This window comes from Triturus cristatus, chromosome 7 (genome assembly GCF_964204655.1).
Source record: "Triturus cristatus chromosome 7, aTriCri1.1, whole genome shotgun sequence".
Lineage (NCBI taxonomy): Eukaryota > Metazoa > Chordata > Amphibia > Caudata > Salamandridae > Triturus > Triturus cristatus.
Window position 1 is genome coordinate 533,592,300 of NC_140590.1, and position 72,089 is coordinate 533,664,388.

At 45.1% G+C, this 72,089-nt stretch overlaps 1 protein-coding gene across 1 annotated transcript; it reads right to left on the reverse strand.

Moving 5' to 3' along the window:
* Positions 1 to 9,132: 9,132 nt before the first annotated feature.
* On the reverse strand, positions 9,133 to 41,664 carry AANAT (aralkylamine N-acetyltransferase). The gene is made up of 4 exons (XM_085616918.1): positions 41,265 to 41,664; positions 21,360 to 21,679; positions 12,512 to 12,666; positions 9,133 to 11,143 (listed from the first exon to the last, which is right to left on the reverse strand). The coding sequence occupies exons 2-4, from the start codon at positions 21,514 to 21,516 to the stop codon at positions 10,838 to 10,840; spliced, it is 618 nt and encodes a 205-aa protein (XP_085473044.1). The 5' UTR covers positions 21,517 to 21,679; positions 41,265 to 41,664; the 3' UTR covers positions 9,133 to 10,837.
* Between the last annotated feature and the right edge of the window lie 30,425 nt (positions 41,665 to 72,089).

Genomic DNA, 72,089 nt, shown 5'->3' on the forward strand with positions numbered 1-72,089 from the left:
AGATTGGGTTACAAGAAGTCTAGCCGTCTAAATACATTTGTCACTGCAGAAGGAATGTTTCAATTCTGTAGACTGCCTTTTTAATTAACTAGTGCAGCGTCGGTCATCCTAGTGATTAATGAAGGAGGCATTTGAGGGTGTCAGTGGAGTCATAGCGTACCAAGACGAAATTATGGTGCATGGTTGGGATGAGAAGGAGGGCTCTTCAATGTTTGGGCCAAAAAGGTTTAACTTTGAAGGCATCTAACTGTAGATTGAAGTGTGAGGAAGTAGAATATTTTGGTCACTGTATCATTAAAAATGGTATTAAACCAAAGCAAGATCATATGAAGGCTGTAGAGGATGGCCCTGTTCCAAAAACAAAGGAACAACTACTATCACTTTTGGGTCTGACCGATTCTACTCTAAATGTATTGACAACTATTACAAGAACCTGACGCATCTGTATAGATGCGTCAGTATCGCTGCGTCATGGAAGCGGCGTATTTACAATACGGCACACCATGACACAAGGATTGACAGATGCGCCAGAAATTCTGACGCATCTGTTGGGGCAAAAGTCATGCACTGCTGGAGTTGTGTCGCAAGCACAATTCAACTCCAGCAATTCATGTTGAGGCCTATTCTCACTACACTGCATCAATCTTTACGCCTGCTTCAAGCAGGCGTAAGGGTGCGACGCAGTGTCATCCTAGAAGTGGCGCAGTGAAATCTTGTACATTTCACTGCGTCACTTTTACAAGGCTTTCCTCCGTGCAAAGTATACCTGATACAGGTATAATGTGACGCAGGGCTTTACAACGTGACGCATCTCGCTAGATGTATCACGTTGTGAATTGGCTGCATTCTTTACACAGCCGCTGCCTCAGAAAAGTGACCCAACGGTGGGGCTTAAGTGTTGCAAGGGGCTTGTAAATCTGCCCCTATGTTTCTAATGTTAAGCCTTTATGCAACCTGTTAAGAAAGAATCATGCTTTTGTGGATCTGAAAAAAGAACTGGTCAATGCTCCTTTCCTTAAATCATTTGAGTTAGGAATGGAGTGTATAGTTACTAGGGATGCCAGTAATTATGGTTTAGGGGTCACTCTTTTACAGAAAGAAAGATCTGAGGATTATGTGGTGTCATATACCTCCAGAGCATTGAGAGATTCGGAAATAAACTATTATATGATCATGTGATCCATCAGCAGATAGACATGCCAGCACAAGTCGAAATATTAACACACTTTCCATTCACTAGGGCATCTCTTAAAGTAAGTACCTTCTTTCGGAATGCCTCCCCACTCTGAACCGTTACGTATAAAATTGCTCGCATGGAACGTTAGAGGTCTCGGGGACCCACGCAAGCGTAGGCAAATCCTTACATACCTTGATAGGCATCAAATACATGTTGCAATGCTTCAGGAGACACACACCAACCCCCGCCGCCCTATTGGTTTTGGGAACAAATGGGCATCCGACCGAGTGTTTCCCTCCTATTCCACGTACTCACAAGGCACTTTGATCTTAGTTAAAAAGAACACACCCTTCATTTTAGGTGGCACTCTCGGGTACTCTTCAGGCAGGAGCTGCATGCTTTGAGGTACTCTGGGCATGCAATCGATTACACTTGCCTGCTGTTATGGACCAAACACTGATAATCCCGATTATTTCACCACCCTCTAGGGGCAAATTCTTAAGGTGAGATCCACCCATGTCATCTGGGGAGGAGATTTTAACACTACACTATGCCCCTCAGCCGATAGGTCCAATCCTCTCCCGCATCATTACACTAAAACCCAGGACACACTTTCTCGGTTACTTCCAGACCATGGGCTAATAGATGTGTGGCGTCATATCCACCCGGATGGGAGAGAAGGCACCTATTACACAACAGCACACTCTTCCTGGTCGCGGCTAGATTACTAAATTTGTTCTCGTGGGGTTGTTCCTTGGATCATCTCGGCAGAGCATATGGCCAGGACCTACTCAGATCACGCCCCAGTATGTATGACAATTGCGCCCCCTAACCTGATCGATACTCCACCTTGCTGGAGGCTTATGCCGGAGGCGCTTTTGGATATTGTCTTGAAGACAGAGCTTGGGGACGAGATTGAAGATTTTTTTAGTAGGAATAAAGGCTCGGTTACGCACATGGGCCCGATCTGGGAGGCATTTAAAGTCACGATTCGCTTCTATTGCATGTCAAAAAGATTCGGAGTTCTCAGAGATAATTGGCGAAACTTGCAACAACTTAAAAATGAGTTGTGGCATTTAGAAAAGGGTCTGGGGTGTTGTGCATTGAGTGCCCAGAGTGTCTCACTTCATGATAAGCTCACTGAGTATACCGCCACAGCTGAACGCGAATCTAGATTTAGGGGCAAATACTACACTGCCCGTCGCTACAGGGAGGGGGAAAGTCCCGGTAGGGCTCTGGCGACTGAAATTGGACATCCCCCTTTTTCTAATTGCGTCTTAGATGTGGTGGATGTTGCTTTTACGAGGCATCCTCCGTGCAAAGTATACCTGATACAGGTATAATGTGATGCAGGGTTTTACAACGTGACGTATCTCCCTAGATGTATCACGTTGTGAATTGGCCGCATTCTTTACACAGCCGCTGCCTCAGAAAAGTGACCCAACGTTGGGGCTTAAGTGTTGCAAGGGGCTTGTAAATTTGCCCCTATGTTTCTAATGTTAAGCCTTTATGCAACCTGTTAAGAAAGAATCATGCTTTTATGGATCTGAAAAAAGAACTGGTCAGGAGACACACACCAACCCCCGCCGCCCTATTTGTTTTGGGAACAAATGGGCATCCGACCAAGTGTTTCCCTCCTATTCCACGTACTCACAAGGCACTTTGATCTTAGTTAAAAAGAACACACCCTTCATTTTAGGCGGCACTCTCGGGTACTCTTCAGGTAGGAGCTGCATGCTTTGGGGTACTCTGGGCATGCAATCGATTACACTTGCCTGCTGTTATGGACCAAACACTGATAATCCCGATTATTTCACCACCCTTTAGGGGCAAATTCTTAAGGTGAGATCCACCCATGTCATCTGGGGAGGAGATTTTAACACTACACTATGCCCCTCAGCCGATAGGTCCAATCCTCTCCCGCATCCTTACACTAAAACCCAGGACACACTTTCTCAGTTACTTCCAGACCATGGGCTAATAGATGTGTGGCGTCATATCCACCCGGATGGGAGAGAAGGCACCTATTACACAACAGCACACTCTTCCTGGTCGCGGCTAGATTACTAAATTTGTTCTCATGGGGTTGTTCCTTGGATCATCTCGGCAGAGCATATGGCCAGGACCTACTCAGATCACGCCCCAGTATGTATGACAATTGCGCCCCCTAACCTGATCGATACTCCACGTTGCTGGAGGCTTATGCCGGAGGCGCTTTTGGATATTGTCTTGAAGACAGAGCTTGGGGACGAGATTGAAGATTTTTTTAGTAGGAATAAAGGCTCGGTTACGCACGTGGGCCCGATCTGGGAGGCATTTAAAGTCACGATTCGCTTCTATTGCATGTCAAAAAGCTTCGGAGTTCTCAGAGATATTTGGCGAAACTTGCAACAACTTAAAAATGAGTTGCGGCATTTAGAAAAGGGTCTGGGGTGTTGTGCATTGGGTGCCCAGAGTGCCTCACTTCGTGATAAGCTCACTGAGTATACCGCCACAGCTGAACGCGAAGCTAGATTTAGGGGCAAATACTACACTGCCCGTCGCTATGGGGAGGGGGAAAGTCCCGGTAGGGCTCTGGCGACTGAAATTCGACAGCCCCGTTTTTCTAATTATGTCCTAGATGTGGTGGATGGTGCTGGGGTACGCCACAGGGATTGTCTTGCAATCTTGCACATGTTCACTGAATTCTACACAGACCTATCCAGTTCTCGTAGGACTAAACCCCCTGATCTCTCTCATTATCTCAAGGATGTTGCATTAGGCTGGCTAGGGGACAATCAGCAGGACTTCTTAGCAGCACCATTCAAAGATGATGAGCTCCGAGCAGCTATTATGCAGATGAAATCAGGTAAATAGACTTTTACAAAACGTACCTCGATCAATTACTTCCAGTGTTGAAAGAAGTTTACATGGAGGCCCTGGAGTTACGATACTTCCAGACTCGATGAGAGAGGCACTTATTACCTCACTCCTGAATCCCGGCAAACCTGCAGACCGATGCGATTCCTATAGTTCCCTCTCCCTTATCAATACAGACGCAAAAATTCTTGCCAAAGAATTGGCCAACCTTCTCAGTCTCCTGATGGAGAAATTAGTCTTGCCGGACCAGGCCGGGTTTATCCCTGGTAGGGCGACTTCACACAATCTCGGCACGCTTTTTTATATTTTACAAAATGTTGACCCACAACTGGCACTAGTGGTGGTCTTTCTAGACGCCATGAAGGCCTTTGACTCTGTAGAATGGGATTACCTCTTTACTATTCTTCAATGCATGGGGGTGGGGCTCCCCAGAGGCTTCTTGGCATGGATGCGCCTTCTCTATACTTCACCAAAGGCAAAAGTTTTAATCAATGGTCATGTTTTCCCCTCATTCCCTCTTTCCCATGGTGCCCGGCAGGGTTGTCCACTATCTACTCTCCTGTTTGCCCTTGCCATTGAACCCCTGGCAGCCAGACTCAGACAACATTATCAGGACAAAGCCCTCCGTTGCTTTGCTGCCCGATTCTCTTTTGTTTATACGCGGATGATGTTACCCTGTATGTTAAGGAACCACAGCAAAATCTCAACCCGCTTCTTCATGAATTCGTTAGGTGGTCTCTCTGGCATCCAGATCAACTGGTCCAAATCCCAACTTTTTCCACTCACTGCTTCAGTGACACCATTTGACACTGATTTCCCTATTGAATGGTGCTCAACTGAAGGAAAATATCTAGGGATACATGTCACCACAAATCGCAAAGAATTGATGAGACTTAACTACGGGCGAACACTAGAACAAGTTACTAGCTGCATAACTAGATGGAATGCGCTCCCCTCACTATGGCAGGACGCATTTCCCTTATTAAGATGGTGATCCTTCCCAAATTCTTATATTTGTTTTTAAACCATCCATATGACCCAGGCAGGTTCTTTTTCTCATCATTTCATTCGGAACTGACAAGACTAGTGTGGGGCGGCAAACAACCGCGTTTACAATGGGACACACTTGCACAACCTTACTCCCAGGGGGGATTCGATATTCCAAACTTTGAATTATATTTTCTGTGTGCCCAAGCCCATTATGCTCACTACTGGTTTCACCCTCCCAGATACATGTCGCATGTGGTGCCTGAACACTGGCTTGTGGATCCTATCCCGCTAGACGGGGTCATACTGGCAACACTCGCACCTCGTACACCCTGCCCATCCTCTGGACAGACTGCACGGTTAAAGCATGGCACTGCATTGCTCAACGTATGCAAGATCTCTTATTATATTCCCTGTTACTCCCGCTTACCTATCATCCTAAGATGCCTCTCTTGCAGGAGGGTATCTTTAAAAGAGTTAAGGCTTCGCGCCATATTCAGTGCTGGGGTGACCTTTATCTAAACGGCAAGTTTCGCACTCTGCAAAAACTACTTTCAGACCCTCCACCGTCCACCATGGATATCTTCCTCTATGTCCGACTGCGACAAGGGCTTAAAGGACATACTCACTCATACCCTTTGGAGCCCCCGGTGGTTGCCCCCTTGCACCACGTACTGCGTACCACCAACATCTCGCACCTAGTATCTGCACTCTATCACAGCCTGTATACTGACACCGATTACGCCCCCTGTGCTGCTCGGGATAAGTGGTCCACTGAGCTCGGGCAAGACATCACTGATCAACAGTGGGTGTGCTGCTGTAAACAGACTGAATACGCCTCATCTAGTAGTCGGCTACGCATCACCCATTACAAATATTTACATCACATCTATTATACCCCGGTTAAGCTACACAAATTTGGGTAACGGGACACAAACCGGTGTGACAGATGCAAGGCGGATGCTGCTGATTTCCTACTTCTCGCTTGGGAATGCGGCTCGGTCCTGACCTACTGGCAACAGGTGTTCACAGCACAAGAGTGTATAACTTCCTCGACACTCCCATTAACTCCTCTCCTGGCACTACTGGGATACACAGAGAAGGTACCAGTGGCACACCGTAAATTTGTCTCATTCAGTCTGCTACTGGCTAGAAGGCGGGTGGCCTGTCGGTGGGGTCAAGGAAGAGCGCCCAAATTCAAGGACTGGATTGGGGACATGACACTTTGGCAAGACCAAACATACACATGCACTGACCTCCTACCGGCTTCGTCCCATCCCCGAGATATTTGGGGCCCTTAAAAATCATATCTCTTGGAACATCCCACAGAAACCAGACACGATCCATGACCGCCCCTCCCCCAATTATCGCACCTATGGCCTAAATATTGACTGCTATTGTGTAATGTCTCTACAATTGGATGTATTTGTTCCTTTTAAATCCTGCACTTATTTGTGTTATCTGTGGTATGGAAGATCTGGGGAAGATGCCCCTGCTCTGAAATGGCCGCTTTTTTAATTATTATTCTACTCTTGGAATTTGCATCATATAAATTCACTGATTGGATGTCCCTGTAATGCATGTGTCTATCTATGGAATGTCACTATTATGCTGATTGTCTTTTTTTCTGTTCTAGGAGTACAACTTAATAAACAAATAAAAAATAAAAATAAACTATTATATGATAGAAAAAGAGATATTGGCATGCATCTGGGCTCCAGACTATTTCAGAAAGTTTCTATGGGGAATGTGGTGTGTGATAAGGACTGATCACAAACCACTTGTATATGTTCTTTCTCCTGGAGGGGGCAGGTGTTTGACAGCTAGACTGGCACAATTGGATGTAAAATTGCAATTTTATCAATTTAGAATTTAATATGTGCCTGGAAGATTGAATGTTCATGCAGATTTTTTGTCACGGTTACCTTTAACCGGGAAGTCTGTTGAAAATGAAGCAGAGGATGATTGTGAAGTGACATTTATGGTGGAGGACATCAAGGCCTGGGATCACTCACGTGTAGTTCTGGGTGTAATTTCTCAGGAAGTCTGGGAAAGTCAACTAAGGAAGGGTGAAGAAATGAATTTGGTATCTGACAACAAGGTAAAGGCTGGCCAGAAGAGCAGAAATTGAGAAACTGCTGTATTTTTAAAGTGAGAAATGAATTAATGTATGATGGGTTTTGTTTGTTTCGGGGTAATAAGGTAGTGCCACCTTTTGGTTTAAGGGAGGAAGTTTTCCATGTGGGACATGACGGATATATTAGGATGTCAGCCAGTAAGAGGCTCATAGGTGAACTTTACCTATGGCCTGGTCCTGATGGTATGATTGAGGATTTGGTGAGATGGTGTCATTTATGTGCCAACAGTGACAAATCGATGAAACAGTGTGTTACTGAATCCCATCCCATTGAAATTGCTCCAGGTCATGGAGGAAGTTGGACGAGGATATTTTGGGTTCGTTTTGTATGTTTCCCGAGGAAGAGGTTTTTGCCATTGTCTTAATCCATTACTTTTCAAAATGGCTGGAAGTTAAGATGACTGAGAAAATACCTATAGAGGCCATCATTGAATTTTTGGGGAATGTTTTTTGAAGAGAAGTATTACCAGACGAGTTGATCTCGGACAATGGACCACAGTTTGTTAGTAACGTTTTTGAAGACAATTTATCATGGTGTGGTGTAAAGCATAAGAAAACTCCCAACTATTATCCCCAGTCCAATGGTCAGACTGAGAAAATTAACCGAGTTGTTGAGAGTCTATTCTGTTGGCCTGTAAGGGTGGATTACCTGGACGAAAGCCTTGCAGGCTACATTATAGTCATATCATACAATGCCAAAATCTGGTACAGGGTGCCTGCCTTTTGAACTACTTTGTGGCACCAAGTTGTCTCCGTATTGGCTAAAGAATTGTAACGGAGATTCAGATGCAGGTAGTGATTCTTAAAAGGTTAAGGAACGTGTGGAAGTTTATGAACAAAAAAAGAGGAATGTTATGAATAAGTACAGAGGAAAACCCTCTGGTGTTAAAATTTGTGTAGGTCACTGGGTGCATATCAGGAAGACAATGGTATCAGGGAAAGAGTTATCCAAATTGTCAGATACAATTGAGAATCAGGAGGTTTGTGATAATGCTGAGATGGTTCAAGGAGGGGAAATTTGGAATATGAGCATGGTCTCTGTTTGTAGCAATCCTTGTGTTCTGGGTCAAATGATATGGAGCGTGTTTTCAATGAGAATGGATGAAAGTAATGTCTTCATGGACGTGAAAATGTGTAATAGTGGGGTGGTGTTGAGTGGATCTAAAAATGCTCCAAAATGTAGAATTAATTCAATAGTGGTTGATTATGTGCTAAGAAAAAGTTCAAGAACCAAATAGTCATCCGATAAATTTTCAGATTATGTCAATTATTACGTAAATAAATAGCATGCTCTGAGCTGGATGTATATTTGTATGGCATGCTTTGTGACGGTGATGTACTCTATTAGTTATTCTTATTTATGTTCTGCTCACATATTGTATTTAATATTTTATTTAGTTTGATTATTAGTTTTTAGGGATTCATTATGTGTGTTAATTTTCCATTTCTATCCATATATTTTTGCCAAAGGGGGAGGTGTGTTATATCCTGCATCTTGGAGGGGCAGGATTCGGTGGAATGGTGTGGGATAGAAGATTCAGGTGGATCCATGAAAGGCGTTTAGACAGATAGAGAGCTCTCCTTTGCTGGCTATGATTGTTGGCTGCACTTTTTGTGTGGAAATAAACTTACTTTAAAACCATTCTACCAGAGTACTTCGGTACTACACTTACTGTACTGTCGCTGCGCCGAGATACCCCAGTTGGGTTGAGTCATCCGTGATATCAAGTTAAAACATTCATTCATAGTCTAGCTGAACATCCAGTTTAATTTTAACATGATGTGAATCGAGTTCTATATTTTTCAATAAAAGTTCATAATTGTTATAATTGTTCATAATTTGAATTTTTATTAAAAGCCATCATGATATCAATATCTGATTACCTACTTGTCAACAGACTTAGCTACACGTTTGATATCATTTGCTTCTCTTCTTTGAGCTACTGGAAAATATCATAAAAACACGACAAATGTAAACAAAATATGTTTATTTGCTATTGATTAGATTAATCAAACAAAAAATCATGGATTTGTGGTGAAGTTCCGTATCCTGTGAGCGTACCCTGGGGCCGGTTTTTCATAGCTCCCACTAGAAAGGTCAAACTTCATCCTTCCCGGCTGTCTCTGGTTGAAGGGCCTCTGGGCTTATCAGCAAGGTATTATTAAAGGCTGGGTGTTCCTTGGAGGTATTCTGTGAGTGAAAGCAATACTTTAGCAGGGTAGTGTATGGAAAGGGACATAAGGTGCATTTGTTTTATGGATGTACAAGAAGAGGGCCCCATGGTTTGAAGCCCAGAGCATAGCTGTTGTTAGTTCAGCAGGTGCCTTTGCACTGGGTGGCATGGCAGAGTGAGCATCCAACAACACCTCAATTATTGGCGCCTTTTACGACCCATCCAAGAGGGAGTGGCTATTTTCTTGTTACTTCACTGTGTTAAACCTGACTGCCAGGCTCCTACTACAGAAATGCTTCCTTTGGATAGGATTGTGGACCTCTTGATGAGAGTGTTGCCAATGGAGATCCCAGGGTGGGTTTAAAGATTGTACATACATACTTCAGAAGCATACAAACAACATATGGATGCAGAGACTACTAAAGCGGAACATGAGGGTTGGCCTTAGAATGGACTGTGTGTGTATCTGTACTTGAGCATCACTGAGCTGTCTACAGATGGATTTGTTGGGGTTCCCTTTGAAGGACTCCCGGTGCCTGAGAGTACCTAGGTATCATACATATGTACAGCGGTGGGACCACAGAAAGGGGAAGCAAGAGGCCAACCTGTAATTGGAGCGGCACCTCAAGACGCAGTGCTTTACACCAAGACACGTCATGGGCACTTTGCTATGGACTGAAGAAGTGGCCATACGTAAACCTAGAGATTCCCAGGCAGCGGCCTCATTGGTGGGCCTGCCTCCTCTTCATGCTGCTGGGGGTGTCTGCTTCCTTGGCTGCTTTTTGGCATTTGGTTAATAAGTGGCTACGGTGCTATGTGACTGAGTTTCTAGAGGGAACCAAGGAACTCTCCAATATCTTGACTTTGTATCAGGCCTTTAAAAGTACCTTTGTCTGACTGTTTCAAAACTGGGAGCTCAGATGAGGCTTTTAATATGATAATTCCTCTTAGAGACACAGATGGACTTTTGGCATTAGAAGCAAGCTGAGCACAACAGTTGAAACTGAACGCCATTATCCTCCGACAAAGCCTCTACTTCAGGTTGCCAGCCCTTGACAGCCAAGAGTGCAGTCAATCCCGTGTGTATTCGAGGACTTTCATGCCCTCCAGCGGCCTCGTAAGCTATGAGGGCCAACTACAGAGAACTTGTTCCTCTCGACTGATGCGCTCTGTCCTATCACAACTTAATAGTTACCTCCTGACATTTAGTACCCTGTTATCCTGGCTTTGTGAACATGCTAATACCCAGATGTCCCCCTCGAGTCCCTGCAGTCCCTTGTTGAAAGGACTTATTCCTATCCCAACCTGGCCAGTCGTCTCTGTGACATGCTCATAAGAATGAGAAGCCCATGCATGCATAGTCTGCTTGGATACTTTGATTGGCATCCCCTGTCAGCCAAGACGTCTGATCCTGTTGGCCAATCAGGGCCTGTAAGACAATTAATCAGTCATTGCCTAAGAAACCCTAAGGTCTGTGTTTTGGTTAGAGGGCCTGGCAGTAGGCTACCATCCACTGTTCCGGCGCATGAATGCATGGCCCTGCACCGGGTAATGCATCTCGATGAAGGTGAGCGAGCCTACAGTGACCTCGGATGGGCCCAGAACCTTGAAGCCGCACTTGGAGTAAAAAGGTATGAGAAAATCTTCACACATGAGCATGGCTCGGCGGGCATAGGGCAGACAGCGTAGGTACTGCAGGTAGCGCCACATCAAGATGGATCCCTTCCCTTGCTGGCGGAAGGTGCGATGCACAGCCAGAACATGGATGTGAACCGTGGTGCCTCCCCGCTTGTGCAGCATCAGAGCATCCTGAAGTGGAGACAAATAACAAGATACACGTCAGTGATTTTATGCACGACCAGTTAAATACCTTTAGCCATCTCTATAATGGCATGCCTTATCACTAAGCAATCGGGGCCTGATTCACAATCGGCTTCCACACTTGTGGCAGAGGCCGAGCAGTCGTGGAGGAGTCTCTGTACTCGTGGAGGAATCCCCACAATGAGAATTGAGGCAGAATATCCGCAATGAGAATTCTCACTGTGCAGATTCCGGAACTGAGTGCAGAAACTCCCCCACGACTAAAGGGCCTTCGCCATGAAGCCCCTTTGTGATTTCGATTCTCAGACTTTAAGTTAAAGGGAAACAACTGGATCAGTTAAAAGACCAGTGTTTAATTTGAGTGGTGGTTGAAGGTGGACCCCCACCTGCACTCATTCCTGAGAACCGGCACTTATTTCTCTTCATTGACCCAGAGCAACAGAGAAAAAACTTAAAAGAGAAAAGAAGGAGGAAGAGACTGACAAACAACAGTAGGAAAGAGCTAAATCAGGGATGAAAAAGAACATGAAGGAGTGAGATAAATAGTCAGGGAATGTCTAGTTGATGATGAAAGACCCATGAGGTGGAATCAAGACTACACAATCTTAGTAGTCAACACTCCGACATTCGATATCACCAGCCACGGGCTACAGAGCAAAACTTTGAGCCCTCACCCATCTTTACAAATTAAGCTCTGGTCAAAGACATGCATGATACGCACGCAAGGTGTCTTTTGAAAACAGTTTTGTAACTGAAAAGATGAAATGTGGAATCACAGCCCCACCTTGGTGTGCTTACTTATCCCCCTGGAGATTCTAGGTATCTCTACCAAGTCCACAGAGAGTCAGCTACTGATACCACTCCCTCATTTCAAAATTTAGAAAGATAATGCTGCTGCCAAGGTGGCAGTTGCAGTAGCTTACTGCCTCCACAGTACGAAGGCAGCAGAAACTTGTCAGGCATTGTATGTGATGGAAAATGTGCATGTAGACAAAGCAAGCGAAAAAACCTGCTTGAGGCTTAGAACATGTTCAAGAACTTGGGATAATAAATACATGGAGGGCTTCCAGACAGAGATCTCCATCAGCCCCAAGCCATATTGCCCTAACTTAAAATCCAGTGATGTATGTAAGTAATTTTGCGCTGTAAATTTAACTTAGGGTCCACTTTCTGCCCTCCTTTAGGGTTGTGTTACTTGAAGGCTGGAAATCTTTTCATTCTTAGATCCATGACGATGAAATATTGGGCTGGACATGCGCCTCTCTAGCCCTCCTCTTCCACTGACCACCACCGTTCTCTCCGAGCCTTCACTAAGTAGGAGGTCCAGAAAGGACAGGGCTTTGGATTGATTCTTACCTGGGTGAGTTTTTCCTGGTCCCAGAGGGAACCAATGATGAAAGCCACCAGCCTCCCTTCTTCAAACCAGCCTAGTGATAGCTCAGGACACAGGTTCAGAAAGTGCCGCACTTGATCCATCTGCAGTGGGCAGTCACCAGAGACAGAGATAAAAGCTGCAAATGAAGAGCAAACACTATCAGGGCAATACTATAAATGTAATGTTAGAACAAATTCTGTCCAACTATCTTTCACTGTGATTGTCTTTCTGGTTTTTCTTTGAGATTCCTTGACTCTACTTTTCACTCCCTTTGCTTGCTTCTCTCTGAGTTACATCTCTTTTCTAGTTCAGCTGCCTGTTTTGCATAGCTGTATGTTCTCTGGTTCTTGTGGCTCTCTGGGTGTAGCCGTGGAGCTCTCTGTAGCAGTATGTTAGTATTGTTTTTATTTCTGTAGTGTCGGCACCTTTGGTATTATGTTTAGGTCATGTTCTTTTTCTTTGAATCTTGTTTACCTGGTTTCATGTTTTTGCCTTTATATATACAATTGTGTTATGATGTCATGTCTATCACTTTGTACAGTGTGTGGCTTGTGTGTCTGGTTGATTCTCTTGGGTTTAGAGCACTTGATACTTTCTGTATGTCTGTCTATTTTTATTAATATGTGTATGTTATGTTGGTTTCTCTTACTTTCTGCCTTTTACTGGTATGTTCATGTCTTGTGCTGTGCAGTACTCTTCCTTTGCTTGGGTTGTCTATATATGTCTCCTAACATATGTGCCTCTTTCTGTGACTGTCTACTTTTCTGGTCTGATTATCTGGAACTTAATAGATTTTCCTTTTATATTATCTCTTATTCAAGGTGGCCTATTGCACGGATTTGGATCTCCCAAGTTTGTACCTTTCATCCTGAGTATTTGACAACTTGTGTGAGGTCTTTGATAGCATGTGGGTCTCCTTCTTTGGTTTACCTCTCTCTGGTTATTTGCTTCTGCCAACCTGCTTTTGGAATCTGCTTGCTAGTCAGTTTGTATTGTTTTTCTGTGTATTTAACTCTGTACCTTGTGTTTGGCAGGAAACTAGAGCTACATATACCACCAGACTCATGTTGACCGAGTTTGTCTGCGATTTTGTTTCTGTTGTGCTGTGTATTGTTTTTCAACCTTTATTTCACTCTGTAGAGCTCTGCTCTAGTTTGTACATTCTCATGTGTTTGTCTCTCGGCTTTTGTATTTCTCTGATCCAGCTCTCTCTTTTTGTGGTCAAACCCTGAATGTGATGAGATATGAACTGCCAGCACTGCTGCTTTACCCATGCTCTTGACTTCTCTTAAAGCGCACGCCTATCTGTCTCTGGTTTTACCCACACATGCCCTTTTTGTAGAATTGGGTATCTGTACCTTTGTTACTTTACAGATGGCTGAAACTCTAACTTTAGTAAATTAATTCTCCAGGTCTATCTGGGTCAGAATCCCTCTTTGCTACTTCATGAGTTTCTCACTACTGTCTTTGTAAGAAGCATGCACTGAGTATCTCATGTATGGCAGTTTTGCTTCTCTCAAGTATGTCTGTTCATTCACTCGGTAGGTCTCCTCCTTTAATCTCACTTGTTTATTGTGTCCAGATCAGTCTGTCCGACCAGGTTATATGTGAAGTAGTGAACCTAGTTCTGCAGCTCTGTGTTGGAATTTGTGCTTGAAGTTGTCGGGTCTCCTTTGCTCATATGTGATAATGGTATTGAGCATCCTTCCTGAGCCAGGCTGTGCTAGGGTAATGTCCTGCACTGCAGATTACATAGGTGTACTGTGCATTCAGTGCTCCTATTCCAGCCCTTTGTGAGGTAGGAAGTTAAAATTTTCTCTGCCTCTTCTGGTGAGCCTGAGAATCGTTAACAGGATATACAACACACTAATATCCAGAAAGGATGTCAGATCAGTCCAAGGTCAACAGTTAGAGGTGAACACCTTACTGAATGGGGTGTGAAAATTCTAATCAGGCGCATGTGTGTGTTGTGTGTGCCCTCTCTCTAGGAAAGACGTGCACACACGTTGACTGGCACATTGAGTTTGTCTAACAAAGATGAGCCTTGTGTCCAGCTAACCACAAGAATCTTTAATTTGTGAACGTGTCTCTATAACCTAAGCTGAATGTGTCTATAATTGGCTTTGAATAGCAAACCATGATTATGTCTCTTATCACATAGGGCCATCCCCACTAGGTAATACATCCGTGAGATATCAAGGGTCATGCCTGACCCTATGCATGGGTGTTTCTGACAAGCGCAAGGTCCGGTAATCAAATTCTCTTAGCATCAGACCCCAGGGACAGGCACCTGTGAACCAGACACTGGTTTGCGTGGGAACTGCAGAGTGTACCGAAAGCTGCAGGTGAAGGATTCCCATATGGTGTGCTCAAGAGGTGTAGGCCTTCTGTGTATGTAATTACATTTATATAGCGCTTGATGAGGCGTTGAAGAACTGTACACTGTGCAGCACGCTGTTCCGGATCCCGTGGTTAGTCCAATGTTATTGGTTATTATTGGTTATCGGTATTAGTCTTGTCCACTCAAAGCAAACCCTTTCCATGCATTTACTCCTGTTTCTTTGTAGTAAAGTAATAGGAGTTAGGTGTGATCATTAGTGGGAAAATGGGGATGTGTGAGTTTAGGAGAGTTAATAGCTGAGTTAGTGAAAATTAGGTAGTGTGAAGTTGCAGGGATGTCACTTTAAAAAAAAAAGAAGAGGCTGTGATCTTAGAAACGAGTTGTTGGAAATGAGCAGAAGTACATTATCAGAGATCAAGAAAAACATGCATGTGACTTAGAGAAGGTAGTTCTCGCAGAAAGAGGCGTCCAGTGGATTGAAAGGAAGGAAAGAGTCATTTGAAAGGAAAAAGAAGAGGTGACCAGCAAAGGTTTAAAGTAAAGATCAGTTTTTCATTACGGATTTTTGCAATGTGAAGGATGTTTTTTGAGCTAGCATGCCATCTGAAAATGCAACACTGTAGAAAGAAACAACATAATTTGTGTGTGAAGATAGTGCTTTTAAAGGCACAAGAGTAAGGCAATCAGTCTGTCCACTAGTAGACCATTGTTTCAGCAAGAAGTGCTGATCTGCTCCGGGCTTTGAAGCTTACAATAGTGGCTGGACGCAAACATTGAAATGAGATTCTGAAAATCCTGGAGTCTTTTGTCTTCCTTGATCACACTTTCTCTTTTGCTGATGACAAGGAAGCGCTGAAAGCCTCACAACTCTTTGTGTGTCTGCTGTAGGAACTACCGGCTTGAAACTAGTCTACGGTGGCTGGAGAGCAGCCTGGCAGGGACATATGAAATGTACACCTCACAGCCAGGTGAGCCTGAGAGGCAAATAAATTCAATTTTTATTTTTCAATTTTTCTTTTAGATATAACAGCCAGAGCTGCCGATTTTGGAGCTGAGAAACCAGGTTCCTGTCTCTGACTGGCCTGTGGTTCTGGGCAAATCACTTAACCTCTCTGTGCCAACCAAACATGATGTGTCCTTGTGCAACGTAAGTGGTGCCCATGTAAATCACTCCAATACCCTTGGGTCGAGTTTGAGCTATATATAACTGCAAAAAAAATAATAATCTCACTTTAACCCTTTTGACGGATACAGTCTGCAATTCAGGTAAAACAATCATGTGTGCCTGAAAGGTATATATGTCCGCTATGAAGCAGACAGGAGTATCTGAACTGTATAGATATTCTATACCTTGAAGCCATTTATGTCCAATAGGTGCAGGGGATGCACACATGCTCCTTCGGTGTGCTCTGCCTTGTAGTTACATATCCGAAAGCTCGTACTGTTCATGAAGAACCTGTGTTCTGAACACGTAGATCTCATATCCAGGCATGCTTGAAAATTACTAATTTCTGTTCCCCAAATTCAGGTCGTATCAGTGATGGGAGAAGGTAGGAAAAGGTCATCCCTGTCCCAGACCCTGTAGTACGATAAGGAGGAGTGAAAGCCTAGTGTGTGATAATCAAATGTCTTTCTTTTAAGAACTTCTAGTTTGTTCTATCCTTAAAAATATAAAAATGTGCCATCCTTTATGTACAGTCAGACCTTTCTGAAAACCAGGACATATGCAAAATTTGCCGAAATATGATGAGACAGCTACAGTCAAATCCAGAACTGTTCCGGCAAATCTGGGATGCCTGCTCACCATACCCTCATATTGCTCTATGCTGTGGTTGTGCTGGCACCAATGAGAATGGCACAAGATGTTTTCGCTGCCAGGGGCAGCATTATGAGGTACAGTGCGGACCAGTGCAAGCTCCAAGATGAAAGGCTTCCATTGTGAGAACTGACTGGTGCACTGGTCCATGACGTCACACAACAGGTTAGTCACGGGGGTAAAGGTGATGTTATGTTATATTAATTTGTACAGCGCACTAATCATCCGAGAGGGTATCTGTTATCTGTTCTGTGAATGTATCATGAATCCTAGCATGCGCATAACCTATTGTCTCATTCCGTCTTAGAGCTGCTGTGTTGGTTTCCAGAACACTGGCGAGATAACGGTCTCTCCCACCAGTGGTTGGTCGACCATTCGTCTCACCTTAATGAAGACTATTGTTATGGTCACATAAATTGTGTGATTATTCCTAAAATTGGTGACGTGTTTCCCTTTTGTTGCCAACCCCTGAGAGTTGCTGCTGAAGAGAGGTAATCATCACAACGTTCAGCGACGAGTGGATGCCCACACCATTTTCCTTAACTCCTTCCCCCATGGAAGATGATTCACAGGTCTGAACCGTCTGCAAGAATATAACTTTCACATTAAATATGTTCTGGGTTCAAATAATGTAATTGCTGATTGTTTGTCACATTTGCCTATTCAAGGTGAGCAAGAGCCAGAAGATGAGGTTTGGGTGGTAGCTAGTGTGGAAGAGTTACATAGGGGTGCCATTTTTGAGAAAGAATGGAAGCAAGCATTGTCAATAATACAGTCCTCCAATTGGTTATTTCCAACCGGACACAGGTCAATGGGGATAATAAAGTAGACAGGACTGAATCATGTGACTATGAGAAAGTTTGGGCTGAGATGTCGTTGATGGATGATACTCTCAGAAGCGGAAGGTTGGTGGTTCCAAGTTAATGGAGTTGATGCATGAAGTACACGGTGGGATGTTTGCCATGAAAAGGAAGGCATGAGTGGACTTTTGATGGATGGGGATATAGAAAGATTTGTGCTGGACTTTGTGTGCGCTTGCAGTCAGAAGTCCTATACCACGGTTGAGACTACCATCAAAGCTACAGAATTTCCCTCCAGGGCATGGCAGAGGGTGGAGATAGAAATATGTGGCCCTTTCAATTGTAGAGGGTTGGATGGTAAGTATGCCCTGGTACTAGTGGATTACTACTCTAAGTGGCCGGAGGTGGATTTCACTAAGGATATAAGAGCATCGGACTTAGTAAGGTTCTGTGATGAAGTATTTACGAGAGAAGGGTGTCCAGAGTGGTTAGTATCAGACAATGGCCAACAGTTTGTGACAGAGGAGTTTCATTTTTTTTGTTTACAGAAACAGGGTGTTAATCATCACAGACCGGTAGTTTAGAATCTCCGTGAAAATGGTCATGTGGAGGGATTCAATCGTGTATTAAAAATGAAATTAAGGAAATGCTCTGGAGTTATCGGAACACTCCATACTCAGTTACAGGTGAAACGCCTTTCCGATTTTTTAGAGGAAGAATCGTGTGTACCAAGATTACACTTGCTTGGATAGAGAAGGTGAATCTTCCATGTGTGGATAATGACAACCTTAAGAAGAGGGTGGAGGAATACCAGAAAACATATATGAGCAGACACAATCATAGGTTGATGAAAAGCTCTCACTATTATGTGGAGGGAGAACTAGTGGTGTGGGGAAGTCTACTGGATGGTCATGTCCCCAGAAAATTGACAAAATGAAAGGGAAAATGTTTGGTTGGAGAATGGGAAGAAGTGGAATGTTAGTAAAGTTACAAGGTGCAATGATGTTGAACATGCGCAGTCTTGTAGGCAACTGGTAATGGAAAAGGTACAACTGATGAAATACAGATTAGTATGGGTAGGGTCTAACATGCACAATCTTTTACGACGACGGGTAGTGAAAAAGGTACCGCTGACGAGATACAGATTATTATGAGTAGGGTGGGAAGGCATGAAGTAAAACCACCTGCCAAGTTAGATGATTATGTATGTTATTAATTCTTTGTTTCATTTTTGTACACTATATACTATATACCACACATTTTTTGTGTATGTTCTGTGGTATTAGCATATTTTGTTAAGTAACTTTTAGCATATATATAAAGTTTAATAACTGATGTTGTATTTTACTGTGACTTAGGAAACATACTATTGTTTTTATTATAGTTTCAATGTGAAGTAAAGGGGATGTGTTATGTATTCCATAGATGTCTTATGTATCCTAGCATGCGCATCATCTATTGCCTGTCAGTCTCATTCCATCTTAGAGCTGCCGTGCTGGGTTCCAGAACTCTGGCGAGATAACGGTCTCTCTTGCCAGGAGTTGGTCTATACGTCTTATCTTAATAAAGACTATTGTAAAAACCACATACATTGTGTGATTCTTCCTAAAAGTGTCCTGGCTCTGGATGCCCAACACTTGGACTCTGAACTGACCCTGTGGTGCACTCTGCAATGGAACCTGCTGCAAATGCAGTAGGTCAACAGTGCCGAGCTCAAGGAGCTTCTGATTGGGTGAACAGGAGTCTAACGCTAGTACCTCAACCTCAATGTTGGAACATTAATGGTGCACAGAGAACTCCTGTGGCACCAGTAAGCTCAGCTGCTGTTTCTATGGCTGCACGGAGACTGTGAGCTGAGAGTCAGAGGGTATAAGTGGTGATAGGGAGTCTTAGGTGTGACTGGTGCAGCATGGTGAGTGGGTATGGGCATCTACGCAGTGTGCATGTGAGAGAGGAGCAGAGTAAGTAAGGGATGATTTATGGGATAGGATCAGAGTTATGGGATGAGGGACACAGTAAATGTTCGAGGCAAATGGAGAATTTATTTGGAAATGAATAGGTAGAATGAGATACTAAATTAAGGGATACACACAGAGAATGGAAAAACAGAGCGATGAGTACTGGCAGAGTTATGAATAAAGTGCAAGTTTAAGGGATTAAAGGAAAGAACTATATGTATGGCCAGAGTGAGTTGAAGTGGTATAATGAGGAAGGAGAACATTGAGGGTAAAAATGGTAGGGCCAGAGTGAAGCTGTCACATTGTGAAAGACTGCATGAGGGATTAGGAAGAGAGTGAATAATCAGGGCCAGAGTGATGGGTAGAGGCAGGATGCAGGGGTAAAGTAGTGGCATATGTGCGGTGATTGAACGATCATAAGGTGTGGATAGAATGAGAATATAGGGTCAGATGAGTGCGTAGGAGTAGAGGATTCGCCTATAAGCAGAGTTAAAGCTCCGGGTGGAGTGAGGAGGGTGTGCACTTTTGGAGGAGACTCTGTAATGCCTCTGCTGAAGGATGGGGGACAGGCAGAGTCAGAGGACAGCAGGTCTCATGTCCATGACATCGGTCCTTGGGCCATTATAATTTAGTTTTACAGCCTGTTTAAATTAATGTATTTATTGTGGTCAGTAAAGCAAAAGACCATTTATGCATGTATTGTGTGGGTCCATTACTATGTTTACAGCCCGCTGCTACTGATAATTATATTGCCTGGAGTTACATGTACATAGTACATTTGATTAGCTGGCGTGGGTATAGTGGGCTGGACAGAGAATAGGAAGCCTGCCTCTACAAAAATACAAGGAGCGCCACATAGAGCTATGTATTTATGCTTCTCATTTCTGAATGCTGGAGGTCTTTGGGGCTTTGTGTGGTGAAGTCTCAATTAGGTCAGTGAGGGGTTGTTCAGAGCAACCTTTATGGGCACAGAGATCTGTGCTGTGTCTTCTACTGAGAGACAAATGAAGGATGTGTCCATGAACATTTACTTGGGGGAGGTGATGAGTGTCACTCAAAATGTCACACACAAGAAGTGGCAATGTCACATATAAGCACACCTCAAACAAGGAATTGTCACATATAAGAAAACTTGTCACCTTTGGGACGGGAGTCCAAAAATACATCTGTGATGGGTCTCCGAGACTTGTGTTGCCCCTGCGCCACGCAAGAGAGCGAAAGAGCTACGCAACTCAAGTAAGATTCATCAATCCACGCCAGGCCACCTAGCGTGGATTGATAAAACTAGAGTAACGCAAGGCAGCACAAATGGCTGCATTGCGTAACTCTGCCCCAGGGAGATGTTCCATGGGTGGAGTGTGGGATATCCCACGCATCCACCCCTGAATTTGGTGCATTTCCATATTTACCATTACTGGCAGACCTGGAAATGTGTTCAAATGTTACACCTCTCAGGTGAGAATTAATGAGAAGAAATAACCTTTATTCTCCTCATTACTTCCTCTTGCTATGAGTGCGGAGGGTTGTTTTTATGCTGGAAGGTGTCCTTTCATGCAGAAAAACAATCCTGCTTACAAAGCAGGCACCCTTGCACCATGGTGTAAGGGTGTCTGCATTGGCGCTAGAAAGCACATTGTGCCCCAGTGCAGGGAAAAAACAGTAATGCGCAGTAATATATTAAATATGGGTTATTCCTGCCCTTTCCCTATCACGCAGCACAGCAAGGTGACTTGCTGCGCTGCATCATTTTTCATCAATATGCCCCCAGGTGTGAGTATGAGAGGGCGACAAAGTGGTAGAGGCAAGGATGGGTCCAGACTCCTAGCAATAGGCACTGACCATTGTGGCATGATAGAGCATAGATAGAAAGGATGACGCAAAAGGAGGTTAAGGTATGCAAAGGCAGAGCCTTACCTTCTCGCTCAATCTCGAAGACACTGATGGCATCCTCCGGCGTGAGGCAGCGGAACTCGCTAGCTGGGAGGGTGTGTCGCCGCTGCCGGCTTGGCGAGTTGGCAGCACAGCGTAACTGGGCTGGCTTCAGGAAGGGAAGGGCGCTTAGCACTGACATCTTTCCTCAGGCGGAAGTGGCAGGAAGAGCCTCTTAGTCTCTGATGCTTCTTGGCGGGAAGACACCAGGCCTCACTTTGACTCAATGTAACGTTCTGACCTCCTTTTCTCGCACGGTTATTAGACTTCCTGTGGTCAGACACTTTGGGGTGTCGAAGACAGACCTGTCCGGAAAAACAAATGAGAATGTACTGAGGGAGATCATATTTATATATGTATTCACATGCGCGCACATGTGTACACCCACCCCATAAAAGGCTCGTGTGTCTGACTCATCGCTGCAAGTGCATGGATTGATGGGCACCACATTTTATTTCTTGCTGAAATTAAAACATTAAAATGGACCGACAGCTGTATGCACTTATTTCACATAAACACCCAAACAAACAAATGCGAGGCATGGAGGAGCACGCTGATGCAAGAGGCGGAGCTGAGCAATGACTGGCCACAGGATAAGTGCCTTTGGATGATGACCGGCACTCCTAGTGTCAAAAGGGCCACTTGGGTGGGTGCCAAAATGTATATATTGATGCCAATGTGATGTTCCACTCTTGCTCTCAGGGGCATCTGGCACGGTACCAGGGGAAATGTTTCTATGAGCAGTGAGATGCATGCAGTGCCCTTGCTCTCAGAGTAGAAAAGCGTAGGCACTCAGAATCTGACTGAATAAAAGGGACAGTCGGGCCCATTCCACCCTCTTATCCACTGGCTCAGTCTTTTCTACAGCTTTACCTTTGCATACCCTGCACTGTTCCCTTGTTTTCGTCTGTGGTGCTATCAACTCATTTGCCCTTTTTATCTTCATCAGGTGCAACTCTGCATTCTACCCTCCTTCCAATGAAAATGTTTCTTTGTAATGTTGCTTGAAATTCTCCCTTCTTCCAATTTGATATTTTGATCATTAGCTTTCAGACTTAAGACAGACTTGAGTTAGGATTTTGTCTTAAGTTTGTTTTAAGTTTGTTTTAAGTCTGCCTTAAGTCTGCCTTAAGTCTGTCTTAAGTCTGTCTTAAGTCTGTCTTAAGTCTGTCTTAAGTTTGTCTTAAGTCTGTCTTAAGTCTGTCTTAAGTCTGTCTTAAGTTTGTCTTAAGACAAACTTAAGACAAAATCCTAACTTCTGTGAATACCAAAAGTAGTAAGTTTAGGATTTTGTCTTAAAGTTAGTTCTGTGAATCGGCCCCGAACTCTTTTACTACTCTATGGCACACAGAGAATAAATCTCTGCGCTGCACCAGCTTGGAATCCTGACGCACACAAGGTTGCGTCTTGTGTTCACAATGTACTAGGTTTTGAATTCTTATTCCTTGGTCAATCATGGCCCCCACGGGACCTCACATGCAGTGAAACGCCAGCCGCAAGCAATTTAGCAGGCTAGAGGCCATGGCACTACAACCGGAAGTCTGTACCGATCAATCCAAGTCTGGGTCAACTCTGGCAGTTTAGACGCTGCAGACAGACTACCACGAGCAACAAACAGGCTAGCAGGCTACTGGCTAGACATTGCAACTGGCAGCCTTTACCGGTCAATCCTTTTACGGGTCAACACCGGTCCCTACGCTGCAGTCAGACCGCCATTTGGCGGCAAATGAACCAATTAAGGGCAATATATATAGAAGCCCCCTCGCGGACTCATTGCATCAACGGAGCCACGAGGAGGAGACATTCGTGCGAGGCAGTGTCCTGGTGCATGTAAGTACGGCACAGCCGGTTCAGGGATATCAGAGTCAATGGACCCATGACTATTTAGACCTAATCCCACCTTTCTCATCTACAGAGTGCAAATACAGGCACTTGTCCCCCTCATTCAAAGGCTCATGAGGCATTGCTTTTTCATACAACCAGTATGTATTCTTTTGTTTCCCCCATTGCATCTAAAACCTGTTTCTTCGAGCATCTAACGGCTCTTTAATCTTACAGAGTCACCCATGGAATGCTCCACATAGAGTGTGTGATTTCTGTTATGTGTTTCTGTGTCTTGTATTGTCTCTTTATTTACAGGGCACTACACCAGTATAAATACATCACATTTAGAGCTTAGATGATCAATAAGCACTGTAAATATCACTTTTTTACAGGTCACCACTATTGTATACGGAATGCATCTCATACCTGACGTTTTTTTTAATGTTGTATTTTCTTTCATATTACCCTTTAGGATATTCCTTTTGGTATTGTATTTTAATTGAGACAAGTCTGTCTTTATCACGTAGCATTCACTACCTGTTCATATATCACTTCAGAACTATTGACATTGTCAAAAGAGCTATGTGAGAACAGAAGGGATCTGTTAACCTGTCCTGAAGAAGAAGCAGCACGCTTCGAAACATGTTGACGCACACAGGAGGCTTTGCACATCTCCGACCCACTTTTTTAACAATACCCGCCACACGGAATATTAGAGTCTTCTACTCCACAGGAGCTAGGTATTTTTTAAACTCACCTTCACTTACCCCTGACCCTTCCACTCACTCATTCATACACCACACATAGTCTGTGATACCAGTGCTCCCACGTATTCGTAGGTCATAGCACGCCGCATCCCGTAGCGGGGCACGAAGACCCCTATGATGAAGCATGACACCAAGCGCCCTTTTGGTGTGTGAGGGGTATTTAAGAAATGCTATGTGCTTCCAACCATTGTAGGTCATGCACATGACCTTTTAATCAAGAACCCTCTATTGAATCTCTGAAGGGTGAATCCTAGTGTTTATGATACATTGCACAGGGAGGACGTATCCAGCCCCGTTTTCGGTTAGGACACTACCTCTTCACTCCCCCTTTTGTTAAATATAGATACCTAGCAGCCTGACACATCTGTGCTGTGCTGAATGTGTGTGGCAAGTTCTGTCGGATGTATTTTGTTTCAATGAGAGCAGGAAGAATGAATAAATTTCTGTTGTGTTTTTGCGATGAGAACCTTTGGTGGGTGCTGCTGTAACATGCCACATGATGTCTGACAATATGGTATGTCTGCGCTACATGGGATGTAACCAGGAAATTATTTTGAATATGTTCAGTAGCATTGTGTGTGGTGCATCTCTGTAGTTAGGGCCATGGAGTGCAATGCAGTGGCCAACTATGGTACATCTATACTGTGTTCGATGTATTTAATGTGGACTATTGTATGTATGTGTGGAATATAGTACTGAAAGTCAGTAGCGGCCCGTGGTGGGAGTGCTGCCGGGCGCTGATGTGGGGGGGGGGAGGGGCACGGTGGAGGGTAGTAAAATCTGTAATACGGCTGAACAGAGGTAAGTAAACAAATAAATAAAACGAATTTCGTTGCACGCACTGCATCGCATTTGGCGATGCAGCGCGCACAATGAAATTCGTTTTATTTATTTATATGTTTACTTTCCTATGTTTGGCCATATTCCGGATTTGACTACCCCCCACCCTGCACCTCCCCCACCCCACGTCAGCGCCCGGAGGCACTCCCACCACAGGCCGCTACTGCTGACATTGTCTGCTGTCTAATTCTATGAAATATATGTGCTGCGTTGAATGGGCCTAATTTTTACATGACAAATTTTAGCAGAAAATGTTACTAGGAGTTAACTGAGGGCTGACTGTAATACCTGTATTATGTTTGCTGCACTTGAGAAGTTCCCTCATATGTGTGTGTGTGTGTGTGTGTGCGTGCATGCGTGTGTGTGCGTGCGTGCGCGTGCGTGTGTGTGTGTGTGTGTAGAATATGGTGGTTTCTTAATGGATAAAGCTGTCGGAAGCTAATTTCAGATCTGTGCTGTATGAAATACTCAAAAGATATTGTGTCGACTATATCCTGATGTGCTTGCTCGAAGAATAATAATATTGACATTACTTTAGTTAGGTGCGACAGCTTTGATTTAGTTAAGGCAAGCATTTTATGAAGCCTCATCATACCTTATCACCCATTTCACATTAGTAAAAGGAGCTTAGATGTTGAGTTGTAGGGCACTTATATATTGTGAAATATACACCAGCATCTCTGTGAACTGAGCCAATCATTGGTGGCAGAGTAGGGGAGAGAGTATTTTGATACCCTAATACAAATATATGTAGGCTATCCTTTTTTAGGTTTAAACCTATAAAAACTGATTAAACCCACTAAAAAGGAAAACAGCCCTTGTCAGTGTAAAAATATAAACACTGAAAATGCACAACCACAAACTAAAATGCCATTCAAAGAAATGAAAATGAGAGATTATGATTCATTTTCCTATTTCTTCTTGAAGGGGCCAACACCATCCAACTAGCAAGACAGACTGGTCTAAGATTATTCCACATTTGTTTTGTTATTTAGGGATGACGCTAAAATATTGTTTCTTCCTATTTTGTGTGCTTGGATTAAAGGTGCATGGTTTAGAAGAATGTTTTAGGTGTGATCTAATTATTTTATACACTATAAAGAATCTTGGAATATTAAAATCATATTTGATATTTTGGCCATGTTTAATTCTTTCTCTGATTGATTAAATGGGTGGCTCATAAAAATTGTGGCCGGTATGTACAATCAAATTCATCCACAGGCTCAGAATGGGTTAAACACTTTGATATATCAGCCCCCTTTTCCAAAAAGTCATCGTTGATAACAGGTCAGCTGTCAAACACCCCAGACTTAAAATATTTGGTGTGAAGTGTAGGGGCGGGTACCTGTGAAAAGAGTGCTATCACCCTGTACATGGCTAGTGGTGAAAGTATGACACAAGGCTTTTCACATACCACCAAAATTGGTATGTGTGACACCTTAAGTTGATCTTGGCTTTTTGCTCAACTATACTTTACTGTTGGGATTTTTGTGTCCATATTTACAATTTTAAATGCAAAATGTCAACTTCCAGAATACAATGCGTCTGGACTGACTGGGATTTTTGTTCCCATACTTACAATGTTAATAGCAAAATGTCAAGTTCCAGAATACTATGTGTCATGACTGACTTCAAGTGAAATATTTGCCTTGGGCGACAAATGGCAGCTATGAATATCCACATAACAGCAGCACCACCTTCATGTAGACAGGAAAAGAGAACAGAATAGCAGTGGGGATTATGCTTTAAGCATCACATTACAGGTGTTCTACTATGCAGGGCTATAAAATAATTTGGTGCAATTTAAAACTATAAAAGGTTTTGCAAGGTACTATGCTGTTGGCATGTTTGATCACTCCTACAACATCTTAATATTCAGTAAGGAGTAGGTGAATGATCACCAACAATGTCCAGGAATTTGTTTATTAAAAACATTTGAATATAGCACTCTCACTTTTTTAATCCATTAATAGTCCTGTAATCCAGACAGTGTGAGAGGTAAGGAGAGGTGAGAGCGGGTATTAAGACGGGAGTATGAATGGGAGTGCAATACACAGACTTTCTAGGTCCCAACAGCTACTATTAGACTAAAATTTGGTTTGATAGGTTCATTCACTCAAGGCGTAGCCAGTATATTACGTTGGGGATACCAGCTAAAAAATAATGAGTCACACACATTCAGGGGTTTTATGTGTGAGGAAATTTTTGAAGGACCCACTGATAAATACTCTTCCACACGTGACTTCCCCTTGGCATTGAATTATTTGAGCATAAAGGAGGAGTCAGTGACCTACCTCTCGCTTGCAGAACTTAAATCTTTTTTTTTTTAAATACAAGCTGTATGGTTAATTTTCAGAGAGATGTTAAGTATTGCAGATCAAAAGAAAGGCTGAAGATAATAGCAATGTCAAACACACAGAGAATCCCTCAGAGATATTTATCCTGGAATTTAGAACATGGTGTTCGACGTTGGCTTACATTATGTCGTATGAACCTCTTGCCATTAAATGATCTACTGGATAATTGGTAACCTGCCCAGAAAACTAGAAAAACTGTGGCTTTTGTAATCTGGGCATTCACAATCTCGATCATATTCTGTTTGTTTGCCCAGTTTTAGTTGAGTTTCATTACCGATGGCTTCGATCTATGTTTTTGCAAAATAGCATTAAGAATGTATCATCAGCTCGTGAATTCCTTCTTTTTCCCAAAAATGAAATAGGGTGTATACATTTTTTTAAGGATTTTATGAATATATTTTAGTCTTCACTACTCTTATTTATGCTGGTCTCTATTCTTATTGCTCTTTTTAACTGCTGTTGCTAAGGGAGAATGAAACCTTAATTATAAATCTGATAACTTGTTCTTCACAACTCCATCTGGTTTACAATTTTCTGCTGCTACACAACGCACTTTATCTAAAAATGGGTCTTATTCTAAAGCTTATATTGTATATTATCGTAATTTTTACATATGTTTCTGCTACTAATTAAATGAACTCTGCACAGAATTGGATTATACCTTTTTTTCTACGGAATTTTATATAGCGCGAACTTGACCCGAAGGTATTGTGTATCAGAGCGCTCTACATAGCACCAGTTGTATTACATGAGGACACATTCATTTTTGTTCGGCACAGGGAGATTAAGTGATTTGCCCATAATCACAGGATGTTCAGCGTCATTGCTGAGACTCTAACCCGAATCCCCAGATTCGAGGTTGACCTCCCTAGCCATTAAGCCAACTCCTCTCCCCTGCCGTTATTAGTCTTTGCCAAGGAAAAACATTTGTTAGTCACAAATGTTTCAGTTATTTCCTTGGAACCTGCTTTGTTTATAATTCTTTGCTGCTGTACGTTGCACTTTATTTAATTTAGATTTACTGTGAAGTCGATCTTGTATCGTAATCTATTATCTTCAAAACTGCATATTTATGTAAATGTATGTCCTTTTTCGATTAATGAATACTCTTGTCTTCTTTTGCAAACTTTGGGCTATTGATTGTTCCCCTTTGTTCCTAGACCTTGAAATTGGCTATGAAGGGGCACGTCTCTTTGATTATGGGCTATTTTTAATTTAATATTGCCGTTGTTATATATGTATAAACTCTGTGCTTCAGTGAACTTTGATACAATTACTCTGGAATTTAATATGTTTAGTATTTTATTCTATTTATGATGGCAATGAACTGGGTTCATATTTTAATGTGAATTTACAAAATAATTGTGTGTATTTTTAAGTGGGCCTCATTGAAGATCCAAATTCTTAATACAATTCAATTGGAATTGGACTTTCTATGTGTAACACAGTCTAACTTAAGTCAATTGGACAAACTGCCAATGGAAAGACACTTCATACTCTGCATTACTTTTTCTTTACATTAAATATGTGATTTATACCAATCTCTGCAAGAAATGTTTTGCAAACACTGGGAAAATTAAGTTTTTGTCTATTTTGGGGGTTAGGCAGCTGAATAAACACTGATAATCAATTATTTAAAAAGGTTTGAAAAACACTGAGAAAACACCTCTAAGATCCAAACAAAAAGTAAACACAGAAAACAGGACAGCCTAAATATTAGTGGTATCTAAAACAGGCATATATATCTGTTAATGATTATTGTTTTCCCTTATTAATCATTTACTTAAGGAGTTCCGAACACCAGTGATGTCACTTATTGTGATGTCAAGGTCAAGGTAATATGACATCACTTACTGGAAAGGCTGAGGGTCAAAGGTCATGTAGTACCGCCTATGATGTCATCGAAGTTAAAGGTTATATGATGTCCCTTCCACTACCACTGGCATTTTGGGAAACCAACATTCATGGTCGAAAGGAGACTAAAAAGCAGTGATACAGCAGACTAGGTCACTTATAATGAACTCTACTATCCACCCACAATAATGAATATAATTGCTTCTTTTATCTGACACAATATCATACTTTCTAAATTCTTGCACAAGATGTGACTATGGCTCCTACCCAACCATATCAAACGGAGGAAGGAATAGGATGGAGACAAGTGACACAGTATTGAGTGCTGGTGTGGCTTAACCAGAGTAGGATATATATATATATGGCCCAGCAAGTGCTGGGTGCCTCAACATTATTTGGAGATATAAAAGCAATTACAGGATGCATAAGAGTATGTGAGGTGCCAATGTGGCTCCAGACAGCCACAATATAGTCTAGGAAGTGAGGTGGATAATGCCAAGAGATGGAAAATGTTTATGCAAAATGTCCAATTAATGTATTTAGTGATGGAGAAAGAGGAGTCACTTGCCTGATGTTTGAGAGGAAGTGGAGTAAAAACACAAGGCCCAAATATAGGCACCATGGGCCACAAAGTCAGAATGTCGAAATGGATAGAAAAAAAGCATAGAGGATGCAATAATGCGATATAGAGAGTTTTAGGAAGAGGCTAAGCATGCTGGCTGGGTTGATGGGAGTAAAAGAGTTTACGGCTTGGCTTAGTTGTGTTTTTAGTCCCCATTGCACTGTTGATAATATACCACACTAGGCAATTGAAAACACAATCCCAGATGTAGCTTCCGAACTGAACAAAATATGTCAGAGGTGACCTCAAGGACGGGATGCAGTACTTCAGATGACATGCCCAGGACTTCAAATAAGACCCCACATGATTTCTCCAGAAATATAGAAACTACTCTGGCTGAGTCCCTTAAAAATGAACACAGCCCTCCAGCAAAATCCCCACAAGAACCACAACTAGGTGCAACCCTCAAAAATTACAATTTCAGACTAAACACAATACTTCCGATGTGGCCCTCTGAATTAGTAGTAGTTCTCTAGGCGAAACATCCTTAACTGGATTTGACATCCCAGTAACAATCTGTCCCAGTCATGTGACATAACACTGCATATGACCCACCCCAGAATTTTCCCCAGAATTTTAAGCACTATTGAAGTGGTTTCCCAGCTGGACACAAAACTCCAGAAAACAACTCCAGAACCAAACACAACAAGCAGCTGGTGGCCTTAACAAAGGGATACATCATGCTAAAGAAGACCTCCAAATATTGATGCATTACTCCACATTAGGTACTGAGAACTGAACACAACAATTGAAAAGGGGCCTCAAAGCTTCTTACACAGAACACCCAAACAAGCAAGCTACATCCTAAGTAAGCATGACATGTAGCACACCAAATGCAAGTTTCATACTGGGACTCAACATGCCTAAGGTTGTCTCTCCGAGTAATAGTACAACCCCAGGTGAGGCATCGAAGCATCAATACTATACCCAAGAGCTGCCTCCAGATTCGTCCACAGTTCTCCAGGTACTCATGTGTGATATCTCCCTGTGAACCACAGCAGATACCACTCTTCACTCTGCAAGACCACATGACAACATCCACACATTCAGTAGTCATCCAACTTGGGAATGCTTGAATAATCAAAGATAAAGGAAGCATGTACCTCTCCCACCCATGTTCTACTATTCTATACTCCAAATGCCCATAGAATACAAAACCAGGCTAGTTGCACACCCATTGAATGAAAATTAATGACTTTAGTTAATCTCTCTAGAGCTTGCTAGTGGGACAGGGTCTCATCAGCCTGGGACCTCTTGTTACTAGACTGTGAAGCATAGGTCAGACAATAATCTGTGTCTCCAACTGCATGGCTATGAGGCTCGCATATTGCTTATGATCTCATCAGGTTGCTTCTTATTGTAATTGTGCTGTTCTGTTGATAACGATTAACAATGATCAACCATTGATTAGTTTTCCATATTGCAAGTAGTGGTACTTGGCATGTATGTATGTGCAAGACACCTTGTACTATGAGGTGTAAATGAGAGTTTGATTATATGAGTTTCTGAAGAAGGACCTTCACCTCAAAATGCATCGGACCATTAAGTAACACTATAAGTACAACTACTTCCAACATGAAAAACTGATAAATGGTTGGATGATTATTGAACAGTGTGAGAGATACATTGTGGACACAAACTTTGTTTTGCTGGGAGAAAGGAGTGGCATAGGGCATCTTGTGATTTTCATTCTAGAATAATGCAAGGAAGGAATCGAAGACACCTGCTTAAGGTATGGCTCATGATACTGGGCAGAGGAGAGTGTACAAGGGATGTGATTGGACAGAGGGGAATGCTATGGTCTGTAAAGGCTTCTCTTCAACAAAACAAGATTGAAGAAGAGAGGAAGGGGCACCAAAGGTTACGATATTGTAACCAGAGCCATTATGAGCCTTTTTGTTATAGTAAATACATAGCATGGGAAAAATGCAGTAGTAGAGAAAGGGACAGGCACAGTCCGTCAGAGTGAGGGGCACAGTCGAGCAAGAGTGTGATGCCTATTTCCTACCCAGAATGCTACAGAGAAGAACTTCTGCAGCCTGGTTTGCAAACCTCCATCAGAGATATGGGGTACGGAGACTACTAGTGCTGGAAGCAAGGGAATGGGAGAGTATGCAAGGGCACAGCAAGGCCTGCACTAGCAGCACCCTCTCCAGTTAGTGTGTTACAGAGGATAGGGCTGGTGTAGTTCACGGACCTTGGGAGGCATCAGACCAGACAGACCATGGAAATGTGCAGCAGCGAGAACCCAATGAGTCAGCCTCTCTTTGATGGACCACAATGAGAGCGCCTCATTGGACTTCCCAGGACTGGACCACAACGCCGTGGAGGACTGAGTGTGTGGACATGGCCAACCATGACCAGAACCAACAAATCTGTGTCTGTGGGGACCCTGTGAGAGCCAAGGAAGCCACCTCCTTGGCTACAGTTTCAAACCACTCTGGCTCCTTGAGTTTCCTGGATGCTTTTTCACGGGCCTCCCAACACCTTTACCACGCATCCTTTACAGCGCAATATCAGGTAAGTGAACCCCCTATTTTATTTATTTATATATACACATAAACATCCACTCCAAACACCGCTATTTTTTACTTTACCACCCTATTCCTTTATCAACACCTAACCCTTAAACATACCCACCCCAAACCTTAAAATCACTCTTATCAACCTATACCCTTACCCATCTCTAAACCCAAACAACACCCATACCACGGATTTTCCCTACCCACCTCTAAACCCTGAAAAACACCCATACCCTAATCCCTAATCTATCTATCTATCTATCTATCTATCTATCTATCTATCTATCTATCTATCTATCTATCTATCTATCTATCTATCTATCTATCTATCTATCTATCCATCTATCCATCTATCCATCTATCTATCTATCTATCTATCTATCTATCTATCTATATCTTTCTTTCTATCAATCTATATCCACACACACACATACACTTACCTGATATAACTTACTATTTCATTGTAAAGGCATGCAGGATAAAGGCATATGTTGATTAAACCAAGCTGATTCTCTCCCTCACGGACAAATCCACAGCCGCCAAGAGCAACTTTCAAAATGGGAAGAAGGCATTCGCCACCTAGATAAAGGACAGCTACCTCAAGCGTAACTCAGACAAGACCGAAGTCCTCATCCTGGGCACCTCCTCCTCTGCCTGGGGTGACTCTTACTGGCCCACAGCACTTGAATCCCCCCCACACCCATGGACCACAGACAGAACCTCTGCATCATCCTGGATTCCTCATTCTCAATGAACCACCATATCAACGCCATTTCAACCTCCTGCTTCCACATGCTCTGCCTCCTTCATAAGATCTTCAAGTGGATCACCACCGAGTCCAGGAAAACAGTCGTCAGCAGCAGATTCAACTATGGCAATGCACTCTATGCCAGCACAAACCCCCCCCCAAAAAAACTGCAGACTGTCCAGAATGTCTCCACCAGACTCATCCTGAACATCCCACGCCACAGCCACATCACCGGCCACTTGAGAGATCTTCACTGGCTACCTGTCAACAAAAGAATATCCTTCAAGCTTCTAACGCACGCCTACAAAGCCATCCACAACGCCGGACCTACATACCTCAATAACCGCCTCTCCTTATACACTCCCACAGACATCTCCACTCCACCCAACTGGCACTGGCGACCATCCCACTGATCCGCAAGACCACGGCTGGAGGAAGATCCTTCTCCTAGCTAGCTGCGATGACCTGGAACTCCATTCCTCTGCACCTCAGGCAATCAACATTGCTGCCACAATTCAGCAAGGACCTCAAGATCTGGCTCTTCAACTGTACCGCAGCCCCCCCCATACCCCCCATCAGCATCTTGAGACCCTCAGGGTGAATAGTCGTGCTTTATAAGATTACTGAGTGATTGACTGATTGCATGGTAAAGACCTGCATTGTAAAAACAATGCATGGTAAATGCATTGCGTGGTAAAGGATGCGTGGTAAAGGATGCGTGGTAAAGGCGCTGCGTGGTAATGGCCGATTTTAAAGGCTGTTTCCCTTATTCTACTAATGTCATCTAGTAATTTAATGACCTGTGATATCCAGTGCCAGTGCTGTGCTCTCTAGCCCATGTTTGAGACCAACTTGTCCTTTGTGTCCAGTGTCTGAGTTCACAAGTGCATTTTATTGTGCATCATGCCAATACTTCAGCATCCTCAAGAGGTTGTTGGAAGGGGCCCTGAGTGCACAGTTGAAGTCGTCTAAACTTTTAGGAGAGTGAATTAAGCATTTAAAGATTTTGCACCCTGATTAAATACCCAGACTCTTTTGAGGCATATGAGTTTGTGGTTTAAGCAAATTATGGTGAGCAATTAATACTGGCTTGCATATTGGTTTGTTGGTATTGGTGTAAATCTACAAAGACCTTGGCCAAAAGATTAAAGAAAATATAATATCATCTTTAACTAGTTCCCAAAAAACGTTCTATGCCAGTCTTACTGTCACTTAAAAGAATATGCTATGCTGGTAACACAAAAACAAAACTGAAATACATGTAAATCTAATCTAATCTATTTATTGACAAATAGAATTTTTCACCAATACTACAATACACTATTGGGTAATTAATCAGTCCTTCATTAAGCATTTCCATTGCACCTGGAATTAATTAAAATCTATATTTAACTTTTCAAGTTTTCTGGAGCAGATAGGTATCAATGTTTCAAAGTTGGTCTGATAGGTTGGGACTTGGAATGGAAACCTGGAATTTTGTCTTACCTGCCCCGAGAATGTTTTGCCACCTGCCATCAGAAATCACGCTCAATCAGTTGTGGAATAAAACTGTGGAAAGAGGGACGGTGCCTATGGTTCTGAAATCTTCCAAACCAGGTTCAAGCACCGCAATGCTGGTCTTTACAAGCAGGAGATAAACTGTTTCTCTACAAGAATAGGGTGACCACCCATCCGTAAATTTAACGGACTGTCCGTAATTTGGACCTCACGTCCGTTGTCCATCAGGATCCTTTTTACGGACGCCTTTTGTACGTAATTTTGGGCCTTGCAGGGGGCAGAGCTGTAACCCTGTGATAGGCTTCAGCTCCCTGATGGGGCCACCTAGCACTCATCCTTGGAGCACAAGAGCACTCCACCTCCCCTCCCATTGTCATGCTGTGCTGCTGGCTGATTGCCACATACAGAATGACAATGGGCCAGTCTGGCCTGTTCCAGCATGTGGTGACCTCCTTCGCCCGGTCTAGGTCAAAGTTAAAAAGAAGAGGTTATAGTTCTTACACAGTCTCATGATTTCAGAGCTGAAGCATTTTTATTAATATATAAAAAGAAGCCATAGTTGCTGCTTTTTTATTTATTTTATGCAACTAACATCTATTGACAAAGCCAATAGTCATGGCTTGTTTTATGTCTAATGTTACTGGATGCAATGATAAAAACAGCAAAATACCAGTCGGCCAGTAGCTCAGCACATATTTTTCGCTGAGGTGTTTTAAGTCACGCCCTTAATTACATCAGACACGCCCCTTGTAGAGACCCCAGTTTTTTAACCCACTTAAAGCCCTGAAAAGAACACCATGTCACATTCACCTCTTGTCCTGGCACTGTGCATCATGCATGACCCATGACAGCCAAGTTTTCAGATTGCCTATGTGCAGGGGCATAGTGAACCCTCCCCCAACCCACCCCACCCCTTACTTTAGGAACTACAGCGAGGGTGAAGTTCTTGATGGTGCTCTTCTGTCTGCAACTGGATGGGTGGGTGGGTGGATGAGTGAAGGATGGATGGATGATTGACAGAATGGATGGGCGAATGGGTGCATGGATGAGTGAAAAGAAGAATATAAAGATGGATGAGTGAAAGAATGCATACATGAGTGAAAGGGAGGGTGGAGAGCTGACAGAAAGGATGGATGGATGAGTGAATGGGTGGACGGATGAGTGGCTGGGTAGATGGATGAGTAAGTGAAAAGATGGGTAAAAGGGTAAATGGTTGGATGGATGAGTAAATGGATGGATGGGTGGAAGAGTGGATGGATGAGTGAAAGGATGGCTTGGGTAAATGGTTGGATGGATGGGTGGAATAGTGGATGGATGAGTTAAAGGATGAATTGGGCGAAAGGGTGGATGGATGAGTGAAAGGGTGGATGAAGGGATGGATGAGTGAAATGATGGATGTAAGGATAGATAATAGATAGGTTTGCAAATGGTTAAAAAGGTTTGGATATGGATGGACAAAGATGGAAGGACAGAATGAATGATGAAAGACTGAATGATGGATGAAGGAATTAATAGATGACATTTTGAGTGACACCCAACTGCTACTTGAATGTTACACTAGTAATTGTAAATGTTTGAATGTTTTGTTTTAGGTTTTAGGTTTTAGGGAGAGCCTCATAGTGCCTTGAGCTGTGCTTGAGATGTATATTGTGTTTGTAGTAATAGGCAAGGTGTCAAAAATAAACTATGTAATAGTGTATAGACAGTGCGTTCTTTAAGAAAGCTGCAGGGAAAATCACCTTTGTGACTTCTGTCAGCTTGTGCAACTCTCTGCAAAGCCCCAATAAGCAAAGTCAGATTCCATATTGTAAGTTCCACTTGCTGAAACACCCATAATGCATTCCATATAGTTGGTTCATCACAGCAATCTTCCCTTTAGTTCACCTATGCGTGCCGCTTTACATCTCACAATGGCACTCAGATATGACATGCTAGCAACAAATTCTCTCCAAGCAGATCTTCCTGACCACTTCTCTCACCAAACATGCCTGCTCAGGACCATTAGTTGTAAACAAAATATCAGTCTTGACAACCAAGTACAGTAGCCATATAAATAGATTTTTGTCATATGAAATATCACAAAAAGACCTGCACAGTTGCCCAAAGCTGCACGCATACCGAAAAACCGCGAAGTGCACAATTGTGTCAACCTAATATAAAACTTATTTTGACTTGTACTCAAGTGGTTGTCTATTTACCTACTTCTATACTATCGTACAACTTTCTATGATGTGTCTGTAAAACGTAACTTTTGTCCTGAAGTTCTGTCCTGAATTTTGACTTTCTGTCCTGAATTTTTGTCCTAAATTTTGACCCTCTGTCCTAAATTTTTACACTTACCATCCTGAATTTTCACCCATGCCAGTTGGTCACCCTATTCAAGAACTGGTTGTCTGGCATAATATCGAAGAGAAAAAGATTGTGTGTCCAAAATATAGTGGTAAAAATATCAAGGACAAGCTTATCTAGAAGGTAACTGCAAAAAGGTAAGTATAGATTCCTCAACTCCACATATTCGCACTGCAAAGATACATATATCGATATGTACGTATATGTGGAATTAAGCATAGTAAAACATTGCTTACCAATTGAAACTTACCTTCATGATATTCTTGTCCACCATATTTTACCACGAAAACTTGGTAACATGATATTTTATTTCTGATATTTTGTTCAATCACCTCAAGAACTTTTAGTTATTTACCAAAAATAAATTATACTTCTCTTTTCATACGAAGAATGGCATAAAACATTTTAAAATGGCAACGTTTCTTTATTTTGCCGGAAAAAGGGAGGAAAGGTAAATATTTTCTCCCCCTTTTAAAAATGAACCATAGCAATTACTTTCTATGCATCCTACGAAATCGGCTTTTCAAATTGTCCTCCAGTCATTAAAGTTTGTCAAACCAAAACTGCAATCAGGAATCTTTTCACAGATTCTCATGAGGTGTATGAAAGCCCATCATTAAGTCAGTATTCAAAGATCAGGATTCCAAAAAGAGTGTCTGCATTATCACTCTCCTGTTAAATAGCCATAATACCTTCATGTTCCTGCTTACATCACTAAGAAACACCTGGCACCGGTACCTTATTATCAGTAATTGAATAATCATATTACTCTAGCTTTTTATGGAATATATTTGTCTGAGATCATAGGGGGATTTGGTTAAGCTGGGTTTGAAGATTAACCTCCTCCCCAGCACTAAAAAGTGTAGCTTAGAATAGTATTAAGGAGACGGAACACATTTTTATATCCCTTTTCCCAGTCCTGAGTATTCCGAGGCTACATGGCCAATTTAGAATTCCATAAGCCATTCACATGAACATTTGATGCTTTAGGAACGGCCACTACTGGGCAAGTCCGAGGGCTCCTGGAGCTCATGATGGTACTCACTGAGTACATGTCCTGAATTGATGGATTCAGAGCATCTTTGATCTTGTTGGTGTAGGCCCTTGTGGGACATACGTCCCTGAGTCAACATCACTGTCATAGTCTTGCGGGCTTAGTAATGAAGTTTTAGAGGATTCTTCGTGGACACTCAGTAAGACCGACTGCTGAGACAATATTACTTGTGGGATAGATTGTACAGATTCAAAGGTGGACCCAAACGGATACTGGTGGGAGGATGTACCCGTTATCATCACTAACCTCGTCTAAACAAAGCACTATCAGTCCCACATTGTCCTTTGCAAAATAAGGCGCCATGGCCTCTGCCATGCTCCTGGTGACTGGTGGCGTCAAACACTTAATTGGCGTCACTCAACATGAATAGTACTTTGTATAGTGTAATCCAGGCAGCAGACATTGTAACAGTGATGTCACTAGGAATAAGACCTCCAGCCCCTCATCATAAGTGCTGTCTTGGGCCTTGCAAGCATTAGTGTTTTGGCCTCCAGAGTTTGATGGTTCAAGATCTAACTGGCACATCCATCAAACCATGCTTTGGCGAGTCCTTAATTGCGATTATTAAGGAATCGCAATTAAGGACTCGCAAAAGCCTAAGCATGTAGGAATCGCTATTAAAATAGTGATTCATAAACATTTCTTAATTGCGATTCGCAAATTGCGATTCGCAATTAAGGAACGGGGTCCCATTCATTCCTACAGGCCCATAGGAATGAATGGGAACTTGCATGCGCAATTTTCGAGTACCAATAGCTACTCGCAAATTGTTGCGCATGCAATTTCAAGGGTGCAAGGGTGTCAAAAGGACAACCTGTTGCACCCCTGAAATTGATATGTGCACCCATGTTGTGCACACACATGCCCCAAGGGCATGTGTGTGTGTAACTTGGAACTTTGAAAAATGCACTTTAGTGCATTTTTCAAAGTATTCGCTAAATACCATCAGGGTTAAATTTTCGGTATTTCGCGAACCCTAATAGCAAAATCGCTATTTTAAATGCAATCTTGCATTGCATTTAAGGCATCGCAATTTGCGATTTCTTAAATGCAATCGCAAATTGCGATTTTTGCATTTGGGATGATGCATCCGAAATGCAAAAATACCGGTCGCAAAGGGGCAGATTCTGAGAATCTGCCCGTTTGTGACCGGTTTTTGCCTTGGTGCATGTGGCCCTTAGTCTCCAGTTTCGTTTCTAACGAGAATTCAGGGCACAATTCAAGATGATGGCTACATTGAAAGAGACCAAAATAATGGCAAGAACCCCTTTCAAGAGGACATGGTGCCCCTGATAAATGTCACTCCTAACCAGGATTAAAAGGGAGAAGGGCTGAGGGTCTTGGAAACTTTCCTGGTTCTGAATTTATTTCATCTGTGCTGTATATCTCATTGTTCCAACAATGTATTATTGCAATGATGTCCAATTATTGTCTGCAGCGAGTGATATGCTCAGCTCTTCTTAATCTGTCGTAAACGAGATGCTACTTGCGGCAGTTGTAATTTGTACTTTAGTTTCCTTGCAGGTTACTGTCGGATTCCCATTTTGTTGTCCCTTGCTTGTTGTGCACATATCACCAGGCAGTCTGACTTGCAAGCCTTTTCCATTGCCGATGTGGTTGGTAATGCCATCTCTGGTAGTATGATTGGTCTAAGATCAATATGGTAGTTACTGATTGTACGACAGTGGCACTGATTTAGCTAGGAGCACAAAAAATCACCCCAACAACCAAGCTGCTTATAAATTTGAACTCCGGGGATGGGTTACTGTGGCCACTGCCTCTTCAGGGAAGCCATTCCCAAGCAAGCAGTAAAGCACTTGGGGGCATATTATCAAGAAACGGCGTTAAAATTATCCCCCCTTTATTAGCAGAAAACTGCCGGTAAAGCGGCGATAATAGGCTTGATAATATGCCGCAGAGAATTCCCATAGAAGCCCATGTTCTGGTGTCAACATGGGCTTCTATGGGAATTCTCTGCGGCATATTATCAAGCCCATTATCGCTGCTTTAGCGGCAGTTTTCTGCCGCTAAAGCGGCGATAATTTTAACGCCGTGCTTGATAACATGCCCCAAAGTCTGTCGCATTGGGCAGCCCACTAGTAGGCCTCCTTCTCCTTAGGCAGGTGTGGGTAGAGAGTAGCACACCTCCATACCTGTCTTCATGAGTCAGGGCTGCTTTATAGTACATGAGGATTAGATCTTGGTTTTGTGACCTGGGATGTTGCAAGTCAAGTGAGGTACCTTAACCGGCAACACTTTACAGCGCTGATGTTTTACAAAGATTGGTGATCATTACTTATCCAACCCTATTTAGGTGGAAGCTTACCAGACAAGACTCCTTGGGGACATTTTGAAAGATTTCCTGGGAATGCATTCTGCCCATTGCTTACCACCATTGGCTTTGTGTTTTTAACTAAAAGTTGCTTGATGTTTATTGATAGCTTTATTTGTTTTAGGCTGTCTAGCTTGAGTTAGTCCCACACGCAGAGCATATCCTGTTTGCCCCCACTCTTGAGGGCATATTATCAAGAAACGGCGTTCAAATTATGCGGATAGGCATTTAAATGTTGTTCTTATCTTGTTGCATTTGCTGTGGATTCAAAGACATAGGTCAAATGTCAGGCTCTGTCTTCTGTCTTTTCATTTTGCAATTCCTTCTTTGGAAAGTCATGCTCGGTGTCCAACACGTGTGGTTCTATTGTGCGGGCTCCTTCTCAACTTCAATAACACGGCATAAAATCAAGAGCACATGCCTAACACAACTAATGCACAAGACAAAAATGTGCTAATCTACTAACTACTAATCTTGGCTTCCCGGGTAGCGTGCACTGGCATTAACAGTGCTTCAATGCCGCGTGCGGGGTGTGTAAGCGCTGTATAGGTACATTTACAATCTCAATAGCTCAATACAAGCACGAAAAGCAGTGTCAACCATAGAAACAAGGTACGGCGAGGAAAAGTGGTTTGCCGAGGATCACACAATGTGGTCAAAATGCTGAAGTAGTATTTTGTATTTTAAAGACAATCTCTGATTGTTGTTTTTCTGCGTGTAAGTCACCGTTCTATATTTTACTATCACTATTAAGGCTTATACAACAACTTGAAATAACTCCGCGAGTCAAGTGCTACTGTTGAGGTATGTGTGTGTGTGTAATCTGTAGGTTCGAATCCTGGTAAGGTAGACTCAACCGTTCATCCTTCCCCGGTCTATGCAAGATCAACCAAGTTCGATCGAATTATAATAACTGTAAATAAAACGTAAAGGTAAACTGTTTTGGCAAAAGTGCTATGTATATATAACTATATCAAGAATATAAAAACATATGTTGTTGTAAAGAACATTAAAGAAATATCTTTGCCAGTAGACCACACATTTTTCTCCCCAACCTGTGTTATATCATTTCATTAAAAAACATAAAACAGAGAAGGAAGGGTGTTCATATGCCCAGCACTTACCTGGAGCAGACAGTCGCGCTGTTTTATTGGGGTGAAAGAAATTTGTTCACGAAGAAAGACAGTTCTTGGCCAGACTTTATAATCTTAAAAAAATAGATTCTGTGTCGAGGGCCTCTTGTCTGCTTCCTCTGTTCGTCAAATGCTCCTGGCTGCTCTGGCCCCTGAATCAAGATATTTGAACACCACGTGATGCACCTATTTAAGGTAGATTTAAGTGTCCGAGTGAAAGGGACACGTGAGGCACGTGTGAGGAGAAGTATAAACCCATGAGTGAAATGGAGAGGGTTTAAGGTGGCGGGCTTAGGGAGCTTTACCAAGGGTGTCTGGAGTGAGATAAAGGTGTCACCTGCCCGCCAGATGGTGTGGCCTGAGGTAACTGTGCGTGATCCCTCACAGCAAGACTCCGCTAACAGAGCAGATAGTGTGAGGCCTGGGGTGCACGACAGAGCTGCAGCGCCAGCTTCGAGGGCGCGAGGCTCCAGCGGCCGCTCCCTGAGGGCTCACCTGACGAAAATATACAGAGCGGCCGGGAGGAGGCGAGGGATAGAAGAAAGGGAGGGGTGCTGAGAGAATGGGAAAAGGAAGGCGGGGCGATGGGGCGAGAGGGAAGTGAGACAGAAAGAAACGATGTGAGGAAAGGAAAAATAGGAGCCGACAGCAGAGGACGAGGGAGAGAGGAAAAGCAAACTGGAGAACGACTAATGGAAGGGATGAAATATAGAGAAATTGGAGAGAGGAAAGGGATGAAAGGGGGTTGAGAGAAGATGAAATGGAAGGAGAGATGGGGAGAAAGAAAAGAGAGATTGGAGCTGGGAACAAGAAGACGCTGGATTTACATAGGAGAATCCAAGCGAGAAGGTCAGATAGGCGATTAAATTCAATGCGAGGGAGTGAGCGAGCGAGAAGAAAAGAAAAGAGAGAGCAAAGACCGGCACCAAGTGGAGTCCAGAGAAGATGAGAAGGAGAGATATGAAAAAAGGAGAATGAGGATGGCAGGCAAAATAGAGAACCAGTGAAAGAGAGATACAAACATACAGAGGAAGAGAAATAAAGATCTAATGGAAGAGAGTGCCACAACGAAAGAATGACTTCAAGAGGGGCTGGACGAGGATGAGAAGGAAGAGCCAGATGGGTGAGAGAAAGAACTGATGGTAACAAGTCGAGGAGATAAGGAAAGAGAGATAAGGAAAGAAAGCAAGAGATACAGAAGGAAAGATATAGAGAGAGAGATCAGAGGGAGTAGCGGGGAGATAGACACTATGGAAGAGAGACAACTCTTTCTGTTTTGCCCTGTCATTTTAAGTCGTGGCCCAACCTTATCATGCATTACTGTTCATTCAAACAGGGTAGAGTTTAAAATGATTTGAGATAGAGGGGTGAGATGAGGGGCGAGGGGAAGGCTACTAAAGAGTGGGGAGAGAGGCATCTCAAACCGCAGATACACCCAACAGGATCAGTGACTTACTGAGAGGGCGTCAAGTTTTAGCATCCCCTGGGACCCTGATATGTTAGGATGGGGGTTCACTGATATTGGATCACATCAGTTCCCAGGCCTTGGGAGACTCATTAGGGTTCTTGCACACATATGTTTTAAATATAGAACAAAATATAGACTAAGCTACCCATAAATATAGTAAGGTGCATCCATTTATGTCCTAAAGAAATTTAACTTGATCCATCCGGGCAGCATGATGGGAAACATGTACACCAGATACTGGTAGCAATGAATGAACTGAACCTTGCCATGAATCACCAACATAAAATAAAAGAGACTCACCGTGGCTATCAATTGGCAATTTTATATCTCACTACGCTCACCACTCGCTTTCACTGCTGAACCACTACCACTCACCAAGGGCAGGAAAATGATCTCCACCAAAGATTTTGAGGGGCCCTTTGGGCATTGAAGCCTAGTGTGGTGCAGTACCCAATGATGAATCATGCCACCTTGGTGGGTGAGGGTCCTTGCATCTTGAAAGGTTTACCTCTGGTGATCTCTGTAGAAGAGAAAGTAGAAGAAATTTCTGTTTCAAGTTCCCTACCCCCAATGTAGATTAGCAATCTTTCTGGAATGTCACAAAAATATATTTTCCTGCAGGTACCAGGGTCTCTCCATCAGGGTCAGCCTCCTCTTGGACTGTGGAAGTTTTCGGTACCAGTTTCATAAGGAGTCAATCAACACATCAGAAGTGGTTCAGTGACTAAATATCGAGGGACAGAATATAGACTGCCCAAAATATCGACTCAAAAATATCGAGGGACAGAATATAGAATGCCTATCTACAAACAGGTAAGTACTAAAATATGGAGTACAAAATATAGAATGTTAAAATATAGTTAACTAAAATATCAAATGTTTTAAATGTATTAAAAATAATATAAAAGTAATTAAATAATAAACACAATTAAATAAAACATAGTTAAAATAATGTAAAAAAGCTTAAAATTTAAAAATAATAAATGTAATGTAAAAATAATTTTTTAAACATATATTTACTTAATAATATTATAAAATAATTATTAATCTTAATTATAAAATATTTAAAACATTATTACAAATATATTTACATATAAATAAACCTATTATCTAAATATAAAAATAAATAATATATAATAATTTAAATACATTAATACTTTTTATGTTAATTAATAATTTACACTACATTTAGGTGCCGATTCCGATCCTGTAAAACCCGTGTACGATTCGTCGTACGGAGCGTATTCTCCGTACGACTCGTACCCGGGAAATCCACCGTACAACCCAGCAAGTACGATTCGTACAGAAATACCATTTCCGTACGAAACGTACTAAACACCGTACGGCTAAAAAATACCAACGAGTCTGATCCGGGACAGCGCATACGCGACGTCCGTACGGAGTCAGGCAGCGTTTTACGGACCACCAAGTACGATTCGTCCCTACGTCACTCCGCACGGCTTTTTTTTTTACGGCAGCCAAAAACTCCCGGGAAATTGAGTCCGACACGAAAACGGAGCCCCGGTACGCGACGGACAGCCATGGACCGCATCATACGTGTCATCCCGGCCCTCTTAGCCTATGACCTGGTGCACCAAAACCGCCGCGCACGCCGCAGAAGGTGAGAACAACACCCAGGGGCAAAGGGGGGGGTGAGGGGCAAGAAACATACCCCCTACCCAAAATAAAACCTACAATATTCAGGATATACATTACCTCCAGGGTCTGGTCACTTCGGGGGGCGTGTCCACCAATCCCTGCGTCCCGCAACAACGGAAGTGGACGTGGACGCGTACCTCTACGGCAACACTAGATTATTGATATGCACCGTACTCACACATCCATAGCGTGGGTACGGTCCGTATCACTATTGTAGTGGGGCCGTTGGAGTACGCGTGGTACGGACCGTACACACGCTCTGAGAGCGTGTGTACGGCCCGTACCACTATAGTGGTGGTGCCGTAGGAGTACGCGTGGTACGGGCCGTACACACGCTCTCAGGTGCAGAGGACTCCCAGCAGTGGACTGCAACATGAGGGGTGGGTGCAGAGGACTCCCCGCAGTGCACAGACAAATGGGGGTGGGTGCAGAGGACTCCCAGCAGTGGACTGCAACATGAGGGGTGGGTGCAGAGGACTCCCAGCAGTGGACAGACATATAGGGGTGGGTGCAGAGGACTCCCAGCAGTGGACTGCAACATGAGGGGTGGGTGCAGAGGACTCCCAGCAGTGGACTGCAACATGAGGGGTGGGTGCAGAGGACTCCCAGCAGTGGACAGACATATGGGGGTGGGTGCAGAGGACTCCCAGCAGTGGACAAACATATGGGGGTGGGTGCAGAGGACTCCCAGCAGTGGACAGACATATGAGGGGTGGGTGCAGAGGACTACCAGCAGTGGCCTGCAACATGAGGGGTGGGTGCAGAGGACTCCCAGCAGTGGACAGACATATGGGGGTGGGTGCATAGGACTCCCAGCAGTGGACAGACATATGAGGGGTGGGTGCAGAGGACTCCCAGCAGTGGACTGCAACATGAGGGGTGGGTGCAGAGGACTCCCAGCAGTGGACTGAAACATGAGGGGTGGGTGCAGAGGACTCCTAGCAGTGTAAAGACATATGGGGGTGGGTGCAGAGGACACCCAGCAGTGGACAGACATATGGGGGTGGGTGCAGAGGACTCCCAGCAGTGGACAGACATATGTGGGTGGGTGCATATCACTACCAGCAGTGGACAGAGACATGGGGGTGGGTGCATATCACTACCAGCAGTGGACAGACATATATGGGTGGGTGTATATGACTCCCAGCAGTGGCCTGCAATATGAGGGGTGGGTGCAGAGGACTCCCAGCAGTGGACAGACATATGGGGGTGGGTGCAGAGGACTCCCAGCAGTGGACATAGACATGGGGGTGTGTCATTATCAGATGCCCACAACTCCATGGGTGTATGTACGCATCCCTGAGTTTTGATTATGATGATAGTGCATAACAACACATCACTGACAGCAGTGTCCCACTCCCAGGAGGATGGCTGTCTTTCCCCCACTGCATGACACACCACATGTGGGTGTGAGGACAAATGACACATGCATACCCACCCCTGGCGGATGCAGCACAATACACACATTGAGATCATGCCACAAGACTGTATAGTCATGTCACTGTCTACTAAAGTAAGAGAGCCAAAGGGAACACACATTGTCACGCACATCCCAGGAATGATAGGAATGTACAGGTGCTGGGCCAGCCACTAAGATGTCGTCTTTTATGGAAGGAATAGGGTTGAGTTCCCACAGATACAATGACCACAATTGTGAGTCAGGTGCCCAAATACCCTGCAGAACAAGTACCATATGTGTGCTAGGCTGGGATTACACACATGCATAGTGCTGAAAAGGGAGAATTTCTCCATGAAGGCATTTCAACATACTCAATACACAAGTACAGTGACTAGCAAGGATGGCACAGACGATGCAGCTGGAGACATTGCTGAGTAGGCATGGCCATAGTTGAAGTGATCCGTCACCAACAAAGCAAATGTAGCACAACAATTGGGCAACTCTTTGCAGGGAAGATGTCAGGTGCCACAGAGGAAGGAACACTCCTTGGGACAATGTCTGAAAACCAAAATAACACACACTACCAATGGTTCTTTGCTGAGACCTTGTGATGGCACGCAGATACCATGGTCAACCTCATCACGATCAGACTCGAACATTTCTCAGTACAATAACACATTACCACAACATCAACTCCTGTAGCCTCAGCAACAATATCAATACCTGAAATGCAATAGTGTTCAAATGAAAAATAAAATGCTTTATTCAGCATGAAACAAAAATACGAAAGAACACTATATACAAAGGACAATGGCCAGTCCATAATATAAGTCCTTGGGGGGGACACATGGGCACATGTCTCCCCTAGCTTGCCTGCACAGTGGAACCCTCAGGTTCGTCGACCGGGGGGGGACGCATCATGTGGGGAAGGACCAGGCAACGCAGGGACAGGAGGGGGAAGGGTAGGTGGGGTGGGTGCAGGGGTGGACGTGTCCACCACAGGGGGTGGGGCAGTGCCAAAGGTGGTGGTGGGCTTGGCGCTGCACACTTCTGCAAGGGCGGCCAGAGTAACCCCTGCACCGGAAGAAACCCCAGGGACAATGGAGGGGGGTGGGGCGGAGGCATGGGGTGCAGCGCTCCTGGGGGAGGGGGTGGACATGGGGGTGGACTCAACTCCCCTAGCCGGGGACTTCCTTGACCGCTTGTGGGGTGGTGTCACAGTGGGGGCAGGGGAGCCAAGGGGAGTGCTGTTGGAGGGACTGGGTTGTGAGGCATGCGGACTCAGACTGTGGCTGCGTGTATGGCTTTGTGCCCCAGAGCCAGTGGGTGTGCCTATATCCCCCTGAGTGTGCGTGCCAGGATGTGTGCGTTTGCCCTTTCTTGGTGGTGTGCTGTCTGTGTCTGGTGTTGTGCGTGCTTGCGAAGGTCTGTGTGTGCATGGGACAGATATGTGAGAGGGAAGTGTGGATGGGGCTGGGGTAGGGGCTGACAAAGCGCTGCAGGAGAGACACTGCTGCCATCAGTGAAGAGTCCATGGACTGCAGAAACCGGTGTTGGTCAGACATCGATGCTGACATGCCCTCCATGAACGACACCATCTGTGTCAGCAGTGTGGTGTGGCCATGGGGGACATGCAGCATCGATGCCTGCCCAACCTGCAACTGCCGCTGTATGTCCACAGACTCAGCACTGAGGGCAGCAGGGGTGACAGGGGCAGGGGGTGCGGTGCCTGGCACGAAGGAGACATGGTAGTGCTCTGCACGGACAGAAGGGACCGGAGCAACTGGGAGGGCGGTGATGGGAATGGAGGAGGCGGTGCCAGATGTTGGGCTGCTGCAAGGTGTAGTAGCAGCCTCCGCCCCCTCGATGAGGTCAGCCTCGGACCTGTCTGCGTCGTAGTTGGTGTCGCCACCAGACAGGTCCTCCAACTGACTTCCCTCGCCCTCCGTGACACTGGCTCCCGCAGACTCGCCAGCACTGGTGCCACTGGTACTGGGTCCTTCCTCCAGGTCCGTGCAGGTGTCTCCCTCGGTTTCCAATGATGATGCTGTGGGCAAGGTGAAGATACAGAAAAACATCAGTCACCTGTATACATCTGACACATGAGTACCAAAACAATAGGTCACAGTGCATATCAGCCAATGCTTCATGAGTAACAGCTAGATTACTCCGCACATATATAAGACCAGTACCCCCAGTTGGTAGACCCACCATTCCACTTGTACACAAGGAAAAATAGGACACACCAGCCCAAAAATTGACTGAGAAATATACTGAGAAGCTAGTGATTGGGAACAGGTGAGCACAGCAATACAATGAAGTCATGCCACCTCTTGTTTACCCTGAAAGAAACAGGAGTGGTGCACCCAAGGCAAACTAACAGACCTCAATACTAAAGGTGTCCCCACACTCAGAGCCTTGTAAGTACTTTGGAACACTAACCAAATAAACTTTAGTCCCTTGGAAATAACAATACTTCACACAATCAACATGTTTAGAATGTGCGAATGTGCCATTTGGTGAACAGAACACACATGTGCCTGTATAAAAGATGTCTCCCAAGGAGGTGCACATAAAACTACTTTTACCCAGTCATTGAAGAAGCTGGCAGCCTTATCTACAGGAGCCACTGTCCAAAAGAAATGGTGTAGCAGAAAGTACATATACATGTGCCCACGGAGGTCTTGATGACTTGACACTCGTAAGTTGGTATCACCAACAACCAAGGACTTACCCAAATTCCACAACACTCTGGGAACATGTATATGTATAATCTGCAAAACAGTCTTATAAGAACAGTGGCTTCTTTTAAAAAGTTCCAGCGTGTTCCCTGAAAGTGTAAAGGTGGTTTGTTGTGCACTTCCTTGGGAGACATCTGTCATGCAGGCACATCATTGTTCTTCACACCAAAACATCAAACTAAAGCATTTAAAACAGGAAGACATGTTGACAAGTGTAGTGAGTGCCAAGGTACAAGAGGTTTTGACTAACAACTTGAATTATGCCAGTTGTCACATGGCCATCCGTTCCCTGATGACACAGTTGGCAACACATCTGACCCACTGCCTGTCATGTGGAGTGGCACACATGTCCAAATACAGGACAATGCATAGGCTGATGGGCCTGCAATTGTGTCGTAAAAAGGCACACCTGCACTGAGGAGACACCCTCATGGCAAGCCAGATGTCAGCACACAAAGACAAAACTACGTAGCATCTGGACCACACACTGGTGCCAAAAATGTATGAGCATGAATCATGTATTTAAACTATTGACACATGCTGCAACGCACAAACATTAAATCCTGCACAACATGACTGGGTCACTGCCCGTTGAGTCTCTGTCAAGCAAATTATTGCACACAGGTCAGACCTGGCAAGGAGACATAAGGTTTGGCCATGTAGGCCTCGCCTGCACAAACCCCCCATAGCTGAGACAATGTGATTGAGACAGCTCAAGAAGTGACACCTCTTAATCAGGGTTAACAAAAGTGTGCAGAAAGAATTCCCAAATGTACTCCACATCACCTCGTGAGGCTGGCAACACATATTTGTGACAAACAACCATCAACAGATAGTTGTGAATAGACACGCAGGCACTGCCCAGTGTGAGTATGCACAAGCCAAATGGGGTCTCCCTGTCCAGTGGACACATGTAGCACACTTTGGATAAATACAAATGAGGCCAGGGAACAATGCCACAGAGGCAAACCAATGCTGAACACACAGAGAATGTGCACAGTGTTGGATGACACACATGATAACGAGGCAAGGGTGTCTCAGGGGACTGTAGTGGGCACACTGCTCCTGGTTCCTGGAATGATCTTACTGTAACATGAACAACCGTCCTGGCACCATGCATATCTCCCACTCATGCACATCATGTCTGAGGCCACAACATCGGTCATGCATGCTGCAAGTGTGTGCACTGGAAACCTTACAATCCTATGGTGAGACTCATCATCAGTGCCAAAAAATATGGACCCCCAACTGAGTGAAGAGGACAGGGCACAGGCAAGATGCCAACACATGTCACAGACCACCCTCACACATGATGCAGAAAGCAATGTGCACTTGGATTAACTGGCAGCCTAGATGACCATGTGCAATAGTGATTACACACAGACCAGGGGACACATGTCAAGGAGGGGAAGGGATGAATAAGAGCACCGTTTGACTTTGGGGAACAGAATATGCACAGCACATATAAACCCTGGCAGTGTATCAAGGCGACAGAGCACTTTGAAAAGCTGGTGACTCACAACACAAAAAACACACATGTACCTACTCCCTCCTTGCTGTTGTCTCTCCTGTAACTGCCTATCCAGGTCAGGGAAGATCACCGCCAGGACACGCGTCATGTGGGGGGTCAGGCGTCGGCACCCGCCGTGGGGGCGTGGAGGTGAGAGGTCCAGCTGGACCCGGGCGATCCGCCGGGTCCAGCACCGGATGTCCTGCCAACGTTTCCGGACTTGGGCTAGGCGCCGACAGCGATCCCCCGCCGATCTCACGGCCCTGACGATCCGCTTCCAGATCCTCCCCTTCTCGCAGGCATTTACCTGTGAGGATGACAAAGTGAGACAACATCACTACACATGCTCCATGTCACAGAGACACACATTAGAACATCTTTGATATGTTGGACAGGGCATAGGATGCTGCCAAGGAATTGCATCTTTATCATATGGATATTGTCCTCTGTGGAAGCCCCAATGCACTACATGGCATTGAAAGTACACAGGTGGCAGGAGGGGTGCGACACACTCCCTGATCATGGCACACACTGTGCATCACATGCAACACCTGGCTGATGGACAGCACCTCTAAGCAGTTACATGCCCTAGGCCACTGACGCAACCTCAGCAGAGTACACAGACACACACAGGCACAGATCAGTCAACTGCCATTGCCAACAGCGGATACAAACATCACTCTGCACATGTGCCACTTGCCTGTGGGGTGTCACAGGTGTCGTGCTAGCTCAGCAAGTCAGACACACAGCACGGCTTACTTCTCACATCAGATGGGTAGAGCTGTTGCCTCCTCCATGCTGCTGTGGTGCAACACTTCACATAGACACTCACCCACATGACAATGAACATTCACACACATCAATGTCCAGGGGGCGTACACATCACTTGGACACTCTCCCCACTGCTCCACTCAACTCACACACATATGTGGGTACAGTCACCTGTCACACCGGGGGAACCACTGAATCACCTCAGGACAATAGACCAAAAATGCCACAGAGGATTTGCCCGGCTGAATGTGTCATGCACTATGCAGTGAATGTCACAGTAAGCACAATGCAAGTGAGGAGTGCACACATGAACTATATCATGCTCTGCATGAGAGACGTAAGCCTTCCCCCCCCCCGGGACCCATTCTAAACAACATTGCATGTCTGTCACACCTGGACACAATGCCAGAAGTGACAGTCACATAAAAGGTGCACAGTCAAAGTTAGTGGAGTCAGCACTCACCTGTTCCCCTGGTCTCCCATACAGGCTGGGTTACTGTGGGAGGAGGACATCCAGCAAGGCCTGATTCTCCTCCTGGGTGAATGGCTAGGCCCTCTCCACAGTCCTTGACATGGTGCCAGAGGAAGCACAGACAGCAGCAGTGTGGTCAACAGGAAAGTTGTGGAGGCAAGTGCCCTCTCATGGGTTCTGGCTGACTTATATCTGTCTTGCTGGGGGCTTTCATTTACAGGAGTACAGAGTGATTGGTCAGACTCATTTGCATCCTACGTTTCCTCCAATCCCTTTAAACATACACCAATGACACGAATTTGCATGGTTCAAATTTTGAGCATCATAGCAAGGCAAACCCCACTTTGCAACATTGTAATTTTTGGGCCAACTGACTTTTCCAGGCCACCTGACGGCCACATTGCAACTGAAATCTCGGTATCCATGACAACCACCATGCATTTTGTGCCTAATACTTGTCCACTATGTAATTTTTGATTGAAGAGAACATGTACGGTGCGTTTCACACATACCCGTGCACGTACGGCACCACTACAATAGTGATACGGACCGTACACACGCTCGGAGGGTGTGTGTACGGTCCGTATCACTATTGTAGTGGTGCCATAGGAGTACGCATGTGTGTACAGGCCGTACACACACGTGTACTCCTATGGCACCACTACTATAGTGATACGGACCGTACACACGACGTGTGTACAGTCCGTACCACATGTACTCCTACGGCACCACTACTATAGTGATACGGACCGTACACACGCTCTCAGAGGGTGTGTACGGTGCATTTCACATGCTTACACTGGTGATAGGAGGCGCACACAAAAGGACTGGAGGTCTCAGACTTGCACAAGGCTGTACATCAAGTAATTGTCATTGCAGACTTTCATGTGCAGGGCCTAGGTGTGTCAGGCAGTGATATTGCACATGTCTCCTCATGTAGTTGCACAATTGATGTGTGATGACCTGTGTACACATGTCATGTGTGATGGGGCACTATGTGGCACACTTCCCCTTCACACTTTGCACATGTGTGCCTGTAGTACAAATGTGTCAAGCACAGCATCACTGGCATGGCACAGTCACCATCACCCGCAACTGTCCCCTGATGCCAGGGACAGGGACACTAACAACTGACATTTAACGAACAGCGTGCCCCGATGTGACTATGTCATGTGTGTGTCATGTGTTCCCATGAGCTTGCTGTTAGTGTTCCGTCAACTACATCTGCTGTTGCTGCATCCAACATGTGTCTGTGTGGAGATGGTCATGGCACACATCTGCGCACACCATGCCACATGTGGATTCCCACGTAAGCAGGGTCTGTATGCATCGGACATGACATTTTCACATGAGAACATATCTGCGTCGTCTCAATGTCTGTTTTCACGTGTACCCCTTATTGCAATGTGTTTGATCTGTGCATTTGACATTCCATGTGACCTGTGCGTCTAGCTTGCTGTCAGCTGTCTGTATGAGATGACATCCTTTAAATGCAGCTATGTGGATGTATGTCACTCCTGTGATGTCTCTGGCTGTTCACTCAGACTGGCCCCCAGGTCGTTTCAGGGCATGTCATGTACACTTGCCAATCAATGGGTGTATCTTGCTTTTTGTAGGAGTATCACCAAGCTGGCATACGTGTCCTGGATGTATTGCACAGACCAGACTCTGTATTCATATGATGTGTAGTAGCAGTTTAGCATGTGCTCTGTTCATTGACATTGATGATGTCATGCTCAAAATCTTCGTTATTCTATACCATTTTCTGCAGGGCACCGCCTGTCCCCGGCCAATGCCAGACTTGGTTGCCATGAGGGAACGTGACTGCATCCGACGTTACAGATTCACTCCACAGTTGATTGAGGACTTGACCGCCAAGCTGGCACCACACCTCCAACCGCGACACAGGTATCCTACTGCGCTGACCCCCAAGATGAAGGTGATGGCAGCCCTACATTTTTTTGCCACAGGTACGTTTCAATTCACCATAGCTGATGTTGGTGGGATGTCCCAGACAATATTCAGCCGTGTCCTGCGTGATGTTTTGGCAGCCATGTTGGAGCACCTTGATGAATTCATCCATTTTCCTACTCCTGGTGAGTTGAAAGGTGTCAAGGGTGATTTCTATGCCCTGGGAGGGATGCCCCATGTCATTGGCTCCATTGATGGGACACATGTAGTTTTGTTACCACCACAGGCACAGGAGGTAGCCTATCGCAACCGTAAACATTACCACTCTATAAATGCCCTTGTGGTGTGTCTTGCTAACATGCTGATTTCCCATGTCTGTGCACGTTTTCCAGGGTCAGCACACGATGCCTACATCATGAGGCATAGCAGGGTGCCAGAAATGATGCTGCGGCTGCACAACGAACGAGCATGTCTTGTTGGTTGGTATACTCTGTCCTGTGTGTTGCGGTATCTTTGGCTCTTACGGCATCTCCTGACCCACTTATTTACATGATGTTTCAATGTAGGGGACTCTGGATATCCCAACATGACATGGCTGATGACACCTCTCTGCAACCCAAGATCAGCTGCATATCACCGCTACAACAATGCACACGGGCAGACCAGGCGAGTGTTTGAGAGGACGTTTGGCTTCCTGAAGAGCCGATTCCGGTACCTTCGCAAAACAGGCGGGTCCCTCCCATATGCACCGGCGAAGGTCTGCAAAATCTTCCTCGTGTGCTGCATGCTGCACAACATGGCAGTGGAGAAGGCTGTGCCACTCATCCTCGATCCGGATGAGCAGGAACATCCACCCGTGGAGGATGAAGGGCTTGGTCACGAGGCAAGTGAGGAGGAGGAGGAGGAGGATATCCGGAGTCAGCTCATACGCAACTTCTTCTCTTAATGGTGAGTCACTGGGTCTGAGTGTGCACGCTTGTATCCTTGGGTGGCATGTGTTGCAATGTGTGTGTCCAGCTAACTGTATGCTATGTGACTTAGATGTGTGTTCTGATATGTCACTCGAGTGAGGATGTCATTCCACACATTTTCACAGAGACACATTCTTTTAAATTAGCATGGGGACAACATTGTTCATGTTTAGTAACTGACCATGTATGCGTAGAAAAATCTTTGCGCTGACTTCTTGTGTGTCTGTCATTCCAAGGTTCTTGCGCATGTTGTCTGCTTGTGTCATCGTTGTCCTCCTGCTATTCCTCATGAGTATTGCAACGTGTGGTAAATCAGCGTTCCATGCACGGACATGGGGAAATGTCATTTTGGGTAAGGATTGCAGCAAGGCTTTTTGGGGGTGGTACGTGTTTGGAATGTGTGGGGACTGCTCCTGTGCATGTTGTGTTCCCATGCATACATGTCGACTCACCATGGGGCACATAACATGTAGCATGACTCCAATAAATTGATAGTCACCCTTTGTGACAGTCATCTGTTATGGGTTTTGGAGTCAGGTGAAGGCATCAATGTGTGTAAAACTTCCCTCTGAAACATACGGGATGCTACGGGTGGACATAGTGTGGAACATCCCCATAACAGGCTCAATGGTGAATTGCAGCCTCTCCGTGTGCAGCAGGAGGTGTTTGGCTCATCCCCTTAACTTGTGTGCCAGTTCATTTGGATTTACAACATCCGTGTTGTGAAGGGGGTGTCCAGCGTAGGTCCCACATGTTCAGTCAATTGACCTGTGAGTCTGTTCACATTGATGCATTTCCCTTAGTGTGAGTTTGAGTAATAAAGGTGTTCCTCACCCTCAAAAGTGCCTCATCTCTGTCAATGCAGGTCTCTTGCCACTTTGCATGCGTCAGCTCTGGCATAGTTGACAAATATTGTGCATAGGAGTGTATGTGTAGTTCATCAACATGCATGCAGTTCGTCATGGATAATGATCTCTATTGTGCATGAAGTCCATGTGTGTGAATGTCTTTGGGCAGGTTGCTCCCCCCAACGGGCCGTCCACGTATGCTGAGGGTGTGTCTCCTGTGCGCTGTTCGTCCTTCTGTTTCATGATCCTGTGTCAGTCATCTTTGGTGATTGTTCATCCATTTTCTCTGTGTGAGCCATGACTAACCTGACACTCCTTCCTTTACGTACGCCTGTTGCAGTTGTCCTTTCTGACCTCCTTGTCTTTGTATGCTACTTACGGCCTAGTTTCCAGTACATGCCACCTGCTGCTGCGGCCCCTGCGGCAAGGGCCCACCAAGTTCCCGGATTCTGCAACCCACACGCCTCCAAGATGCTCCTCCCTTCCTCCCTCCACCCATTTATCAGGCTGTCATCAGCTTGTCTGTGCCACTGTTGCGGCCACGCGGTGCCAAAGGCAGGACCGTCAGCGCATGCAACGTGCACATTGCACGACCCTCATGTCCATGCATGACCCACATCACACAACAGTCTCATGTTGCAGCCACCCTCCAAGCAATGTCCAAACGAAAATCAACCGCATGCCCTATGCGCACACACGACACCTTTGCATGCTGAGTGTGAAACTCCAACTTCCTACACAGCGCAGCCCCGCCTTCCAGGCCCTGTCACACCAACCAGGTCATGTCCCTCCTACTCCACACCGGCTCTGTCCAACAGCACGCCATTGGACTCTGTTACCTCCTCAACACAACAGGCCCACACATCACCTTCATGACAGCATCCTCAGCACACAACTTCTTCATTGCCATCTCAGACGGATACAAGAGCACCCGCAGGGATGGCACAGACAATCCCGGGGGATGAGTTGATATCTATTCACAAGTACGCACTCAGGGTAACAAATCCGGTTTGGCACAGACCCCCTGCAAAGCCTCAGAGTAACACTCATCTACAGATCTCCAGGCCTACATCCACAATTCCACAAAGCCATCGGCACGTCCATCTTCACGCACGCCCTCACATCCACAGGATACATGTGGCTGTGAGCCCGGAACTTCTGGCTGGATGAGAACCACACCAGCATCCATCATTGGTCCATCCACATTAGCATCCACGTTTCTGACAAGCAACACACTGCCACACTCCCCTCTACCAATCTCCCAAAGATGCTTGATGTAAGTCAACACAGACATGCTGTGTGGGACACTGGAACCAACACCACCGCCACACCTTGCAACCTCACACACTGGATCAGCAACTGATCCAACATTCTAGCCACGCTGATGGACTTTCCTGTGACGCACATCCACAATTACGCCACCTGGGATGAGGCAGAGCTAGTGGACTCATAAACGTCTAGCAGGACTCTTGTGCACATCTTGCAACACAAATAACCATCATTGGCCTTACCACCCAGGAAAACGGCACACACAGCCATCACCATGTCATCAGCAAGGACAATTGGAGATTCTTCAGACAGTGCCGAGGCAAACAAAGCGCGCAACATCAAGGAGCTCTTCAGCATTGTGAATGCACTGACATCAGCTCTCCATCCAAAAGACAGCCCACCCTTGCAAGGCAGAGCCAATCCCTTGCAACTTTCTACTACTGCAAGCTCATGGACCTACACGCAAGCCTTGGCACACAGAGGCAGAACGCACTATTATATGCGGGAGCAAGCCCCCTCAGGTTTAGCACTTCCATCATCAGGAGATACAACACCCGGCTCATGTGCAACATCCACTGGGGATCTCCATCAGGCCCCTTCCCACACAACATCTCAACCACATCATTCCCCATCCTTGTAGCCACCGTTCAGCACGTCATGTATGTATCATTTGAGTTAGCCACATTCCATGGTAGATAGAGGCATGCAGTGACCCAGGCCCTTCTTAGACAACGGACGGCAGGAACGCAGGCTCTCAAGGAACATCACCGTGCTTCCCTAGCCAGAAAATGTAATCAGGAAGACAGGCGACGAGCAACTGACAGACTTCCTCCACGCAAAGAGCTACAGGCAACCTGCACAAGACCATCTTCCACAGTAATCACCACACTGCAAACGTCATCATTACCACCAACAACGACCACTTTGTCCTGCTCAACAATGGTGAGGCCACCCCCCTTGACCTCTCCACAGCATTATACACGATGTGCTCACACACTGTCAGCTCACACATCTCCAACACTGGTATCCAGGGGATGGACCAAGATGAAATCACCTAGTAGCTCACACGCAAGGACATGGGAGTGTGACCCAAGCCTTAAGCATGTAGTACAGTGGCGTCATCTGGCACATGGCCAAGGGCTAATCTCTCAGCGTGTTAATCTTCAATGTGTCCATGACCCCCCTCTCCACCATCACATGCGCACACAACCTCATCATCGTCTTGTATGCCATTCACAGCCAGCTGCTCCTCACCCTCACCAAAGACCCAGCCATTGCCAGTTCCAACCTTCAAGAAGGCATGAGGTCCGTTGATGAATGGCTGAACATCAGCCACCTGATGCTGGACTTGGCCAGGACTGAGGTAATCATCTGAGGATTGTTCCCTTACAGCTGGGTCAACTCCTTGTGTCCCACCCGTCAGGGCACTGCACCAGCACCCAGTGGCCACGCACACAAGATGGTGTGCATCCTGGACTCGTCGTTCACAATTGCCATGCAACTCACCAGCATCTGTACCTCATGCTGCAACACCCTCTGCATGATGCACATGATCCACAGAGAGATCCACTCCAAGGCAAGACAGACCGTCCCCCAGGTCCACGACAACAGCCGTGTCAACTACAGCCCCGCCCCCTACAAAGCAAGTGCAGCCAAAATCCCGGAAAACTTGTCCACATCCAGGGTGCATCTGCACATCTCAGCTTCAACATCCCGTGCACCAGCCACATTAACGTCCACCTGAGATAGCTGCAAGGGATCACTGTGTGCTGCAGGATGACCTTCACACTCCTCAGCTAAAACTCTGGATGCAGTCCACAACCCCAGACCCCAAACCAACCTTGGACGTCTGTCATCCAAGACCCCGTTGGGCCAACTCCATGCATCCAACCTTGCCCTGGCCAACATTCTTCACATCCACCAAACTCCAGCATGCAGGAGATAGTTCTCCCACCTGGCCAAACATACCTTGGACTCCCTCCCCGGGAACCTCCACATGAGCCATGACCTCTACACCTTAATGATACTCTTCCAAATTTGTCTGTCCGCACAGTATTGCAAGCCCCCCCTCAGCAGCTTGAGGCCATCACAGGTGAGTATTGTGCTCCATATCTGTATTGGATGATACATTGTGACCCATGTGTGTCCTGTACCGCACTCAGATCCCAGGGTATGGATGGCTGGAGTTAGTTCAACACTCAGGCATAGTTTGACATTTCCCCACACGTATGTTGTGGACTCATGCAAAATGACTGCAACATCTGATTAGAGAATTTTAGTTTTATTCTCGTTGGGGGGGGCGTGTTTTTTGGGGAAAAAATAGGTGCTATACAGTGTGCCTAGAATCCAAAGTTCACCGGGGGAGGTGGGATCCTTGGCATTTGAAGTCATCAGAGTCCAGACCACAGTGTTTGTCATCATTGGTCAGACTGTGACCAGCAAGTCCATGTGGCAGAGAATGTCAGTGAATGAGGTGCTGCTGTTGTGCATGAAGGCCAGGTGCCAGGCCAGGTGACCTGGGAGATGTGGATGGTCCGCTGCCTCTCACGGTCTTTTCCGTGGACGACCCACCTTCCTTGCGGGACCCTCATATGCAGGCCTTGACGATGCTTGGGACGCTCCGTCGGACGAATCCTCCTCCTCCTCCCTCCCTGTGGCTGGTGGTGGTCTTCGCCTGGTGACACAGGGAGGGTTGCCCATGTTGTTGGCAATCCGACGGAGTGAACGGCTTATGTCCGTTTGCACCGCCAGGAGCTCAGCCAGTCTTGCCTCCATCCGTCCTTGGTGTTGTTGTTGAATGGCGTGTTGCTTGGCCTGCTGGTTCTTAATCTCTGTGAGGGTCTCCACTACCTGGCTGATGGCCCTGGTGTCACGCCGGTATGCCTCCATGATGTTGTGTACATGGGACATACCGGTCCCTTCAGCTGGCTGGTCAAGTTGTCGCCTCCGCTTGCCTCCACTCCCACCACCCCTGCCCGCACGAGCCGGGCATGCCATTGTGGGCACATCGGGTCTACGGGTCCCCTGAGGGATGGCAGTTGCGGGGTTGTCTGCCTCCTCCTGGGTGCCCGGCGAACCTTGTCCCTCCAGGTCAGACTGACTCAGTTGTTCAGTGCGGGCAGGGCTCCTGTGTGTCTCCTGGGATGTGGCAGGAATGGTGGTGGTGGTTGGCACAGATGTACCTGAAGCAGGTGCTGCAGGGGCTTGGACACCAGAGGGTCCAGGTGGGTCGGGGTCATCCACGGAGTGTTGAGAGGCAGCGCTGCCGGTGGGATCATGTTCCTCCAGAGCCTGGGAAAGTGATTCTTCCCCCCCATTGTTGGGGGGAGATCCATGACGTTGCCCTGTTTGTGAGAGAGAGACAATGTTAATGCTGTTTCATGCAACATCCATGTTTCATACATATTCAAGTTGGCACATTTCCTCCAGGTAGTTGTATGTGCCTAGCATTCCCCTCAATGTTCACTTGTGGAGGGTATGTTGCAGGGGACAGATTGATATGTTCTCCTGAGTGTTTGACATGTAGATTTTTGGCTTGGATGCTTCTTTGGCTATGGATTGATCTTGTTGTGTCACATGTCCATTGTGAGAGTGGGTAAATCCATTGCCTGCCCCAGGGGTGTGTGCTTGTGTAAGGGGTGTGTGTGACAGGGCCTGCTGGAGGGTGTAGTGTGATTTGGCAGTGGGTCTCCCAGGTGATGTATCTGTCCCACCATGGAGCATGCTGCCATGAGAGTGAGTGTGAGTTCCTTTCCTAGATATCTGAGCTTGTGGTGTTGGTGTTTGAGTTTACAGTGGTTACAGGAGGGCCTTGTGCTGCCTACAGCAGGGCCAAGTGCCAGCTACCTTGTGAGTACTTAGCCAGTCCCTGTGCATTGAGCATGGTGGATGGGTATGAACCGGGGCCATATGGCCTGAGGGCAATGGTGTCTGATTCAGTGTTGAACAATGTGTTTTGTGATCCCCACCCTCCCACCATCCCGGGCATCCAGTCTTGGGTTTGTGGTTCGTGTAGCCTGGGACATGGCATGGCCTTGCTTAGTGAATGGGGCATACACATGTTAGTGGCATGAGCGTTGTTTCTGAGTGTGGTTGTGTCCGGTGAGGGCTTTGGTGTAGTTGCGTGCATTTGGTGTAGTTGGGGTGTGGATGCCATTCCTCCCATGTTACGTAAGTTGTTTGTGTACTCACCAGGCTCGGCAACTCCTTCGACTCTGTGTACTCCCACTGGCGGAAGCAGGGCCATCACCTTCTCCTCCCAGGGATGGTAATGTACCGGTCTGCGGGGCAGCCCACCTCCAGTGATGTTACTCTGGGTGTAGTCCTCGTTCATTTTGCTCTTGACTGCCCTCCGCAAATCGTACCACCTGGCTTGGCATTCATTCCCGGTCCTTCTGATGGGCGCAACAGCATTCACCCTGTCGACGATCCTCTGCCACAGGCGTGATTTTTCGGCTATGCTGGTCTGTCTGACCAATGTTCCAAAGAGCTGTGGCTCGACTCTGATGACTTCGTTGACAAGGATGTCCAGCTCCTCCCTTGTGAACTTTGGATTCTTGTCTGTGGGCATGGTGTGGGGTGAGGGTGTGGATGCTTGTGGGTGTGTGGGTGTGAATGTGAAGGTGTGTGTGGGAATGTGAAGAGGAGGTATGTGTGAAGGAGTGTGTGTGAAGGTGTATATGTTAAGGCGTATGGGTGCAGTTGTTGGGGTGTGGTCTGTAGCTGCAGTGAGTCTGTTGCAAAGGCTCATGGTTTGTGTGTGAGGGCCCTTTTTATTGGTCCATTTGTGGGTGTGCCTGAGTTTGAAATTTTGGTGGGTGTGTTATAAAAGGTGGTTGTGAGTTTGGGCCTCTGTTTGCCTGTTCGGATGTGGCAGGTCAGTCATTTTGATGTTTTTTATATTTTAGACGTGTTTGGTGGTGTTGTGCGAGTCGAATTGACCCTCCTTGTGCTGTTTTACAGTGTCCTGGTTCAGTATGAGTCGTTTTCGCGTATGTAAGGTGCGTACATACGCGATGCTGGGGGACGGGACTGGGGTACGGTGCGTACAAGTACGGGGCTGGGGGACGGTGTCCAAGTACGGTGCTGGGGTACGGTGCAGGGGTACGGTGCGTACAAGGACAGGGCTGTGGTACGGTGTGTCCAAGTACGGGGCTGGGGTACGGTGCATACAAGGACGGGGCTGGGGTATGGCACGTCCAAGTACGAGGCTGGGGTACGGTGCTGGGGTACGGTGCGTACAAGGACGGGGCTGGGGTACGGTGCGTACAAGGATTGGGCTGGGGTATGGTGCGTACAAGGACGGGGCTGGGGTACGGTGCTGGGGTATGGCGCATCCAAGTACGGGGCTGGGGTACGGTGCTAGGGTATGGTGCGTCCAAGTACGGGGCCGGTGTACGGTGCTGGGGTACGGTGCGTCCAAGTACGGGGCTGGGGTACGGTGCTAGGGTACGGTGCGTACAATGATGGGGCTGGGGTACGGTGCGTCCAAGTACGGGGCAGGGGTACGGTGCGTACAAGGACGGTGCTGGGGTATGGTGAGTACAAGGACGGGGCTGGGGTACGGTGCGTACAAGGACGGGGCTGGGGTACGGTGCTGGGGTATGGTGCGTCCAAGGACGGGGCTGGTGTACGGTGCTGAGGTACAGCACGTCCAAGTACGGGGCTGGGGTAGGGTGCTGGGGTACGGTGCGTACAATGACGGGGCTGGTGTACGGTGCTGGGGTATGGTGCGTCCAAGTACAGGGCTGGGGTACGGTGCGTACAATGACGGGGCTGGGGTACAGTGCGTCCAAGTACGGGGCTGGGGTACGGTACGGACATGGGGGGTACGGTGCTGACATACGGGGGTTGTACAGTGCTGACATACGGGGGTACTTGCGGACATACGTGGGGGGAGGGGGGGGCTGTATGACTTGTATCCCGGGCACAAGTTTACCTGGGATACGAGTGGTACGGAGTTCGCTACGTACGGGCCTTTTTACATACGCTTGTGTATTCAGAAGGGCGGTATGGATCGTACTTGTGCGCTGGGAGTTTAGTTTTACAAATTGTACGTGAAACTGTCCGGCTACGTCTCGGAGACATTTTCCCGATACGATTCGTATGTATTTTTCACGTACGAATCGTACTTCACCGGTGGAACGGGACTTGTACGATTCGTACGTAAAAAGATACGGATACGAGTCGTACGGGAAATATTTTTACAGGATTGGAATCGGCACCTTAATATAACAAAATTAAAAACATTACATAGCTAAGGGAATAAAATGAGTATTCACACTCCAACAATTGCAAAAGTAAAGAATTTGTTGGATAGTGGGAGGGTAACAATTACTATTCCCACTCCAGTTGAGTGCAACAGTATGGAAAGTGTTGGATAGCGTAGGGGTAAATATTACTATTCCCACTCCAGTGAGTGCAACAGTAGGGAAAGCGTTGGATAGCGTAGGAGTAAAATTAACTATTCCCACTCCAATGAGTGCAACAGTAGGGAAAGCGTTGGATAGCGTAGGGGTAACAATTACTATTCCCACTCCAGAGAGTGCAACAGTAGGAAAAGTAATGATTTAATATTTAAATAAGAATACATTAATTATCAATACCAATAAAAAATTCATTAAAATTAATTACCAATCACAAAATATTTAATAATTAATTAATTATGAATACCAATAAATATGTTTGATTAAAAATCAATTACATATTAATAATTATTTAACAACTAATTAAGTTTCGATCCCCAAAATGCAATAAGTAATAAAACAAATTCCAATTAATAATTAATTAACAATAAATTATTTATCAATACACAAAAATAATTTCAATAATTACTTAATTACAATTAAATGACATCACACCCTACTCCCCTATAACTCACAACCTACTCCAAATAATCAATGAATACAATTAACATGATTATCAATTAATCAATTAATAAAAATTAATTACCAATTAATAACAATTAATCACCAATTAATAATTAATAAGCAATACATTCATTATCAATATAAATAAATTTAAATTAATATTTAATTAATTACAATTAAATTACTTCCCATCCTATTCCCCTATAAACCCACAACACGCTACAGAACTCAAATGCAAACTTAGATGAAAAATAAGTAATAATTCATAAAAATGTATATTTAATTTACTATAAATGAATTACTTCCCACCCTATTCCCCTATAAACCCACAACCCGCTATGGAATTGAATTACGCAACAATTAAATAACATACCATTCATTACTTTAAAAAAAATTAAACATACATTACAAAAATGATATATAATTTTAACACATATACTAGCATACATAACACAAATTTATTTTTCTCAATATTATGGAAAACGATATTTTAAATTCGATATTATGAAAATCGATATTTTAAACCTCAATTTCGATATTCTATCCAACTATATATTGGTAATTTGATATTCTGGCCTCCCTATATTTTTAATTCGATATTCTGGCCAGTCTATATTTCAAATTCGATATTTTGAGTGTTTACCATCAGGAGTTTGTATAGCGTGGCTACTTGACCATGAGGGTCTCCAGGCACTGGAGGGGGGCTCCTGATCCGTCTGTGCATGGAGGTTTAGTAGAAAAGCCTGGTCTTGAGGTCTTTCCTGAATAGAAGTCCGCAACGGGGATTGCCTGAGGTGGAGGGGCAAGGTGTTCAAGGTCTTGGCGATGAGGTAAGAGAAGGATCTTCCTTCGGTTCTGGTCTTGTGAATCGGTGAGACGGTGGCCAGTGCAAGATGAGCGGAGCGAAGTTGTCTGGCGGGTGCGTGGAATGCGAGGCGGCATTGCAGATATACTGGTCCTGCATCGTGGATAGCTTTGTCATACCAAATTTCAGAATAATGGCTTACTTAATGGTGGCATATTTAATCTGGTTAGCTACTTCAAGGGTCAACAAGATATCCCTCGCAGGAATGGGCATGTGCCTCCACAGACAAGCCCCCGAGTCTTCCTCTAGTGCACTATGATGCACAGGGCCTCCTCATATTCTGCAAACCACTTATCTTTGTCATCCCCCACCACATAGCTAGGCACCAGGTATTTGAAGTTGTAAATTCTTAACTCTCCTAGGCACCTCACTGTTTCTGCCATCATCATCAAAGTAGTCAGAGGACCTCTTGGCCTTCAAGTTCAGCTCTCTCTGGCTTCTCTCATGGGCCAGCAGAATCTTGTTTTATTCCAGAGCCAACTTTTTCTCTTTCAGGGCCAGGGTTGTTGCTGAGACCTTCTTCTCAATCAGGGCCAGGATGGCTAGTTTCAGCTTCAACTCCCTCTCTGCCCCCACCTGCCCTCCTGATTGGGTCAAGCTGAGAGGGGACACACTGATCCCTGCTCTGGACACTGCAGTTCATCTAGCCCCTGTGGGCTTATCCTCCTTTGGCTCTCAAGCCTCTTCAATGTCAACTTCATTTCCTTCCTCCACCTCCCTCTCTACTTCTTCACTCACTTGCTCCTGTTGAGTAGACTAAAGCATGCATACTCCCTCCCATGCACCGAGGGCAATTCGGTGTCTTCACCAACTTTAACCTAGTTCTTTGCACATGATCCTCAGATGTACCATGCTGAGGCTCTCCATGCTGCTCAGATCCACTTCCATTCTTTCGAAAACCACAGGTGCACAAAGCGGAGGAAAGGAGTGAATTTAGGAAAAATCAAAGAGACCAATTAAAAATGAAAGGGGAATTTGGAAATCACAAAGTCGAGTTTTTATTTTACTTTAGAAGGGGATTTTTGATTTAAACATAAATCACTGAGTGGTACTGCTACACAAGTCCTTGACCCCACCACTGAACACCAATGTAAGAAATTGGATTAATAATTGGGGTGGGTAACTAGCCACCTCAAGGTGTAATGACAACCATTGTTGTGGTGATCCACTAAAGTCAATAAATACACCTGAGCTCAACCCCTTGGTAGTAATGGCATAGAGTAGACCCGCTTAACTTAGAGGCACTGTGTAAAGTATTTATACAGTACCAAAACAGTAATAAAATCTATATGTAAAACAATAAAAATCCGCAAACCAAGTTAGAAAAAAAGAGTCAAATTAAACAATCAAAATGACATGAGTCCAAAAAAGGGAACCGGAAATATGAACTTTTAATTTTTTAAGTTGAAATAGCACAAAGAAGCATAAGTGCCAATTACAGTAAATGGTCATGGTAGATCAGGACTTAGGCTCAATTTGAGGCTAGCTGTATTGGGACAACTGTTGGCTACACCAAGTTCGTCCTGGTCAAAGATTTTACCTTCTGACTTAGTCCTTCAGGTCTCAATCCACCACAGGAGTACACTTCTAAAGCTCTGCAGGACCTTTCGGGAGGCACGTAGAGGCTCATAAGATGTCAGACAGCTAGCCAAGGGCAGAGTTCAGTCCGGGTCAACTTGCAACTGTTAAGGTGGGCAGTTGCATGGGAGGCCTCTAGTAGCTTGTTGTATCCATGTAGCCTGAATAGGAGGTCAGCATTATGACCCTCAGAGTTCACTTTTTTGTCTTCGGTACAAGAGGGAGCAGATCCAGTCCTTTACAGCTTCTATCAGCTCACAGACAGCAGGTCCAGTCCTCTTCTGTTCGTCCCGCTGTTCAGGAGTGTTCTGAAATGGGATCCAGGAGATGTCACATTTATGCCAGACATGAACTAGTGGGTGGGAATGACTCCTGGGCACATCCTAACCAAAGGGGCTAAAGTTCCCCAGGCCAACCCTACCCACTTTGGGCATTTTAAAATGGGTAAAGTCTTCGGCCATACTCAACTTGGCCTCTAAGGGCGAGGGATGTGTATGGGGACCATACCGATCCTAGTGTCCTTCAACATCTAACTCCAAAATCCAGGTTGAGGCAGGCACTGTACCGACAATAAACTCAGAGCAGACATTTGTTTGATCAAAAGTAGGGGTTTCTAGCAGCAAGACAATGGGTGCACAAGAGCTGTTTTGACTTTCGGTTTCCATTTATTTAAATGTGCCCCCAGAATTGTAAGTAAAACACAGAGACAGAAGTCTGGTAGGACAAAGCAGGCAGTTTAGCAGCAACCAGACAGTGCATATGCATAAATTATCTTACCATACTGGTCACTGCCTTTCAAGTGCACCACAAAATATTATAAAACCCAGCAGACCTGCCAATCAGGCTTTGCCATTCAACTAGGATTTGATGCTGTCATGTCAAAAAAGATGCCCACAGCCCCAACTCTGCATATTCTGGGATGTTCCCAGGGCTAATCCCAGCCCATTGAGTTCATCCTATTCTTTGCTCTTTGGACGCATTTGGCATGGTTTAACATGTATTCAAATGCTAATCAGTGACTAGGAGAAGTCTGAGAACGAATGCAAATAAACTTTCTAAAAACAAACTTTCATTAAAATTCATTAAAAATCTGACCTCATTATTGAATTGGATTTTTAATAAATTTGTTATAAATAGTTGTTAAATTATTTTTCTAGTTAGTCCCATTCCCGCTTCAGGTCAAACCAATTAACAATGGAAACAGGTATGTGAATTAAAAACGGAAAATAAAGTTTAAATAAAAAATATATTACATACCACAGACATCTTCCTCCTTACAACAAATAAAATAAAACAAAAACATATCAAAATCCTTAAACTTATCTGGTAATTTTATCTACTGTCTACTGCGAGAAAGAATAAAGGTTAAATAAACAATATGGTATTTACTATCGACATCCTCCTCCTTACAAAAAATAAAAGGAATCTAAGACATATCAAAATCCATAAATGTAACTGGTAATTTGCTCAGCCATTTAATTTCAGAAAGAACCACTTCAAGTTGGAAAGAGTTCACTGGGCGTTGTGACACAGGATCCATAACAATTGGTGAAAAGGAGCCTGATGATTCAGAAGAAGCAAAGATGTCAAGGGATGTTTCAGTTCCAACCTGCATCTGGTCTTCTGATAGTGGACATACAACAATTAGCACCATTATTTTGAACAGATTTGTCATCAAATAATGTATTTGAATTGGTTTGATTACTCTTATAGACATAAGGCTATATATCTGTAGATAACACTGTATCAGCATCTTGTGTGAGATCATCATTAACATCAATTTGGCATTTTTTAACGTTAATAGGAACCAAACGGCTCTTGTTCCACCATCCCTTCTCTTCAAGTAAAACTGAAGTTTTCGATGCTTTAAGTATCTTTGTAGGAGTGGAAAACCTGGAATCCCCTTTAACTGTTCTGAAAGTTTTTTTATGAGAACCCAACACAGAAAACAATAACTTTTACCCCTCTCTTTGATTCAGTATAAAATGTCCTTATTCTTTATTCAGACACTCTTTCTCATAAATTCCTGTCCACTTCTTTGTCCGAATTGTTTCATACCATCGTTGCACAAATCTTTTAACCAATCAGGTAGAATCTTAGTTCTAGGTTCCCTCCCCCGCAACAACTTGAAAGCAGTAACTCAGGTTACAGAATGGGCAGATGTTAGAAACGACATTATGTTAATACTCAAACATTTTTTAACATCCTGACTGGCAGACAAAGCTGTTTGAATGCTTTCTTTTAGAAAATGATGTGAGCGTACAAGTCGATTTGAGACAGGACTGTAAAGAGCTACGTTGAGATGTTTTATATCACGGTCTCTCAAAAACATACTCATTTTTTGTGATGCAAAATGAGTGCCATTTTCAGTGACAATATATTTTGGAAAACCTGCAATACAGATTTTGTTTCTTCAAAAATCCAATTACATATTTGTTTGTGGCAGGAGTATCAGTAAAGAAGAAATGCACCCATTTGGGGTAATAGTCCATTAGAACCATCAAATATCTTATCTAATATTTTATGCGAATAGGCAAAAGTTTAAATGGCATTTTACAAAGTGGTTTCTCAAAAGTCTTCCAATGTTTGTCAGGACAAAGACATTCCTGACAATCATCGATCAAATTACACACTTGAGCATCTATATACCAGCAAAATTGGTGACGTTTTTTACACGTAGCTGTAGTGCCTAAAATGACCCTCAACAGCAAATCTAATCAACGCATTATGAAGACCTTTAGGTGGAATTATCAAAACGTGCCTTTTACAAACACCCTCTTCGACTGTTAGTTCAGGAGATCTTTAGTGAAAATGTTTAGTTTTTCTACTAAGTTCTTCACATTAGGTCAACCTTTATGAATATATGGAATAACTTTCTGTAAAACGGCACCAGCTTCTGAAGCCTCAATCCATTCTGACACAGAAGAAGTCCCTCTACACTTGTGGACAGCATCAATGGGTGCCACTACACACTCAGTGTCATCTGTTGATTGATATTCAGTGTCCTCCTCAACAATGGGCATTCTGAATATGCAGTCGGCGCTAAAATAAATTCCACCCTGTACAAATTTTACTGTCATGTTTAATATTTGCATTTTAGACAATAATCTTACCAGATGGCAGACCTTTTGCCAAAACCATTCCAGCTAACAAGTAGACAAGTGGTTAATGGTCAGTGTAAAGTCGAAAACTCTGACCTCCAACATAAGTTTTAAATTTTTGAACTGCCCAAAAACAGGCAAGAGCTTATTTCTCAATTGTACCATAATGCTCTTCTAAAGATCTTAAAGTGTGTGATGCAAACACTACCGTTTGCTCCTTTTCTTTACCCACTGGCTGAAAACAGCCCCCAATCAGTTATGACTAGTGTCTACACTGATGATACACTTGGACCAAGAAACATAAGGCTTAAGAGCGTGTGCTCCCATTTCTATTTTCTTTGCACTCTCAAAAGTACTGTTTACAGAAGAAGACCATTCAAACTTAGAACCTTTTTCAAAGTAAATCACCTAGAGGTTGGATCAACAAAGCATAGAAAGGTACAGTTCTTGCATAGTACTCTGTACGTCCCAAAAAAGAGAGGGAATCTTTATGAGAAAGTGGTGGAGCATTTTGAATTGCTAACAAATTATCAAATTTTGGTTTAATACCATCGAGTGAAATGGAAAGACCTAAGTAATTTAATTCTTGAACAAATAACTTGCATTTGTCAGGTCTGATAGTAATAACATTTTTAAGAATATGCAAGACTTGTTCAAGTAGCACAAAATGGTCTTCTGCACTTACAGTAAAATTAAGAATATCATCCTGGTACACTTGAACATTTTTGATGTTACCAAAAAAATGGTTCATTAAGTTTTTAAATAAGCTGGCAGCAGATACCATACCCGAAGGCAAACAGATATATTTAAATGCTCCAAATGTTGTTTTGAAGGTCATGAGGTCTTGTGATTCTATAGTCAAATGAACCTGTTGGTAAGCTGAATGATGGAAAAATACTTTGCCATGTGTAGATTAGCCAACATTTGCTGTATTTTAGGCACCGGATTGTCATCAATTAACATATTCTTATTTAATGTGCGCAAATCAACACAGAGATGCAAATTACCACAATGTTTCCTGACTAGCACCACAAGAGAAACCCATTCAGATGAATCAATCAAAACTTTGATACTTTCAGAGGAAAGATTTTTCAATACAATTTGGAGATCAGCACGCACACTCAAAGGAACTGGACTAAGTTTATGCACCACTGGTTGAGCACCCATTTTTATTTTAATTTCATGCTCAAATCCTTTCACAATACCCACTTTAATGCTGAAAGCTAGAGGAATTTAGAAATTATACTCTGAAGAGAATTATCCTTCAAGCTGATATTTAAAACTATTTGGGGGCGTGGCCAAGATGGCAGTGGGGCGTGGCCAGGATGGCGGTCTAGACAGTCGTTTGTCCCGGAGGCTCCTCGCTCCTGGATCCTTCCTCCGGCTATATCTTGGCAGTAATCCCGCACCTGGTCGTCACGGACATCAAGGAACAGAGAGAAAGAGAAGCGGCATTCCTGAGAGCACATTAGAAGTCGAGTTTGTGCTAGTTGGACATGGTGTTTGAGCAGCGGAGCACGAGCGGTGTTGACAGCAAATGGCACCTGGGTTGCCCAGCGTTTAGAGCTGCCGGGAGTGGTGGCGACAGGGTGGCTGGCACGAGGGGGGAGCGCCGTCCAGCTTAATTGTTTAGAGCCCGCGGCCTCCATGGCATAGAGAGTACAGCGGAGACCGGCGCGGAGATCTAAGATGGAGCACCCCCGCCGTTCGCCGCTTGGGAACGCGGTGTGATTGGATCCCAGACTGACCCGCACCAGCCCTGAGGAGGAGGAGGTGGTCACAAGTGAGCACAGGGTGGCGGACAGGCCGGGAGCCCACCCTCTCTACCACTAGACATCGGAGGCACGGTAGGGGGGCATTCTAGAAGAGGACGCATTGGACTCTGGGCTCAGACCGGTGTTTTGGGGAGGCCTGGGACCGGCGGGAGGTCATAAAATGGCGGCGCTGCAGTAAAGAAGATGGCGGGACCGACGCGGCTGTCCTAGAAGGACCTGGAGGACTATAATTCGGGCTCCGAAGCTTGATGCAGCAGAGCTGTTCCAACCCAATTCACATGAAAGCACATACAAGTGTGTCTGGGGCCATTGTAGTGCTGGGGGAGAGTGGAGGACTGCGGTGTGAGTGCCTAGGCCCCAGTGTGGAAGCTGGCCCTGGACCTGTTGGACACGGTGTGCGGTGAACCCCATACCATCTCTGCGGTGGTGGGGGATTGAGGAGCTGGGACGACCAGGCAAGACACAGCGCAGAGGGCGAGGCGCTGAGGGCCCTGTCGCCGTCCCGGATAGCCAGAGGTCAGCATCTGCAGGTGTCAGTCGGGTGAGCCTACCGCCGTCCAGGTATATAAGTGGCCTAGTGTGTGCTGAACTACATGGTGTACGAGCGCTAGGAGAGTGGGTGGAGCCCGATGAGTGCAGATACAGAAGGGGCAGTGTCGTGCTACGAGAGACATTGCCCCGATCTTCCGGGGACCTGTACGGGAGACCTGCCGAGAGGAAGTGACTGATAGGCACTACAGAAGGGCCTAATGCGAGTGTGGAGCTGGCTGTCAGGTGGCAACAGCAAAATACGAGGAGTGGTGCCTAGTGGGAACTCTTGAGCCAGCACTGAAATACAGGGGACCCCCGTGGAGGCTCCCATCGGAGCGGGGCTCCAGCGACATTCGGGGGGGCCGAGGTGGTCCCTCTGTGGGAGCAATATCGGAGGGGCTACACGGGGGACCCATATCCTATCCACCACACACAGCGACATGGTGCCACGACCGGCCCACGGAAAGAGGGAGGTACAGTCCTGACCCGCCGTCGGACATGGGGCAGGAGAGCGCGGGACAACAAAGGCAGTCACGGGTGCCATAGCATGATCGTACAGCAGGAGCAGAGGAGTGTTGTGACTTTGAGGAGAGCAAAGGTGTGTGCACCCGGCCAGGGCCTTCGGCTGGCAGAGGGGAATGAGGTAGGCCATGTGCGCCTGTCCATGGGACTGCACAGGGGTCGCAGGGTGCCTTATTTATTTATTTATTTATAGCATTTGTAGAGCACTCTGCAACCCTACGGGCATCCTGGCGCTAGGTACATACAGCTGAGAAACCCTGTAGAACGGAAGAGGACAGTGGACAAGGTGCTGACGCTGAAAAGTAGCAATCCGAATCACCTGAGCACTGCAGGAAGAGGGGGGACTGGCATTCCGAGACACCTTCAAGGTATAAATATACCAGCACTTGCCCTGGCAAATTGCGGTTCACGGAGGATTCGATCCAACCCAGACTACGCGGTTCGCCACGGCAAGTTCGGAAGGAGATCGAGTTCCAACCTGATGAACTGACCTGAGGCTGCCATCCTCCTTGCAGAGAATCCAGCTCCAGTGCTCTCTGACTTCCCTTGCGGGGGG

Excerpts from the sequence above, each read along its gene's own strand:
- AANAT (XM_085616918.1), bottom strand. The coding sequence starts at position 21,516 with ATGTCAGTGCTAAGCGCCCTTCCCTTCCTGAAGCCAGCCCAGTTACGC. Across the intron at positions 12,667-21,359 it reads CTTCGAGATTGAGCGAGAAG|CTTTTATCTCTGTCTCTGGT; the intron begins GTAAGGCTCTGC and ends CTTCATTTGCAG. Across the intron at positions 11,144-12,511 it reads ACCAGGAAAAACTCACCCAG|GATGCTCTGATGCTGCACAA; the intron begins GTAAGAATCAAT and ends TCTCCACTTCAG.